This window comes from Charadrius vociferus, unplaced genomic scaffold (assembly GCF_000708025.1).
Source record: "Charadrius vociferus isolate BGI_N301 unplaced genomic scaffold, ASM70802v2 scaffold472, whole genome shotgun sequence".
In the NCBI taxonomy this organism is placed as follows: Eukaryota; Metazoa; Chordata; class Aves; order Charadriiformes; family Charadriidae; genus Charadrius; species Charadrius vociferus.
This window is the reverse complement of record NW_009647735.1, coordinates 7063644-7121454: the sequence shown is the minus strand read 5'-3', so window position 1 is coordinate 7121454 and position 57811 is coordinate 7063644. Positions and strand designations below refer to the sequence as shown.

General features: G+C 44.8%; 2 protein-coding genes across 4 annotated transcripts; one reads left to right on the top strand and one right to left on the bottom strand.

Annotated features, from left to right (window-relative positions):
• The first annotated feature begins 5695 nt into the window (after nucleotides 1-5695).
• FHL1 (four and a half LIM domains 1) lies at nucleotides 5696-17627 on the top strand. 3 transcript variants are annotated; one of them, XM_009881708.1, is made up of 6 exons: nucleotides 5696-5732; nucleotides 14190-14371; nucleotides 15091-15268; nucleotides 15778-15947; nucleotides 16523-16709; nucleotides 17450-17627. In XM_009881708.1, the coding sequence occupies exons 2-6, from the start codon at nucleotides 14216-14218 to the stop codon at nucleotides 17602-17604; spliced, it is 846 nt and encodes a 281-aa protein (XP_009880010.1). In that variant the 5' UTR covers nucleotides 5696-5732; nucleotides 14190-14215; the 3' UTR covers nucleotides 17605-17627. The 3 variants fall into 3 exon arrangements, with proteins under 3 accessions (XP_009880010.1, XP_009880008.1, XP_009880007.1); XM_009881706.1 differs by lacking the exon at nucleotides 5696-5732 and adding an exon at nucleotides 5992-6013; XM_009881705.1 differs by lacking the exon at nucleotides 5696-5732 and adding an exon at nucleotides 5992-6013 and having other exon boundaries at nucleotides 17447-17604.
• A 2801-nt stretch (nucleotides 17628-20428) lies between these two features.
• On the bottom strand, nucleotides 20429-46913 carry MAP7D3 (MAP7 domain containing 3). Its single transcript, XM_009881704.1, has 17 exons — nucleotides 46817-46913; nucleotides 45828-45860; nucleotides 40697-40798; nucleotides 38145-38243; nucleotides 37640-37738; nucleotides 36427-36552; nucleotides 34177-34322; nucleotides 33665-33807; nucleotides 32854-33098; nucleotides 27878-28013; nucleotides 26602-26782; nucleotides 25353-25457; nucleotides 25029-25082; nucleotides 24136-24229; nucleotides 23472-23670; nucleotides 22045-22340; nucleotides 20429-20747 (listed from the first exon to the last, which is right to left on the bottom strand). The coding sequence occupies exons 1-17, from the start codon at nucleotides 46911-46913 to the stop codon at nucleotides 20740-20742; spliced, it is 2163 nt and encodes a 720-aa protein (XP_009880006.1). The 3' UTR covers nucleotides 20429-20739.
• Nucleotides 46914-57811: the final 10898 nt, after the last annotated feature.

Sequence of the window (57811 nt, the reverse complement as noted above, 5' to 3'; positions counted from 1 at the left end):
CCAGGTCTCGCTGTATGGTGGCACAGCCTTCTGGCGTGTCAGCCACTCCTCCCAGTTTTGTGTCATCAGCAAACTTGCTGATGGTACACTCTATCCCTTCATCCAGATCATCAATGGATATGTTGAACAGGACTGGGCCCAGTCCTGACCCCTGAGGGACACCACTTGTTACTGACCTCCAACTAGTACCTGCGGATCTTTCTCTCAGGAGAAGCAAAGGAAGCCTTTGTGTCTCCTTAGGGTTGGCCACTGTCCAGGCACGTTCAAACCTGTGGTTTCCACCTTGTGGTTGGCGCCGGGGGGCTGTGGGCAGCCCGTCGAGCCCCCCAGCCTGCTGCCCGCGCACCCACAGCTCCCCTCTGCAGACTGAGGCGAGGCAGAAGGATGCGGGAGACAGGGCTGGAAAGAGGAACTTGGCCCGGGTTTAGCCTAGTGTGGTTGAGACTAATATATTTGTCTTTCTAAGAGATGTTTAAAAAAAAAAAAAGTCTTCAGTCTTTTGGGACTGTCCCTTTTTGAGCTTTTACTGAAGGGCTAAATGTAACCGTAGGGACCACAGCAGGCACTCGGCATCCTTGCTGCTGGAAGATACAGTCTTGGCATCTTGTCTGTAACATAGCAAAGAGCCGCGGGGAGGAGGGAGCAGGGATAGGAGGAAATGGATTTTCTTGGTGCAGTTGATTCGCAGCTAACCCTGCGCAGCACCTTATACCGCTTCAGCCTCCTCTCGCCCCAGTCCTCGCTGGAGCCTCTATGTCCTGGCGCTGCTGCCGTGCGTCCATACGGTGCCTGAGCCCTGCCACCGCTGCGGCTCCTGTCCTCCAACCCTGGCATAGCCGGGAGCGGGGACAGGAGCCGGGCAAAGCCGTGGGTCTACAAAGCAGCTCTCGATTCGCGCGCAGACACTGCCCCCGGGCCCCGGTGCGGCTTGGCTTTCCCAGCAGCCAGAGGTCTGCCATGTCAGCAACAGGTGACGGGACGAAGTGCCAGTCGGGAGCGTGTGCGGAGGGGAGCCGCGGAGCAGATGGCAGCGGGGGAATAAATTTGGAGCTGCCGTGGGAATAGTCCTGGAAACAGTCCAGCCTGTGGATGGAGGCAGATGGGAAGAACCTGGTTTAGATCTCTTCCCAGTTTTGCTATTTTTTTGCAGGCTTTTATTTCCAGCTCCATTATCTCTGGGCCATTCTTTCCTGTCTGTTATTACACCCTCATCCTTATTTTTTTTTTTTTTTTTCCTCTCTTCTCATCCTTCCTTCCTTTTCCCCCTCTTGTTTCTACTCGTATTATATCTGAGTTCATGGAGGGTTACCCAGTCTGTCTGTTTTCTTACAAATTTATTCCCAGTTCCTTTATCCCTACCTCCACAGCTGATCCTAAAAGCTTCCCCTGGCACTGAAAGGCTCAGCATGTGGATCCGACCCAGCTGCCGGCTGGATTTCAGCATGGGAGAAAGGAAAACACTTTGCCATGTGCTGCCTATTTCCTTCTCCACCATCCCCTCTGAGCTGGTTGTCCCAGGGCACGGGGCTTGCCCCAGGGCTGGTAACGGTGTCCTTGCTGGCTTTGCTCTGGATGTGGGTACATCTCGTGTGAACCGGGCTGGCTCTGTCTTGCGTCCGCTCGAGCGCCTGCAGGATGCTTCAGGGGTGCGGAGGCGCATCCTTGAGTGCAGAATGGGGAAAACGAGCCGGGTTTTGTGTCTTCTGAAGCGTTTTTGTGATATTTTTTTAAAGAGAAACTGTTTGCGTTTGAACTGACCTGGCTTCCCCCCCGCCCTCTTTGAAAAGACTCGGTGGGAGCTCCCCATTTTGGTTGATGGATTGTGGGTTGCAGGCAGTGTCCCTGGCTCGGGGGGAGGGGGGGGGTGGGAAGCGGGGGCCATCCCCTGGCAGCCCTCTCCGGACGGTCCACACACACCGTACTGCGGTGCCTTTTACCAGCCAGAGCCGGTGCTGGGAGCAAGAAACACGTGGGATAGCGAGTGCTTGGAGAGCTGGATCAGCCCCTGGTGTCAGCCCTGGATCCCAAACCTGCCCGGCGCCTCTGCGGCAGTGGGGCTGCTGCCTCCTCCATCCTACTGATGGACCAGCCGCAAGTGCAAAGGCGCAGGCTCTTTCTGTGTCCTCTCTCCTCTTAAGCCCAACTGCTTTCTTGGTTGGCTTCCCACAAACTCTTTTTTCTATATATATATATGTGTGTGTATAGATGTGTGTGTGTGTATATATATATATGTGTATATATATAAAGTTTTGTTTATTTTCTGCCTCAGAAGAGCCAAGGGAAGTTTAACCAGGGTCTGCGATAGGCTGGGCAGGAGGAGTGCTCTCTGCTGTGGGAGAACACACATTGTGTGCAACCTAAGATAAATTTATAATTTTAAAAAAAAAACAAAAACAAACCCTCCCAAACTGCTGTGCTGTTAGTTGAAAAGAAGGAAGCTTTTGTGCAAACGGTGGGTGGGAGCAGAGCTGGATGTGGAGGGCTGCCTGGCACATCCCTGGCCGATGGGACCGTGCCGGTCCTGCGCTCTCGCAGCAGCAGCTGGAGCCGGAGTGAGAGCGTGGAGCGAGTCCGGCGCCCGCCTGCGCGACTGGGAGGGTAGGGAGCAACATGGGGCTCTGGTTTTGTGGGGAGCCCGGCGAACGGCTGGTGTGCATTACCGTGCATTGCGAAGCAGTGTGTCTGGAAGCAGAGGGTACAGCGTTACCCGGCGAGGTGGACACGTGCTCCCCTCCTGCTCCTATTTACTGCTGCCTGCTTCTTTCTCCGACGATGGTGACTAACAGTTCATCAATGCCTGGGTTTTACCGGCTCTATTTAGGACTTTCTGCCCGTTGAGTGACAGCAGGATGTGTGAGCAAGCTGAGACGCCCAGACCTTTTCTGGCAGGATTGTTTAGGGCAAGAAAATACTCTGGAAAGCACAATGTGAATCATTTGTCTATCCGAGCGGATGACACTATGCCCTAGCCATGCCGCTTCGCGGGCAGACCTGTGCAGTGGGGTCAGCGTCTCCAGACCAGCTCCCTGGAGTCCTGAAAACCTGCGGGACAGGTTTAATGTTAAAAACGTGAAATCCCAAGCCCGCATACCCTGCTGTGTGCTCACCAATGTGTTTCTGGCACTCTCTCCTCTGGGACCCACGGGTGCGTGGTGCCCGGCTAGCGGAGAGGGGCTCTGCCGGGGCTGGCACACCTCCGCTCTGGGGGTTCTTTCCTGCAGGTTTCTGCTCCCTGCATATTCACAGGGCACTGGTGTCCCTCCTCGGCACTTGTGCTGCACCTTGCACCACTGGTGTGTTTGATCACCGGGGCTTTGAGATGGGAATCGTGCCGGGTCATAGGGCTAAAGCCAGCCAAGAAACCAAGAGCAGCCCTGTCCTCTCGGCAAGGGTCGTTCCTCAGCCCGTGCCTGCTGCGCTGGCCCAGGCGGCCACAAATTCAATCAAAACGCCCTTTTTATTACAGGCTGCTCTGGGGGGGGCACCAGAGGCTTTGGAGAGCGAGCCGTGCCATGGAATGCTGCTCCTGGGAGTTCCATGGCAAAGCTGCACAGGCACCAGCAGAGCTTGGGTCTTCCTCCTGGTTTGTTTGGTTTTTTTTGGCCAAGCTTTCCTTCTCCCACCTCCTGCAGCCCGTGCCTGTTGTCGTGCTGCAAACGCACACACGTTTGTACACGTGAGCTCTTTTGATGGCTGAGTGGCCGTCCCTACTCTCCGCACGCCTCTGCGATGCCGTCCAACCGCTGCTCCATCGCAGCCGCCTCCGGGGTGGGACGTGGCAGCTGCTGGCGCCGCACAGCGATGCTATTCCACATTTTAGGATGGGGGGGAGCGAAGGTTGCTGTTTCTAATTGGAATACGAAGGTATTCAGGGGGAAGCAGGAAATGACTGCCGGGTGGGAGGGTGCCAAGCGCTCTGTGGAGGGCACTGGAAAGGAATGAGAATGGTTAATGGTGCAAACTCTGCGTGCATTGCCAAAAATGAACTCATGTCTGTAAATATTGCACTGCGTGCAGCAAGATTAGCACAGGAAAATACCAGTTGTTAGGGTTCCTGTTACCATCTGAATTATGCAAACAATTTGCTCGAGTTTATAGATGAGCTGGGGTAGACTGACGTTGGGGTTTTTCCTCGCCAAAGCGTTTCGGCGTGCTCAGTATTTTAGCATGTTTCCCAGCCTCAGTCTGCTGCACAAGTGGGTCTATGCTGTGCTCTTTGGGGATGGTGTGCTGTCGAGTGTGGCCTTTTCCAGGCTGTGTTGGAAACTTGGAGACGTTGGGATGCTGTTGAGGTGCTGACCTTGCAGGTGTGCTGGCTGGGAGCCTGAGATGGGTGGGAAGGCCCAGGGAGACAGCGAGCCCTGTGCTGGGGCTGGAGGCTGTGCGTGCCGGGCCACATGTGTGCGGTCCAGGAGCTCTTGGGTCCTCTGCAAGTGAGAAGTGGAGGTGTTCCCAGTTCCTGGCTGTAGCAGGGCCAACTGGGCTGAAGATGCTCAGGACTTTGTATTGGGGAGTGTGGTGATAGGACAAGGGGGAATGGTTTTAAACTGAAAGAGGGGAGATTTAGATGAGATATTCGGAAGAAATTGTTGCCTGTGCGGGTGGTGAGCCCCTGGGGCAGGTTGCCCCGAGAAGCTGTGGCTGCCCCATCCCTGGAGGTGTTCAAGGCCAGGTTGGACGGGGCTTGGAGCAACCTGGGCTGGGGGGAGGTGGCCCTGCCCAGGGAGGGGGGTGGCACTGGGTGATCTCTAAGGTCCCTCCAAACACTAACCATTCTGTGACTCCATGCTGTTGCTGTTCAGAGGCCAGACGCCACTGCGATGGGCTCCATGGAAGGAATGATAAACATTGACGCTTCCCAGTGCCTGTCAGGGAGGTTAACTGACTTTCCCACGGCCATGCAGTGAGTCAGTGTCGAGGCAGGATTAGCAGCTGGGCGTCCCTGGCCGCCGGCCCTGAACACGCGCCGCCGCCACCGACCGTATAACCCAGAGCGAGCGTGGCCATGGAGCTGCCGCAGCCTGTGTGTCCCCGGGGGAGCAAGCCCTGAACCAGAGCTCCCTCCACTCCCTGGCGTGGTTTGGGTGGGAATAGGTTGGTTGGAGCCACGGAGCCGGGGTCTTCCAGGGAGCTTCGTGGACACCCGAGTGAAGAGGACAGAGACATGAGCCAGCATGTTCTTTATAAGCCACGTGCTGGGGAATGGGCCCAGCCATGCTGTTAGGTGCTAGACAAGTCCCGTAATGGTCACACCGGGCTTTCCAAATGCTGCTGCTCAGGGACTTGCTCGCTTCGAACTGCCTTGAGCTCTCTTAGGGTAAAAGCTGGAGAAGGACCAGGTATGACAGTTTTACTGGTAGTAAAACTGCAGCGTGATGCTCATGTTGAAGGCAAGTCCAACCTCCCCCATGAAGGTATCCTCTGTTACTCCTGTGGGCTCTCAGCTGCATCCCCAGGGGTATAACCCACGGCACTTATGGGCCCTACAGCCAGGGGACAGCCCCTTGCTGGTTCCCGGGACCGCAGCCCCTCCAGCCCCCGTGGGGCTGTGATCCACCTCTTCCCTTCAGCAGCGGCACTGCAGAATCAACGTCGGGTCTGTAATTTAGCTCGGGACTGTTATGAGACACAATCTAGCTCTAAAGCCAAGGCCAAATAGTACTAGCATGGGGTCAAGTTCCTGAGGCACACTCTGCCTTTGGGACTAATTTGGGTGCTGAGTAGCCGGGCAGGTATTTACATGTTGCCTACAGAGACCTAGAGGTCTCTGGATCCTATTCTTCTCCCTCAGATCACCTAAAATGGTAAGAATTTTCAAGGGGGATTAAGGTTGTGATCTCTGGGGAGGGGAGTGGACATCTGGTAGGAGTCCCGTCCGTATTAATAGCCTCCGTTTAAATGTATGTTATCAAACGGGGCAGCTCCTAATCGGCCAAGAGACCGTGAACTCTGGTACCTAAGGGGGCTGCTGGTGACTTTGGGCGGCTGATCATGGCTTTCCACAGGCACACAGGTAAAGCGGAGGTGCTGCTGGGTGTTGTGGGAAAGTCCCTGTGTGCACCATCCCCGGTAAATGGGGAGGAAGGTTTTGCTAACGGGCTCCTGCCCCAGCAAAGCAACTCTTTTGAATGCGGTCTTAAGCCTCAGCGCTCTGCAGCTGTAACTAACGATGGCAAATGGGTTTACAACCAGTGTGTGGGACTGGTGCGGGGAGCGCGGCGGTGGTGGCGGCCTCATCTGTTTAGTAAAACACATTGGATGGCAAGTGCTTTTGTACCCGCCGCTGTGGGAAGGCCGGGGCTTGGCATTATTTGGGGAAAAGTAGGTGAAAAGGGGGGAGGAGGAGGATGTCCTGGCAGCAATCTTGCTATGGCAGTGACTGCAGTGAGCCGGGGAAACCCGTAGCAGAGGGGACCCTGCGGAAGCCCAGCGCGGGAACCCAGATGGTTTGCTCTGCTCTGGTGGGAAGTTTTGTGTTTACTCCCTCTTCTCTGTGTTTGCCTTGTAGACCAAATGGGCTGACCCCCACCGGTGATAGGGAACCGTTGGCTTTTCTTTCCCATTAATGCTGACAGGAATCCTGAGAGCACGTTCTGCATGTCCCCCATGGCATGCAGATGTGGTGTGTCTTCCCATCCGTGACTAAACCACTCTAGCCCTCCAATTACCAACAATTGCAAGCTCTTTGGGATTTTTAAAAGCTTATCCGCTTCTTAGAAGCTAACAATATTCGTGTGTGTGTCCTGCACGTACTTACAGCTCTACATCGCAACCTACAATGGCAGTGCCGTTGCGTCTTTAATGAGATGTAGCCCAAGGGGTGGACATGTCTGGGGAGAGGGGGTCCAGTTTGGGGCACAGCTCCTGTGGGCATCAAACGGATCTGGGGCACACTGGGAGCCAGTGGGACTCTGTGGGGAGTGCACAGTGGTGCCTGTGGGACTCTGTCGGGAACATAGAGACTCTCCAAAACTGGGGAGGAGAGTCACAGCGTGCTGTTCAACTTCCCGCTCAGCCTGCCGGGACAGGGCAGGGCTACGAGGCTTCTTGCATGGCATGTAACTGTTCAGGATTTGCTTGTGTGATGCAGACATTAGATATGTAACCTGGCTTCTGTGGTATCATCTTTAAACATCTCAAAGGTCTTTAAAAAGAGCAATCCGTTCACTTAAAATGTAAGACGACATTTATTTTTTAACTTCAGCCCACAAGGCTGACCGACGCCATAGCATCCTCTCATTACGCTCCCCGCTCTATCTATCTTTTCTTTCTCATCTTCCCCAGGGAGGTGTTCTCCGGGGCAAGGACCCACGGATTTGATGCCGTGCTGTAACAGAAAATGCTGCAGCGTCTTCTGAGCGGGTGCTGCGGTTGGAGCGCTGCCACCAACAAGTGACAGCGCAGTATCCGCTCCCGCACCCTGGAGGGAGCCCCGCTCTCCGGGGAAGCTGCGGTGGGGTGCAGGGGGGTACCGTAGCGTCCGTCCCGGGGGGGTGTGTGAATTCCCTGCCACAGGGGAAAGCCTCCCGTTTGGCTCCTGGGGGCATCTGGGCGTGAGAAGAGCATCCAGCTGCAGAGGTGGGGAAGGATCTGGGAACATCAATGAGGAATCTCGAAGGTCAAAGCTTAAGGCAGGCAGGGGGCAAGTTAGCTACTGAGCAGGACTTTGTTTTGCTTTAGCTGATTTGGTTTGTTTTGAAAAGTTTGGCCTTCACTGCTTAAGCTCTGCCGAAGCGCTCAGCCTTACCGCAGGCAGCGGTGCTGCGCACACGGGGAGCCGCGATAGCCTTAGCTGGGCTCTGTATGAGGTGCAAAAGCAAACCCCGGGGGGGTGTTTGCAGGGCTGGAGCAATGTGGTTGGTTTTTTTTTTTTTTGTAATAGCACATCCCTACTTCCCTGGGGGACTGCGAAGATTCAGTAATGATTGGGATGTGCTCAGACGTGGTGGCAATAGGACCGTAGGGAATGTTTTTGGCAACCGCCTGAGGAACTTGGAGCCGTTCTTGTTCTAAATAAAGAAGCTTCCATTTTATCAACAGACTAATTTTTGAGTTATGGTGTGTGAGACTCGCACGTGCCTCAGCCTGGCAATGGGAGAGCACAGCTCTCCCCTCCTCACTGCCAGCTCTCCCAGCAAAAACGACCTGCAAGTGATTTCTTTCTTTCCTTGCTGTCCGGGGCAGCGTGCCAGTGACCTTGAGGCACAGTCCTGAGCGCCCCTTTGCATTTTGGATTAAGGGGACTCTTCTTTTAAGGGTATTCCCCAGTATTTATAGCAAACCATTGCATAGAGAAAAGCTGAGAAGAGTCGCACAGGTGACAGAGCAGGGGATGCCAGGTCCTGAGCTGAGAGGGGCAGGGCGATACGTGCCTGGCGATACGAGGGCTGCGCGTACGCGGTCTGCTGAGAAAAACAAAACCCATGGAGAGTCCAAAGGCAATCGCTGTTTTCCTTCCATATCGCCATAGAGCACGCCGCTGCACGTAGGGCAGAGGGTTAACACCTTCAGCTTCATCTTGCTTCTGAAGTGGCAGAATAGTGCGTGAGGTTTCAGTACGGTTTCCCTGGTTGTTTTTGGAGACCACACTTCAAGTTCTTCCTTGGTGGTTTATCACATTTAAACATATTCCCCCGAGACATTAACACATATCCTGTGCTAAGTGCTTTGCTTATCAGCTGTGCTTCAGCTCCCTTTGCAGAGGGATTCGGTTTAATTTGTTGTGCGAACCACTGTGATGCTGAGTTGTGGCTGTGTGAACGGGGAGGAACCGGCCCAGGGGCCATGGGAGAGAGGAGCCCACAGGAGAGGCATGGCGTTGTTGATAATGCAATAGCTTTTGTGGGGTGGCACTTCTTAGGTCTGTACTCTCCTTTCCATCCTAAAGCTTGCCACGCTGCAGGGCTCAGACACAGCCCTGACAGTCACCACTAGCTGGGACAGCCCTGACACTGCTCCGCAGCGTGAGTTGAGGTGCGTGGAAGCTGGTGGAGCCCAAATATCTGTGATCTTTCTCTGAAAGACAGAAGGCATGGCCGTCCAAGGGCTGAGGGGCTGTTTTTGCAAAGCAGGAGATGCTCTTTGGGGACAAGTGGCTAACTGGCACCTCTGTGGTCAGGTAAATGTTAGGGTTGAATTCCAGTAGGTCTTCATGCCAAATACCCCGATACTCGAGAAGGCCACTGGTCTGGCCAGCTGCCCTCGTGCTGTAGCCAAATCCATCAGGGAGCTACATTTAGACAGCACCCTGCCAGGGCTGGTGGGAGAGGGACACCCTGCTTAAAGGGGGGTCAGTTGCTGCAAGTATTGCTGGATTTTTTTTTATTGAGGGTCCTCTAGGCTATTTAAGGATGGGCACGTCCTGCACTTACCCCTCTCCCCAGCAGCCTGCGCGCTCTCTTCTCACCTGCTTCTGTCTGGGCACGGACATCAGCCTGGACCAGAGAACAGTTGCAGTCTGTCCACGCTTTTCCTCTGTTTCCTAAAACCTGTCCCGTGGCCTCAGAATCAAGCTGAAATGGGGTTTGGATCAGCGCGCGTCCTCAGGGCACGCGATTCTCCCGGGGTTAAACAGGAGCCCCTTGGCCGGGCTGTCCGCTCAGAGACACTGCGGGCTGGTGCGAAGGTACAGCCAAAGAAACTGCTCAGACAACTTCCAAGCTAAACCACCTGCGCGTACTGCTGTCGTTTCAAGCAGACCACAGTGGAATGAAGCACAAAGGTAGAGCACCTACGGTTTTAGTGGTTGGTCCGATGAGCGCTTACCCTGAGCACCCAGTTTGGCGTTGCTATAGCACAGTTGTACCACTGGTGTGAACCCCCACTGTGTGCTCCACAGCTGGCGTGGGGAAGCTGTGCAGCGTGCCTGAAAATAAAGGCTCCAAGGAAGAGCGAGGAGGAGTCATGGTTTTTCCCTATACCCAGTGTGTCCTTAGTTTCATGACTTTCCTATTTTCCAGACGGCAAAGACAGGCCAGGGTTAATATACCTGGAACTTCTGGAAAGTTAAGCAGTGGGGATGTGGTCCAGCTTGAGGGGTGAACAGGTTATTAAGGAGATAAACATCTCCAAACCCATGGTCTGGAGCTAACCAGGCTGTAGAAGATGTCTGTATTTTTTTATGGAGCACAACAAAATACCTGTTCTGCCCACCTTCGAGGAGAGGAGAGCGGGCTGCTTAGGGGGGAGCACAATGAGAGGCCGAATGCTTCTTCCCCAGAGCAGCAGAGCTCTGAAATCTCCACGGAGATTTGCTCCGCTCTGGGAAAATGACCCGGTGGTCCCCGCACACCCACTGCTGGTGCGGGGCCCTGGCACATTTTGGGGCTCTCGTGCACCAGCCCCGGGCTGGGCTACTCCTGCGGGAGGGTTGTAGGGCACGGTCTGGCTGAGGTGGGCTCCCAGCAGGGCACGGGCGAGCGGAGACCAGGAGCAGCCAGCACGTCTGCTGGGACAACGTGGTCGGTGCACCGTCATTGCAGGCGTAGAGGTGCCTCTCCCGGGGGGGAGATCCAGGGGGATACTGCTGAGGGCAGAAGGCTCCTGGAACATCTGGAGGCAAATTCATGCCCTCACCTGTGTATGAGAGGGGCTTTTTGGTCCGTGGGATGGCACGAGGTAGGCAGAAGCTGGCACGTCTGCAGGCGCAGCCCAGCTCCCGGCGCTGCCGGGTCCGGTGTTAATTGTCTGTGGAGCTGCAAAGCTGCTGCGGTAAATGTGTGTCTCCCGTTGGCGCGTGATGCGTTACATGGGAACACAGCATCATGTTACTCCCTGAGCCATATGTTCACGATTACGTGTTCTGCTTGAAAGCAGCCCTAAACCTGAGATCAGGAACGTTTCGAGACCATTTGCCCTGGGCTCTGGGCGACCGCATTTCTTCTAAATTAAACTCCCTTGCTTGATAAAGCTCTGCAGAGCTGGCGGCGGCTCACATAGTTTCCACGTTCCCCAGCTGTTTATTTGTTTCACTTACTTGAACCGGTACAAACACAACCCTTGGCGTAGTTGTCAGCAGGCAGGGCCGTCTCCTGACCTTGGCAAAGCGGTGTTTCCAGACTTCGGTCCCCGTGGAGTGCAATTCCTGCCAGCTCGGCTTCCAGCCTGCTTCTGTGTAGGTTTTAGGGGAAGGGTGTGAACCTGGTCCCCACCTCTGCTGCAGCCTCCCTGCGCGATGCTCCTCTCCAGGACCATCATGTCTTGCTTTCTGGAAGAGAAATGCTCCAACTTGTTCTGGCCTGAAGTTATCGAAAAGGTGACCAAGAGTGAGGCTGCATCTTGAGTGCTGTGTTCAGTTTTGGGCCCCTCACCACAAGAAGGAGATTGAGGTGCCGGAGTGTGTCCAGAGAAGGGCAACGGAGCTGTGAGGGGTCTGGAGCACACGTCTGGTGAGGAGCGGCTGAGGGCCCTGGGGGTGTTCAGCCTGGAGAAGAGGAGGCTGAGGGGAGACCTTCTCGCTCTCTACAGCTCCCTGAAAGGAGGGGGTAGCGAGGGGGGGGCGGTCTCTGCTCCCAAGGAACAGGCGATGGGACAAGAGGAAACGGCCTCAAGTTGCACCAGGGGAAGTTTAGATTGGATATTAGGAAGAATTTCTTTACTGAAAGGGCCATCAGGAACGCGTTACCCAGGGCAGTGGTGGAGTCCCCATCCCTGGAAGGATTTAAGGGTCGTGTAGATATAGCGCTCAGGGACATGGTGTAGTGGTGGGCTGTCAGTGCGAGGTTAATGATCGGACTTGATGATCTTACAGGTCTTTTCCAATCTAGGACATTCTGTGATTCTGTGACTCTTGGATTTTAAAACCTGCAAAGTAACAGTGTGAATCCCGTCTCCTGTGTCCTGTTTCAGTTCCTCCTTGGCTGGCAGGTGGTACTGGAGAAAATCAGCTCCTTCATGACCAGTGCCCACAGCATCTTCCGCTGCCACCCATCCGGCAGTCTCCTGACCCCAGGGATGAGGCAGGAGAAGAGCTCTGAAATAATGGGGAAATGTTCGTTTGCAGGCAGGCACCTCCTCGGGCTTTGCACCCGACTGCACTGGGGCTGCTGGCAGTGTGCTGCCAATGCACGTTACTCCCAGGGAAAAATTGGGCTGGAAAAGGAGATGGTGAAGGCAGGAGCCGCCCCTCAGTTCTTGCTGCGGTGCCTGGGCTTGCTGGGCAGGGCTGTGCCCTGCTCAGGACCCGTTGGGTTTGATGTGCGAGGTGAACTTGCGCTGCTGCTCCTCACGAAGGCAGCAGCAGCCGTCCCTCAGCCCCGGGGTCCCCCCTGCCAGCGTGGGGCCTTCTCGTGCTGACAGGTTGGGCCACGCAGTCGATGGTAAATCTAGAGTTACCGGGGTGGGCGGGTGCCCAAGAAAAAGCGGTGTCAGCAGGTCCTCATGCCTTAACAACACGGCCGTCCTACCTGCACAGCATCCCGCAGCCATGGGCGAGGCCCGTGGGGTCCCACTGACCCAGCCGGGAACGACGTGCCCTCTCTACACCCCCAAAACACAAAGCCCTTATCCATTTTATAAAGGTTCTGTGGTGGGGCTTGGAGCAGCACGGCTGGAACGGGCGGCAGTTATGCTCCTGAGCTCCATCGGGAGCAGGCAGCAAAGCAGCCCCTCAATTCCGGGGCTCGGTGGGGTGGTCGGAGGTGAGGCCATGCAATGGAGGCGCTAACGGCCTCCTCCACCTCACAGCAGGAAGCAGCAGCGATTTGCCAGATCGCGTCCCTCTCCCTTTCCTCCTCCGTGCTGGTGCTGCAGCTCTACCAGGAAAAGGATAATTAAACTTGGTGTCCTCTGTTGCCAGACATCTCTCCTGTCCAGCAGAAAAGTTCAAGGCTGCGTGCCGGGTTGTTGGCCGTGATGTCTGGGTCCGCGTGGACCCGTGTCACCCTGCCCGAGCACTTGCAGCCTTCTCGCAGGGGTGTTGATGGCCTCCTGTGAGGATGGGCGTTGTTGGGGAGATGGAGGGAGCCATTAGCAGGGGTGGTGTGGGACGCTGAGACCGGGCGTGCAGGCAGGGGACACATGTCTGGGGACAAAGCGTGAGTGCGCACCTCTGGCCAAAGCAGAAAATCCTCTGGTCAAGAGCCACCAGCCCTGCTGATGTGCTGGTTCCCTGGAATTCCGTGCCTTGGCAGAGCCCTGCTGGCGTGAACTGAAGAAACTTCTTTACATGTAGGGAGATCTTTTCTTGCCTTTTTTTTTTTTTTCCCCCTCATCACTTTCTATGTGAAAAGCCCGGTGAAAGAGGCAGCTGGCAGCTGCACAACTATCCCGTGCAAAAGGCCTGGGGGGGCTGGAGCTGGCTGCAGGCAGAGGCTGGAAACTTCTGCTCTGCTCATGGTGGGCGGCTGTTTCTGCGCACAAATGATGCGGAGCCTCCGCCAGGGCCCGGCCGTAAGGAGCGAAGTGGCTCTCAGTCAGCGATTTAGGTATCGGCATCCTCGCTTGACATGAAATATGTAAATAAAGCAGTCCAGTGGCCTTCCTGTTAAGAAGGTGATGGGGAAGGGCTGGTGTGGGACGCTGCTCTCCTGAGCTCGCGGCGGGTCGGGCCCCAGAGCGCTGCGGTTTTGTGCTTGGCCGGAGCCCACCCCGCCTCTCTGCAGGCAGAATTCTAGCGTCCACATCTTGGATGGCTGTTGAGGGGACTGCAAATATTTGTGTTACTAATGCATTGCTCGGGCGAAGCACAGCGGCGAGCAGAAGGCTTCCAGCAGGCAGGGCAGCCCCTGAGCTTGCCGAGCTCCGCGGCACGGCCAGGAGTCGGCCCGCGTGGCCTTACTCCGTAGCCCGCGTTTTTCTGAGAGTTTGGGGTATTTCTCTGCGTCCCCGTGGCAGTTTGTGACCCGGGAGGGGACATCCAAGCTGCCTCCTGTATGAGTTTTGTGACTGCTGGGAGCAAACCCCCGTTGTCTGCTGCACCCCACTTCCCCGAGATGAACCGACACCCTGAAGGCAATGCTGGAGGCAAATGCCGGTGTGATCGTGTTTTATAAACCCTTGAGCTGCCTGACAGAAAAATTGCGTTAACGGTTCTGGCATAGAAGCTGCTTTCTCTACCAACAAGCCCTGGAGGAGAGTGGCACCACCATGTGCTCGTTGCGGAGCCGTCTTCCTGATATTCCGTATTCGCACAGACCCAAGAAGCTGGAGCGGTCATCAAGGCTGTAACTCGGTCCTCCTTCCTCTCGCAGGGCCCGGCAGTTACACCGTGGGCACCATGTCGGAGCGCTTTGACTGCCACTACTGCCGCGACGCGCTCCAAGGAAAGAAGTACGTGCAGAAGGAGGGCCGCCACTGCTGCGTCAAGTGCTTCGAGAAGTTCTGTGCCAACACCTGCACCGAGTGCAAGAAACCCATCGGAGCCGACTCCAAGGTGAGCGCCGAGCGGTTAAATGGGTGACGAGAAGAAGAGGGGCAGACGCTGATAACCCTCCCGCCTGTTTTCCTGGCTCTGGTCTGTTTACGAGCTTCTGTGTGAAAATCAAGTTCTCTCGCGAGTCCTCTGGCTGATGGGCCACGTGCTCCTCGGGCAAGGAGCCAGGGGCTTGGGGGCCCTGCAGCAGGGACGCTCGCCATGGGCTGCTTATGCGTGGGAGCTGATTTCAGGATCTAGATTCAGCCACGTGAGCTCCTGCAAATGCCAAATTGTCCCAAAGAGAGTCCTGCAGGTAACCCAGCCTGCACAGGACTCGCAGAGAACTCATCTCCTGGGCAAAGCGCTCAGGGTCTGAGTTTTGTCATTGCGGCAAATGTTTATTGCTCCGTGTTTATGGCAATAATAACGCACACCTGAACCAGAGGGAACATCACAACCGAAGCAGCCCACGCTTGCAGAACTTCAAATCTCAAAGCTGTTGGTTTGAAGCACCCGCTGCTATCCTGAAAGCCCAAAGCGAACGTGATGGTGTCAGTGAGTTGGGTTAAATGTCCTTCCCTTAACCTCTTGCAGCTGAGCTGCACCTCCCAACGCAGAGACGCTCGGGAACGAAGGAGTCTGTCCTTCTCTGCCGAGGCTGCACAACCGGTACCTCAGCTTTAGAGCTGCTCAGCAAGAGAAGGGCTTATTGCTCACCCCATTTCTGTTCGTTCCAGGAGCTGCATTTCAAGAACCGCTACTGGCACGACAACTGCTTCCGCTGCTTCAAGTGCTACACGTCCCTGGTCAATGAGCCCTTCATGCTAAGGGAGAACAACAAGGTTTGGTGTAGCAACTGCACTGCCACCGAGGATGCTCCCAGGTGTAAGGGCTGCTTCAAGCCTATTATTGCAGGTACGGGTGGCAGCGAAAGGGGTGCAACGGCCACGTTCTGCTCTCGGGCAAAGCCGCGGCGGTTTGTGGAGCTGCGGAGGCTGTGGTCGGGGTATGGGCATCACAGTGGGAGGCTGGAGAACCACCAAATGGCACAGGTTTTGACTGTTGCTCTCGCCTGTCCATTTAATTCAAGGGTTGGAAGGCTGCTTCGCAGCTAACCCTCATGTGGATAGCTCACCCTAGGAGGCAGTCTTAAACCATTTCTACCAAAAAAAGCTTTGCTCTGTAAATCAAGGTCCTCTTCGCAGAAAGGCTCAGGCACCCAGCTGACAAATATTTTAAGAAATAGAATGCCCTGGCTGAAGTGAGACACAGAAGTTAACGGCTCGTCCCTTGCCCACGTTACAAGTGAAGTGCCGGGCAAAGGCAGGGACAGGTCTTGCCTACAGGCGTGTGACATTGCCCGGGGTGGGGAGTTTGTCACAAGCCTGAAATCCCACCTAACATGTTATTTCTCTCCGTTGTAGGAGACCAAAACGTTGAGTACAAGAAGATGGTGTGGCACAAGGACTGTTTCACTTGCAGCCAGTGCAAGCAAGTGATTGGATCCGGGAGCTTCTTCCCCAAGGGCGACGACTTCTACTGCGTCTCCTGCCACGAGCATAAGTTTGCCAAGACCTGTGCTAAATGCAAGAACGTAAGTCCTTCCAGCTGCCAGAACTAGCCCTCGCGTGGCTTTTGGAAACTGGGAGAGCTGACCAGTAGACAGGTCGTGCTGGAGCTGTGCTAATGCTCACATTCTTTCCTCGAGATACAGATTACACCTTGGGGGTGTAATAACGGGAGAGAGCTAATGGTTCTTGCACGTGATGGTGTCCAAGGAGGGGCTGTAGGGTTATCTGACAGCAACGCTGCTGAAACCAAGCGGGCACTGGCCTCGCACTTGCTTTGGGGAGGGTCTAAGCTCTCTAGGAGGCATTGTGTATTCAAGCAGTACAACAATGCTTTATGACATAGCTGCTTTAAAACCCTTGCAACTGCTTAATGTAGAATTGCAGTCACTGCAGGTAAAACCATTACAAAAGCTCCAGGCGTGCAGGATTTCAGGCTAGAGGAACTCAAGTGCACCGCACTACTTGATTTTAATTTTGATGAAGACTTCCAAGACATCTTCTCCGTGCCAAAGCCCTCCTGCCCCCCACCCCATGCCTGCGTCGCCTCTCTTCCTCCCTCCCGCTTCTGAAACACACCTCCGCTCTTTGCCTCCTACAGCCCATCACTTCTGGAGGCCTCACTTACCAGGAGCAGCCTTGGCATTCCGAGTGTTTCATTTGCTCCAACTGCAAGAAGCAACTGGGCGGGAAGCGCTTCACAGCTGTAGAGGATCAGTTTTACTGCGTTGAATGCTACAAGGAGTGTGTTGCCAAGAAGTGCGCCGGCTGCAAGAATCCTATTACAGGTATGTTGGATTAAATGCAGCTCGAAGGGCGGTGGGTGCAGCGATCCCCAAAGACAGGCAGCTCAGAGGGCGCTAACACAGAAGCAGTCTCCTATCCCGAGCCCAACCCCAGCAGTTTACGTGGGAGCTAATTATCTTACTGGATGGAGCTCTTCACCCTTTGCATGGCTCAAATCCTACCTCCTTCAAAACTTCCCCAACTAGAACCGCTCCCACCTATACCTTAGTCTGGGAATCTTAAGTCTAAAAAGAGCAGGGTTTTATTGCCCCGAAGTGACATTTGCTTCACTTCTGATGTACTTACGTGTCACGGTTACTGGATGAGACAGCTCAGCCCTGACGCGTGGGCACTATCCTGCCAGTCCCATGAGACTCAGACTCCATTCTGCATTTTAGAGCACGGATCTGAGCCCCCAACAGCCAGGCAGGGCGTTTAGCCCCAACCTGTCCTTGCTCTACAGCTTGACCTTTCCTTCAGCTCGACTGTTTCCTAGAGAAAGGATTGAAGGGAAACAGCTTCTTGCAGAGCCAAACCACACCAGCCTTACGCTCAGCTGCCCGTTTCTCTAAGAGCAGTAATCAACGTGGCTCAGTAGCAATTTTGGCCACTATTTTCGGCATGGTCTGCAAGACTCCAGCAGCACGGGAGGCAGTAAGAATGGGATCTGCTGTTTGGTGGGCTGCCCCAGCCGAGGGAAAAGCTACTATCGCCGTCCTATAATTGTTTTCTCTCCTAGCAGGATTTGGAAGAGGAACCAGTGTGGTTAACTACGAAGATGAATCCTGGCACGATTATTGTTTCAAATGCACAAAGTGCGCCCGCGGTCTGGCCAACAAGCGCTTTGTTTGCCATAATGGAAAAATTTACTGTGCTGAGTGTCCCAAACGACTGTAAGGAGCAGACAGCAACTGCTGTAAAATGGATTTTAGAGCCCTGCTTTCCAAAACAGTCCCGGTAAAGGAGCAGGTTTTTGCATGTTATGAATTCTAACTTTTTTCCATTTTAGTATAAAAACTAAAGTAGCCTCAACATACTGGGTTTGACTTTTGAAGCTCCTGCAGTACAAAAGCATGTAGCCTTGCAAAAATTTAACTTTGCTTCCAAGTAACTCTTAGTGCAAAGGCTTGAAAGGCCGTTAGACTTTGCATAAGAGATCCACATACTACATAATCTGGCGTGTGGCTTAAAGCTAAAACAAAGCTAGTTTTAAACTTGTCTGGTATACGTTTAAGCTTGGCACTTAAGTGAAATAGGTTTGACAAGGGATGCACCTCGGAAACAGAGATGCAAAGATTGCACCTGGGATCAGAGAGATCCATTACTATGCTTTTACAATTACAGGTACATTACATACATCACACATCATTAACAGCAGCACAATAATAAACACTTTCAGCTCACCCTATGACACCAAAGTGCAGCAAGTGTATGGAATGGCTTCATCTTACATATAACAATGTTTTGGCAGTACGATTTAGCTTTAGTTAAGTTTCCATAAACTTGCTTTAGCCTTGACTGCTGCATGGTTTGCCCCAAAGTTTCGCTCATCAGCTTTTTTTACATCATCATTTAAATGAGGCTGTCTATATACAGTTATTAATCCATTAACAAGAAGTAAATCTTTCAACTACAACAAAATGCACATGCATTTAGAAGTGCCTTAAAAATAGCTCAGACAACAATAGCTCTCCTATATCATGTCAGTGTATGTTTTATGATTTAATAAAACTGAGACTAGTGCCTGCCTGGAGTCCTGCAGTCTGGAAAACTGTTGTTTCCCTTTTGCCATCTTACCCGATTGACACCTCTGAGCTACTGAGATCACGTCTGATACACTGAGAGGGGCAAAGCAGAGTCACCTGTTCGTTATCACACCCTTCAATATCTGAGGATCAAAGCAACAATTTCCATAAACTAATTTTTTTAATATATAACTGATGCCGGACCATCCAAGAAGAGCCTGTGTGAAAAAGCCCTTTGGCGAACACGTGCAGCCCCTGTCCATACACAGAGCTACCACTACCCTTCAGCAACCCGAGTGTTGGTTTAAGTTGGTTTTTCTTTCCACAGCAATGGTTGATACCCTACAGAAATATTTACTGATTGGATGCTGCTCCAGTCATTCCCTTTCATTCAAACACACCTACCAGAAACAAAGAACCCTCCCAAGAAAAACAAAAGGCAGCATCTTGCTGTCGTCCTGATGGTGACTGCTCCCCTGTGGCCATGGGGCACCGCCAGACCCACCGTTAGAACATAAAGATGCTGGTGCTACAAGTAAAAGGCAAAGGCTCACGCTGAAAAGCAAGTTAAAGAATTCAACCGTTACGAACACATCATCAGCACGTACAAACGCAGCCAGATCTGAAGATGTTAGTACAAATACCTTCCCAACCACACCAACGCAACTGCCAGAGAGGCCGCTGGTTTGGGGAATCTGCAGTGTGGCGTAGTTAGAGCAGTGCCAGCGTGCAGGTCAGCATGGCAAGGGGTTGGCGACTCCTGGTAAGGTAACGTTTAGCATTACAGAAATAAAGCATTGTTCAACTGCGAAGTTTATTTAACAGTGTGCACATATTTACATAGAGCTGTAACAGATCATTCAACAAACAGTTATCAGCACAGAAAAAAATATCGGCATCTTTTTTGTTAGAATGATTGTCTCTGCCAGAATGAAACAACTATCATACAAAAATACATCTTTCCTTTTACCTAAGGCACTGCTCTAAAGTCTAAAACAGTTCTACCGTATTCTGAACAGCAAACGGTGCGAGTAAGAAGGCTGAGGGTTTCCTGTTGTAACTGTGATGTCGAGGAAAGAACAGGTTAGTTCCGGCAAAACCCATTTGCATTTAACCACTGAACGCACAGCTGCCATTTGGATGATTCAGGTGAACAGAAGTATCAGGCAGTGGTTAGAGCAGGATTCGAGACAGCTGTTCTTTACAGTGATCACTTAGCCAGTATATCTGTTATAGGAGACTTAAGAACAAGGCTGCATTACTACTTTGCTTTTAGTAGCAATTTTCAGAAGATGCTTAGTTAATCTCTCCATGCTGTAAAAAGCAGGCAAATTTAGGTTAAATAGATTACTTAATGCAGGCTTTAGGGGAAGGGAAATATATATGCAGCTTGCAGCCACTGTTATAAAGCGAGAATGGGAACACTTCGAATAATTAACATGAACAAAACATGACTTCAGTGGTCTAATACTGTTATGTACACAATAAAATAATACTTCCATGAGTGTAGATAAATTTAAATAAGTAACTCAAAAGGAAAACATTTTTAAAAGCATGACATGTTAAACTGCACTACGACAGACATAACTAAGTACTCAACATTTCTGTAATATATTAGTGCACACGCTGTAAAATGTTTTGATGTTTGCCAAGAGATTAAAACATATTAGCGAGGGTACAATACTGCATTTTGAAACCGCTAATATTTTCACATTAGAAAATAAGGAATTTCTCTTCTCAATTTGAAATTGAAGATATTATGTTTTGCAGTTTTTAAATAGCACATGAACCAACAAGTAACAGCGCTGTTCTAGAACATTACAAAGGGAGTTCAGCTTTAACGCACACTGAATGAGTCTTTTATTTCATCAAGTGCCATTTTTAGGAATACACAAAACCTGGCCAGTAGCTGACCGGGGAGTCTCCAGTGGCACTTTGCTGTACATGATACTGATATGAAAATAATGGAAAAAAAAAAAAAAAAAAAAAAAGACTCAAACAGGTTACTGTAAAGTCTGTAAAAGGGAAACAAGTGATACTTGAACAAGGAAATCTTATCTAACAATCAGCTAAACGAATGGAAAAGGAACATCAGCACAAAATTTCCCTGAAATGTTTCAAGGTGCAAATCTAGAAGTTTGTCATCCCTCCCCTGGTGTTTTTTGTTTTTTTTTGCAAACTTGAAGATGGATAAAGGTAAACAAGCAGCTTTTCAAAACAAGGCCTTCGGTACTTGATAAAACTGGATTACTGAAGTGCAATCAGCTTATTTCCAGGTCTCTAGTGTTCACAGTTCTGTCCAGAGAGCAAAGAGAAGAAAACATTTAACCATCATAACTGCGTGTATTCCACATACGTCTATCATCACTGTCAGTCTACATCCAGGGAGCGAGCACAGAACCACTTGGTTACTTACGGTCCAAAATTTTTATATATGAATGTTAGTTTTCAAAGATATGCAGATAATTCTTAAACCATATTACGTTCTAAACATTTTTGTGTTCAAAATTAAAAGGCAACACTTTCTTCACCAAAAAGCTAATGGTTTTGATCAGAACAAAATGCAATCAGCAGTATCACATTAAGTTTCCCACGGCCTCAAGGCTTCTCAATAAGGCTATGCCCACGGGACTAAAATTCGTAAGACGCAGAGTGACAGAGGAGACTCAGGAAACAGTTCAGTCTAGGAAAGTGCTACACTTTAATCAAAAAAAGTGCTACACATGACTTAAAGAAAATGTGGATAGCAAGTCTTGTTTTTTCCACTACCGTTCATTTCAACTGTTCACGCAGTCATTTCTCTCACGGAAGGAGATCTCCTGCTGTGAGTATGTCCATTTGGGCTTTAGCTCCAACACTAGAGAAGTCTAGTTTTACGTAAACCAGCTTACTGAAGCCTCTCTGACACGCTACGCTGTACTGCATCAGGGTTTAGCTTCTCAAGTACATGTGGCTTCAGATGCAGCACTGCTTCTTTCAGAATATTGTGTGTGCAGCTTTATTACTCCTCCCAAAATGTAACACAACCGTCTGTGGAATTTAAGGTTGGTGTTACCCCCCTAAGTGAAGCGAAAGACTATTCATCAGTAAGTAGAGAGAACAGCTAATATCTTGCGTGAAGAGCCCTTGCAAGACCATGCAGGCCAGCATCAAAAAGTTACAGAACATGCCTAGGAGCGGAAAGGTCTTGTCTGTAGAGTTACATCAGACACCTTTTAAACTGTTAGTATCTTCAAAAGTAACACGTGCCATTTAAGACATCTCAGAAGAAGCCTAAAAATACAACAGATGGGCTTGAGTGCTGGTAGGAGATACAGGAGCTTCACGGGGGCCCAGCTGTGTCTTTGGAAGAGCATTAATGTCAGGCCTTCGCTCCTGTCTAGAGCAAGTCCCTAAAGAGGCATCAGTTGGTGACTCCTTTTGACAGAATGCAAGTTACAAGCACTAAAGGAAGAGCTTTCCCTCCAGTCTACACATTGGAAAAAGTGCCTTGAAAATACGAAGTTGAACTTAAGGCAAAGGAGAGCAAAATGCAAGGAAGTTAATTACCTAGCCAGAGGAAGAGACAGATAGGGAAATCAGCTTGGATTACCTGATGAAGCATCTATAGGTTTGGTCAATGAATTCACTGCACCATCTTCCTCAAAAACCAATTTGGGACTAGAAGGTATTGTAGCAGCATCATTCAAGTTTTGATTACAGTTACCAGCGGAGATGCTGTCCGAGCTCAGTTTGGTTGACTTGGAATGTACTCCAACGTCAATAAACTCCTCAAAAGTCCACGAACCAGATTTTCCATTAAGATTCTGAGTAAGTCCAATTGTACGATCAGCTTCGTTAACACCCAGCTTCACTGAGTCACTGATAACCATTTCTTTTGCAGGATGGCTAGAAAAAATGAATGGACACTTGTATTAGAATTTCTGGATGTTTAACCTTTAGATTCATTACAGGAGAGCCAATTAGCAGTCCGCATACTTTGCAAAGCACTGAATATCCTGAAGGGCATTCCCAGACAAGCTGCTCCAGCTGCCAAGTGGGATCTCCCCTCCAAGAGCCAATGGGGAAGAACGACTCACCAACACACACTTACGTTTTACTATACTAATAGCTCTCAGGTAAGGTCTGGCTCCAGAAAGTTTGATGTAAAAAAGCAACAAGTTTAACGCCCTGCACCATTAAAACCCTATTTTAGTAGTGTGCATTTTTCCTTTTTTCTCCAGTTAAGGCTTCTAAAACACAACACAGCCTCACAAGGCTAGCAATACTTAAAACAGATTCAAATTCTAAACCCAAATCAGAGTGACTAATTTTCATTCATTCTTAAGAAAATCACGAAAAAGTCTTTATATTCATTCCATCACTGGAGGAGTAAAATAAATTTATCATCACTTTAAAAAAAAAAGTTCACAATGTCATTTCTACATCATTAGCATTTAGATGAGCAAATGGGAACAAGCATCAGAGGACAGATTTTCCAGTAGTAGATGGAAATGCTTTATGTTCAAAAAGATAAAATTTGAAATACTAAAAAAAAAATCCCATCAAGGGAGCTTTTTGCATTATATCTGCTATTTCAGCACAACTGAAACTGTTTTAGAGCTTCCTGTAGGTTATTCTTCCTTTTCAGTGTAGTCCCCCTCTCTCTTGTTTAACGTTTTGTTAACGAGAAGAACCGCCAGCCATTTCAAGGGAAAAGATTTCAAGCCAACGTTCTTTCTGAGTAACTCTGCCACATTGCTGGCTACGTGTCTCACTTCTTAGCAAAGCCAGTACTGCTAACGCGGTGCCATCTAAACAAACAATTATCCTGAACTAACTCCCTCTGCGTGAAGCAGTAAAGTGACAGCGTGCACGCGCCACATGCCTGCGGCAAGCCAGAGAAATACCACAAAGCTAGCGGGGTGCAAAATATGCTGCAACGCTACACACAGCACTAAATTTAGTTTAAACATAGAGGGATTTCTCGCGCAACAGATAACTGCTCTGACCGTAAAACAGCCACCTACACAGACTCACCTGGAATCTTTTAATTCAGTAACAAGTAGAGACCCCTCATCACTTTTCAAATCGCCTCCATTCATAAATACTTCGCCGGCCTTCAACTCTGACACACCGTGTTCCTCAGAGTCTGTAGGGATCAAGCTGTGCACAGTCTCTGAACAACCCTCTGCCTCCCCCTTGACTTCCTGGGGTAAGTCAACGCCATTTAGCTTTCCTGAAAGTGGGGGGGAAAAAAAAGCAAGAAAAATAAGGAGGGGGAAGGAAAAAAACCCTTCAGTAACAGAATTGCTATTGTAAATGAATAAAACACAAGTGCCAAAATGACCTTTCCTAGCCAAAACTGGAGGCACTTGGCTTCAATAGATTCATTTCTCTATAAACAAGCTGCCTATAACAACATGAAATTTGTTTTCCATCTTTAAAAGTACACTTGTAAAATGAAGGCGTGCTGCCTGGATTCCACTCTCAAATCATTTTTGCATTTAATCATTTTGATTGTCTCCTGTGGTATGGAAGAGGCAATGATAAACTCTCTGTTCGAGCAGAGAGCCCCCCTGGCATTTCTGGGACTTGTGTCTCAGACCACCACAATATTAAGTGACTGACATTTGAAACGTGATGCTTAAACATCACTGAGACACTGACTGCCCCTTAGACCTGACTCATCGAGCTTCCTTACCTGGTTGATCAGTCTTCTCAAGACCCAACTCTTCCTCCTCTTCAATATCTTCCCCCTCCATGGCCTCAGAGACAGACTTCCCTTCATTCTGCAACTGAATCGCCGGAGTGTTACTCACAATAGCTCGTTACCATACAGTGTTTCGCGAACTGTTCAATCACAGCTCGCACGCAGGACTATTCCGTGCCCAGCCCGGAGGCCACACTAGTCCAGAGGCTAACGCACAATCAGGTCACCCAGCAACACACGCTCTGCTGAGCCAGAGCCCGTGAAGGAACATGTGGGACCCACTTCCATCTCCTGCCGACGAACTATTCCCGAGTTCCCTTTCCCCTCATTTCTCCAAGGTGTGTACTAAATATTTATTGATTTTCAGCTACATGTAGACTTGGGTTTTTGAACATTCAGAGAAGAACTACTACTCCTCAAGATAATACACATAATTTACCACAACCCTTAGGTCACTGCATTAACAAAAATATACCCAGTTTACTGTAGCAATCCAAGGGGCATCCAAGATTTACTTTACGCAAGCAAAAGAAGCCAGGAATTTTCATTTTCTGGGGAAAAATAGCCCCAGCAGAATGCATACAATTATTAAAAGAAAAAAGCCATTGCTAACCAGTGCTTTTTTTAACCAATCTGCAAACAATAATGCCAGATCACATTGTTTCTCTATGCCTTGAACAAAAATGCAGCAAAGACTTTTGGCGAGAACAAGGTAAGCAGAAGAATGTGTGCAATGGGAAGCTACTGAAAATTATTCTGGTGCACCAGAACTTCCACTTCATGTGGAAGGCAGTTTGTGTGGGGACAGCAGAGGAAGAGAGGATACCAGGCACAGCCTTCTCTGGGAGGGCCTGTTCTGTCATTACACAGATCCAAACAAGTACCTTGGATTCGTTTTGATCCGATTTTCGTGTTCTTTTCATTATTTCTTCAATTCTCTGTTAAAACAGGGAAAATATTTACAATGACATTCAGAGATTTATATTTCAGCATTCTGGTTTAAATTTTCATCAGTTATACTATACTATATTTTCCTATTTAATAAATTTACTACTGTTTTCACCATTTTTAAAGCTCACAAGCCAGAGTTGGCTCTTTTAAAAGAATACACTACTATTTAAATGCATCTGAGACTGTTCATCTGTTCAGTTTAACACCTCAACCACTATTTTAGGCTGAGAAAATTCTCTGCTTTCAAAACAGCATACCTTTCTTCTTTCCAGCCTTTCCTGCATGTTTTGCTGCATAATTCTCTCTCTTTCCAGCCGCTGTCTTTCAGCCTCTTCTTGAGCTTTTGCTTCAGCTTCTTCTTTCTGAAAATAAAACAGAAAGCAGAGAGCAGCCAGTGCATAACTCATTCCCAAGAGCCAAAAGCAGAGCTGTTACAGAAATTCGGGTTCAACACCGACAGGAACATCGGACAATCACTGTTTAATATTACCAAACATTGTAGCTAAATGCCAAAACCCAGCTACTGACGTGAAATATATAGTACTATGACATTCAGGAACTGATCTGAAAAGCAAAATTATGTGTGTGGCTATATTGTGATTATGCAAGTGTTCTGGATGTTGTTGAGTTACGCAGGGTTCAAACTATATTTCAGGGTTAAGTTTTGTCTAAGAGGGATAAATTTTAAAGTTGCAAGGCAGCAATTAAACTCTAGGTGTGGCAAGATTAATATTAAAATCTTGGCAGTCAGATATTACTACAAAGATACTTGGTGCTGAGCATCTTCCATTCCTTCTACACTGGAAAATCTTTTCCAGTATGACTGGAAATAAGATAGAAGCCTAGTTAACACTTTGAATAATTGTTATAAACTTAAACAAGCTTTTAAATAAATGTTCAGACACATGTCAATACTATCCAGAAGACACAGCTCTTCAAGCACAAAGAAGTTCATTGTAAAACTGCTCTAATTTTCAAAATTAACGTCATTTAAAGAAAGTCCACTGGCTGCAAAACAGCTCCCTTCAGTTACAAGGATGCCTTTGTAGCGGTACACAGGTATTAGCTGTGGAAGACTATCTAGCAACCGGAAAAGCAGGCTTAGAAACACTACCCATCTTTCTTTTACAGGAGTCAGAACAAGCCAGGTGACTTTCCAGACAGACCACCTCCTTATAATCTGTAGCAGTAAGCTGGTAAAGTGGGCTCAGTACAAATATTTTACGTATGCAAAATAGCATCCCAGATGGCTAAGAAAGAAATCCTGCTTCTGCCCCACACTTGAATTTATCAACTGTTGAAAAAAAAAAAAAACCCAAACAAAAAAAATAAATCACATAGACTAGGGCGAGGGAAGGCCTTCAAGACATTCTCAAATCCATCTCAGACAGGATGAACTCTGCTTTACATCAAAACGCTCTCTGAAAGAAAATCAAAGTCAACCCCCTCGAAAACACGCCCGCAGCTTGTATGAGGAACACAGTTGGCGCCTACAGATAAGCGGACCTGGTGTTGAAGCTCTGCAAGTTTTTCCTGCTCTTCCTGCTCTCGGCGCATTCGCTCCTCTTCAGCTTGTCTTTGTTGTTCTTCATAAGCCAGTCGCTTTTCTTCCTCCTGTTTGCGGAGCTCCTCCTCCTGTTGTACTTTTTCCTCAATTGCTCTCTTGGCCATTTGTTCTTCTCTGATTCTAGTGTTTCCAAGATACAGATTACCAACTGGGTATTTATTTCTTTAAAAGTGTGCATGCACATGAGACAGAATAGGAAAGCAAGAAAGTTCTAAGTGATCCAGCCACAGAATAACTGTGTAAAGATAATGTCTGGTGTGGATTGACAGATGCCGCCACCCAGACCCATCAAAGGAAAAAGCAGGGGAACTAACTAGAAGAAACTATCTATGAGTACATGAATGTTCTTTGTTGATTAAGTCAAGGCCAGGGCAGGTTGCTCCAATAATGGAATGTTTGACTGAGAACTGGGTTAAGTCACAACTATTTAATACATACCACCTGCATCCACAGTGTGAATGAAGCCTTCCATCACTGTCAAACATAAATTTAGTTGAATTTGCTAAAAGACTTTCTTCTGTAATCTAAATTCCAGATATACTGGAGGTGTACAGTCAAATCATGCAGACGTACACAACCGATCTGATGACATCATATTTCTGACAAAACATCTGTAGCAGACTACATGCAAGTTTATGACACTTTATACCCATGAGCGGAAAACAGACAAAATCTAATGTTCTGTAATGTTCCCAGAAGCACAGACAGGTGACCCCTTATCAAGAATAAAGTTAGTTATTTTTAACAACTTCTATGCAGTGAACCAAATGCATACCGATTTATCGCTTCAAATTACTTGGCTGCAACATTTCTGATGCAGATTTAGAATCCCTAACGTGAGATTTCATGTAGCATCAAACCACTCCCTGAGTTCATCAAAGGAAAGTTCAACAGAGAGAAGTTGACTATTTCAAGACAACAAAACAAATACAAGTGGTGTAAAAAGCACATTCTAGTTTTGAAATAAACATACCAGTAGTGACTGGAAGGAAGAAGCAGCAGTGATTTGCACAGGGACCACACATCATATACTGAGATGCAGGTTAACGATACGTACAGCAGCCTGTCCCATCTAGTGCCTGTCTCTCTGCTTCAGGAACCGCATTAAGATTTACAGGATCTTAAATTAACGCTTAGGTAACACATACAGCTGAAGTGTTCACTCCAACCACACCCCACCACTGAAAACATCCCTTCCTTCTCCCGAATTGTTACCTTTCCTCTTCTTGTCTCTGAATTCTTTCTTGGTCTTCACGCTCTCTTTGCTCCCGAGCTAGCCGTCGTTTCTCTGCCAAGATTTTAGCAGCTTCTTCAGCTGTGGTGGTCCCTGCTACTGTTTTGCTACCCGATTCTGCAAAGGTTAAAAGAAACTGCTGTTAAAGAGTGTCAGTAACTTATAATTAAGACAAACATTATCACTGTGAGATAAGATTTTTCTTTTGGCCAACTGATCTACTATCTTTTCCATCAGTGCTCGTCACTCAGCAGGTATACCCTGTATTTAAAGGCCCACAAGAGCCAAAGGGCAGTCCTGAAGAGATGCAGAGCTACAGTATCACACTGAACTAATAGCAACTCATTTCAGCTACACTGATCCAGTCATATTCAGGATGATCCAGTTAAAGGTATTCTCCAATTACCATATTACTTAGAAAGATATTTCTAAAAAGACACCTTTATTCTATAACACTTGAAGACACTGAAAGAAAACTGAAAATATACCACTTTAGGAAACACACTTAACTTCCTTCTAATAACACTGAACACACATAACCCTAAAGAGGAAATACTAATTTTTTTGATTTCTCTTGTTTCATAATATTAACATTTACGCTTTTATATTTATAGAGTATCTTAGGGTGCAAATAATCACCACGTTATCTGGCCCTGAAGGCACATATTAATGACTTCAGTAATACCATATTTCTACACATTTTAGCAATAAATCATTTTCCAGTCTTCATGGAGATCAGAACAGCTCCATCCACCAGGTTAGTAGAAGTTTGTACAGCCCTGCAGTTTATGTTTCTTCACATCCTGCCTGGTGTTATGGTCAGAGGTATTACAAATCACATATTGTAAATTTTTTATATATTTACTATGATTTATGTAAATTATAAATTAACATTAGAAAAAAAACCACCCTTGCCATCCAGTTCTCTCAATATATATTGAAAGAACTCTGACTTTTATCACTTACTCCCACTCTCTAGAAATATTACTGTTTGAATGTGGTTAAAGAACTGATCATCCGAATCTTCAGAGAATTAGCTCTCTGTGTCAGCAGAGCAACAGCATCATAATGTAGGTGAGCACCTGCCTTTCTTCTTTTTAGTATTTCAAAAAGCAGCACATATATGTTTGCTTAACACTCCTAAAGCCTTCAAGGCAAGGCAATTTTCATGAACAATGACATCAGGGTTTCATCAGTTATTTTGCTTCTGACCTAAAGACAAATCATTCAAAATGCAATGCCATCATTAGGAACTTTAATACCTGAAAAGCTGCTTAAGCCCCGTGGACACATAACCACTACCTGCAGCTGTAGGGCATAATTACACAGAGTAACACCCATAGCAGCTGTACTGCGGCAGTGTTTTGTGCATAAAAATTGTTCTTGCAGTCCAAGGAAAAGCATTCCAACACATGTAGTGCAGTCACAGAGAAGTTTCCTAAAATTTAGATTTATCCAACGCTGAAAAAGCAGCACCTCCTCAGGACACACATTGCTTCTGATTTGGGCAAAAACGCAGTCATGTTGGTACAAACAAACAGAACACTTCCAAATCTGAACTCAGTCCAAAAGGGTTTTCCTGCTCATCTCTGAGCAGGAAAGATCAGTCCTCTGCAGTTATAAGAGCCATCAGAAGGATCTGCCTACTTGAGACTAGCGTGTACTAACTACTTTTCTTCCTATATTCTGCAACTTTTTTTTTTTAATTTAATGATAAGGTGGGAGGTTTCATTTACTGTTGCTTGTATACAATCATGAAGTAATCAAATTGCCTCTCTTCTCCTCTACCACTCGAGTGTCTTGCCACTTCTTACAGCAGAGGTCATCTTCTATTGTGCACTTGCACAGCACCCAACGCAGCAGTGCTATTTTAACACTACCGGAACTTCAGTCATATCAAAATTGGTTGACATTTAATGTCAGGGTTAACCTATTTTCCCCCCTCGAAATTGAGCCTAAATAAGACAACTTAATCCTCAGCATGAAGGCTGAAGGGTTTAGGCTTTTAGGTTATAGGTTTTAGGGTTATAGCGTCGTAACAATACCTTGAAATATGATGAATATCCGGTATCAAAAACAAAAATTAGAAAATTAGTCATAACGACTCAGAACACAGCAGATATAGAAAGAACAGGGGGCGTAAAAAACAAAAGAGAGGGTAGGAGACCTCAAGTCTATGGGGGACCTTCTCACTGCATTTTCACTTTTGAAGCGTTACTGATATTTTTCATATGGTTACTTCAATAGTGCTTTTATCTCCACGCAGCCCTTGTACAGTCTACTTCCATAGGGCAGGACATGAGACTTGCCAACATGATTGCTAACACGCCTTAAGAAGATTCTTCCAGCATTTTATACTCTGCTCCATTTTCTGTGCATTCCCACTGTCATTCCTGATAAGAACAGTCTTTTTCGCAAAGGACCTTTTTGTGATGAAGGGTAAAGAAGGAAACAGGCGAGAGAAATGTCTCAGAACAACTGTAAAATGCATCTACAGGACTGAGAGCTGATCTGTTGACCTTACTTAATTCTAGCCTGTGGTTTAAGAGCAAAGAGGCACAATTAAGATACTTGCAGCCACCAGGAAAACAGACTGCCTTTAGGCAGTTCTTCTTCAGCAATATTTGGTTGCCAACTGAGTAGGAAGGGTGCAGAAGATCTGCAACTTGTGAAGAGGTGGAAGTTGAACCTCCTCCTTTTCTCCCATTAATCTATCTGTTTTTTTCAGAAGATAGAGACGAATATTACACAGATCTGCTATGTGAGGAGAGCTGGTGTCAGTTCCTTACTGGACTGTTACTTTCTAGTCTGACAGCAAGAACACAAACATGCTTGTGTTGCAGTATTAGTTGGGTGGAGGGAAGATTTCAACACATTTCAAAGCAAGTTATTTATTCACAATTAATCTAGCAATCACATTCCAAAGCCTTCACTACCCAGATACAAAAAAGCGAGGCTCCGTGATAGTTTTATTACCTATCATCATGCATAAGGTGAGAGCTCATGAAGGAGCACTTCTTATGCTTTAAGTTGAAACAAGCCTTTTAACTCTCAGAGAAGCTGCGAAAGGCTGCTGCCAGAAATGACAACTGCTCCAAGTCACTGAAAAATAGAAAGTGTTTTACTGCAGAACAGTATATTTTAGCAGGAAGACACAAAAAAGACAAAGACTTGATTGCTGTCTGTCAGCAAGAGGCAATCAAGTTTAGCTTGAAGGAGAAGAGATGGTATGACGATACAAGCACACAAAGCTGAAATTAGGTTGAACCTACAAGACCTAGAGATGGATTTGCCACATGCCATTCACTGGTGTGCTCTGACTTCAGAAGCTGTCTGGAATATGGTATTGCACCAACCCACAGGGTGAACTGCCTACACAGACATACAAAATGAAAACGGCAAGCAACTTTTTCTTTTTAAGAACAAAGATTTTTGCCTCACTTAGCAATATCGCAGTGACCCAAAACATTCAAAGAGATAAATTAAGTCATCTCTAAGTTGAAGAACTAGCCCACTATTTCCTTATCTTGTATGTGTCAAAGAAAAAGAGCTTCACACAGCCCCTGTATGAATCACTACAAAGATGACTAGCTTGGAGATCAGCCATAAAATAAAATAGAAACAGATAAACTGGGTTAATACAGTTCCAGAAGTCAGTGTGGAGAGGAGACAGGTGGGGCATCCAAGGAACAAGGACAGGCGTCCTTGTTCCAGAACAACTGGAAGATACAGAAATAGGGCACATTGTTATGGAGGTTTCAACCAACCAACTACATTGATCACAATTGATTATGCCCCCTCTGAGGCACGCAAAACATTTATCACAGTAATGTAGCACATCAAGGGATGGACACTCTGGCTGCTAAGATGAATGATGTGACACTGAAGACGGATGTGCAGCTTCATACAAACATCCACATTTGACTACGACATCCAAGCTTCCTTCTAGAGGAACATATGCTCAAAGAACTGTACCATAAACGAGTTCTTCAGGCAACACTATTTCACATCCAACGCTGAGCAGTGTCTGTAAGAGTCTCAGAAATCACAGGCAACTGCAGGAGCTGAGGAATGCACAACAGGAACTGTACATGCAGTAACGTGCAGCAAGCATATGTTCCCACTTACCTTGTGTCTGAAGGATTTTCACCCCCAGTACTGCCCACTGGCTGCGGTTTAAACTCCAGAGAGCCCTCCTTTTCCTGTTAAGTCTCTCCTAAGTCCTTCTCCACAGAGAAGTGCCTGCCAGACCTCATCAGAAGGCTCTCCCAGATTCTGTTCTGGAGATGGCCGATAGCATTCTTCCAGTAAGAGGGACAGAGGCTGTGCTTACTTGGCAGAGAAGAGGACTAGGAGACCTATTGCTTATCCAGTATATGGCTCTCCTTAATCTACCACGATCATTTGTCAGCGTGATCCATCCACTGACCACTTCTTCCAGAGGCAGCAATGATTATGCATTCACTGGAATCGAGACTAAGGCAGTCTTCCAGCTTCGTGAAAACTGGCTCTCAGTCTGTCATGAACCAGTAGCTGTTTTCTTCCTCCTAGCAGGTCTCTACACAAGCAATTTTAAGAACTACCAACTGGACTGAACGACCTCTGCATAGTTTAACTATTGACTTTGTAAACCTAAGCTAGCAGATCCCTCAGCTAGTATGGCTGAAGTCCAAAAGGCAAATAGGATTTCTGCTTTTCTTAAAATTATAGTACAAGAAATAATATTGAAAGCTCCTGACATAAATCTCCAAGTCAAATAAACTGACTACTGCACTAAAATCCACATCCAAAAGTCAACCACATAACATTACCGTATAACTAATCAGCAATGAACAGCTTCTGCCTTAAAGCATCCTATCCTCCAGTGGTTCACCTCATGAACAAATTATTTCACCAGCCCTAGCGCACACTGGAGATGTCTTGAATAAGAGTGCATCAGTCACTGAGAAACACTCACCTTCTTTGGTCTTTGTGCTAGCTGCTACCGCGTCCCTGTCCAAGGCCGGTGAAGCACCTTGCTCTTGTCCTGTTCCCTCTGTGCTCTTATCCTTTGGTTTGCTCTCTGCTTCAGTTTTCTTTTTGGTAATATTTATAACACCTGGCGTCAGAGGTGGACGTTGGATGGGTGCCGGTTTAGAGACTGGAGTAGGAGATGGTGGCCTTTGTTTTGACATGCTAGGCGAAGGTGGGCGAGTCTTTTGTCTGTTGAAATAAAGAATATTTTTCAGGGCTAACACTGAAAACCTCAAACACGCAAGTGAGGACAGCAGTCTACTTTGGTTAGTTTACATTACGCACCTCACTTTTAAAAATAAATCCACCCACAAACTACTGGTGCCTTCCTCATAAAAATCAAACACAGGATTCAAAAATACCCTGGGCACCAGGGACTCGCTACTTGTGGGCTAACATCAAACCAGGTTTGCTAGCCCAGACCTCCAATTTACTCCACGTCAAGGATGAACCCTGTGATTCCAATCCAAGAAAATTCCTACACTAACACAGGTTGATCAGCTTATTCAGAAGTTCGCGTGCTCCCTGTTGGTTTTAGTGCCCAGACCACACAGAAACCCAGGGTGTATTTTGTGTACACAAAAGAGACAAAGGTTCAAGTAAGAGCTGAATCCCTACTACGGAAAATGAAATTGGACCAAAAGCAAAGTCCTCATGTGTATAAGCACGACATAGTGTAGGTCATGCAAATGCTAACAGCACAGCTGTCTGAGGCAGGAAGCATCCTTCGTTTTCTTCCCAAGAAGATATTTAACCTGGACACATACCTAACTGTAGAAGGTGACGGAGGACGCTTCACCAAATTAGCAGGAGAAGGGGATCTTCTACGGGCAGACACAGATGGCGAGGGAGGACGTCTTAGCCCAGAACCTGGGGATGGTTTTTCCGTCTCTGATTTCTAAGACGATACATAAAAACAAAATAATGCTCACTCTCTACAATACATTACAGACAGAGGAGCTGCTACCACAGAAAACATACAACTTCCCAACAATATGTACATTTCCTTTATGTTCCGAAACATAGACCCAGTCAATGTGTTACCTAAATTAAACTTTGGGAATCATAAGCAGCAAACAGCAGGCCTCTGAGATACCAGAGAGATCAAGGACCATAAAATTACAATTTGATTTCAACACCGTGGTTTTTAAGCAAATGCTATTGAACATTTCAATAAGCAAGCAAACTGCCGAAATAGGATCCCCTCCTGAGCTGTTTGAAACCCCCAGATTAATACAAACCTAGTTCCTGTGGATTTTCAACAAACCTGGGTTGAATCTGGTGAACTTGCATCAGATGAAGATACAGAGGACTTCAATCTGTCGATGCTACGACTGCGCACGGGCACTTTAGGAGCTGGGACTGGGGAACTGATGGAACTGGCTGAAGCTGAACGAGGACAGAGGTGAGATTCTATAAAAGTTAGGAATTTGACAAGACAAAACGAGAACCAAGTGCACAGCATAAGAAAAGGAGAAAAGGAAGAGGGAGAAAGAGAGAAAGAAAGATTGTGTGTGTTAGAAACCGTACAGAGAAACACCACAGGCGCTGCACGCTGCAGTGGGTCACAGACACAGACACCACCACCACACGATTAGTACTTTGGAAGCAACAGCACCAAGAACAAAACCGCTTTGAAAGCAGCAGTCAGTAGTAGATAAAAATAAAATGCTTTTCCAAACAAAATCTAAACTTGCAGTACACCAGTATTACTTTAATTTCAGTCAAGCTGCATCTACTCACAAATACTTCAGTTTTAATGGCTTAGCATCTTTCAAGTTCTTCATGACAGGTTCAAAGGCAAAAGCATGTTTCCCCCATACTCAAGGAGGAAATCTTCCTTCTTTTCATAGAGTAGTTATAAAGCAGCATTACGTTAGGAATCTGAGCATTACTTTACAAATTTTTCTTGTGAAATAAGCATTTGTGCAACATTGTTTTATTCTACTTTCCTTCTCTGACCTCTTTATTACTATATACGTGTGCCCTTTATCCACCTTAAAAAATGAAAACAGGTGGTGTACAAGTAACCTTTCAAGAGAAAAAGGTCAACTGTTAAACTAAAATAGCTTTCCTACCTTAAATGTCAATCTTTTCACACATAAGATATTGAAAGGAACTGTATCTTCTAATTACTTCTTTCACTAACATAATCATAGATGGACAAGCATACAGAGATGCAGAAATCTACTTCTGAGACTACATACTGGATTTTTCGATAGTCTGAATAATTGTGACAGATGCCAGCACTTAATTTTGTAACTTTATGGAAAATACATTTTATTTTTATATTTACAGCATTTGTGCAAGAACTGCATTCTGTTTGTGCTTAGTTTGTACTAAAGCACAGGTACGTTTCTACTGAAATGAAGAAAGTACCTTTAAGTAAACTGATAAAAATGTAAAAGCTATCTTTAATTCAGCAATAGTGAATAAATCCCATGCTGTCAGTAACAGTGAAAAAGATGGTATTTCCCCACGTAACATGAGCAGAAATATTGGTGGTAAAATAAAAGTGGCACACAGATAGGTGTGCAAAAATGTGACCGATGACTACAAACCAAAAAAAGTAAAACTGATTATTATGCAAGGGGAGCAGTGTAGAAATGTCATCATTACCAACAAGGACCAAGTGAAGTGGCATAAGATAAAAAAATAAAGATGGAAGAACATACTTAAGAGGAAACAAGCAAAACTGGGAACACAAGTTGTAAGGTAAGAGAGGAGAAAGGACTCCACATTGGTTCCAGATATGCATTTACTGGGGCATTCCTACAACCAGTAACAAGACACGTGGGACGCAGCCAGGGCTTGCCCACAGTGCAGAGATTCCTGCGCTAGTACCAAGTTCAGCCACAGTGTGGGCTTATCAGCTCAGTCTGGACCAATACAAAATTGCTTGCGCCAGCCAGGGTTCCTCTGCAACCCCTTCTCCTTCTAGTATGCCTCTAGTTCTACAACCAGCCTGAGCGAAGCCCGCTCAGGGCTCCCTGAACTTACATTAAGAGAACCCCTTTTGTCACGTTCCTACAAGAGTTTCTACCGCTAAAGAAATTTAGGCTTTGCACTTATACCTTTCAGCCTCCTTTGAAATTATATGTTTGTTTTTTCCCTTTCGTTTCCTAGCACTGTTCTCTGACCATTAAGTCTCAGATTCATTCGAGGGTACACCCAAAGGCAGGTCTCTGTCAGTTAAAAAAAAACCCCACAAACAAACCCCCAAACGAATTCCAGCATCTGGTTCTCTGCAGAGCACGTAAACTGGCACTGGAGTTTAAAAGCCAGTATTATTCCATGGTTTTGTACAGTAAACATGCAATGCTGCATAGGAATTGGTTATTACTGACCAAAGAAAATACTGGATAAGTAATATTATACTGGATAAGTAATATTACACATAACCATATATTAAGTGTCTGATTCATACTGAAGTGTAGCACAGTTAGCAACTATCGTGTAAGTTCTTGCTTGAAGAGCAACTGCATAAAACTTTCAGGCTTTGCTGCCCTCCTGTTACCTGAGGGATCTTGTCCATCAGCCGATAACGTAGCAGCACTTTTACTCCTAGCTAAAGAGGCCTGTGTGGGGGCGAGCAGGCGACTGATTACGCTACTGTCCAGAGGACTGAGCTGGGAGCGACGAGCTGAATGGTGGGAACAAATCAAAAAGGATCCAACATGAAATCATATCATGAAAGAGACAAGCAGCATAAAGCAAAGGAAGATCGTGAGCATTGTTGCAAATCATAACAGTTTCGGAGGAAAAATACTTAAGTCACGGAGAGGGAAATCCAAACTAATAGCACAGAAGGATTAAACACTGCAATCTCTTATGTTGCACTTCTTGTCCTTGGCTTGCTAATCATTTTAATGCGCAAAGACTGGCATGCATACAGCAGAGATGAATGCTGAAGGCAGTCAAAATAGGAAAAGTTTTTGACCCAGCTCTTCAGAGGTATATTCTCTAGATTGCAGGAAAGGCTGTTCTGACACAATAAACAGAAGACTTGCAAGTCAAAGGGAACGGTTATCATCAGGCATCATCTGCACATACAGCTTCGCACAGACAGCACCCATCATCCTCCCGTACAGGAAAGATTCTGAAGCAGACTTTCATTTCCACTCTTGGCAAGAGCTGCTAAAAAGGAAAGTTTCAGAGTTGTTAACTCAAAGGGGAAAACATGTTAGAAAAGTTGCCAGTCTTCAGCTTTAGGAAGACTTCCTAGAAAAGAGGTTATTTGTAACCTAGTGGGGAATACACAGACCAAAAGAGACTGAAGTGAGAACAGGTTTCCTCCTTTGTTTGCATGCAGAAAGTTTAGGCCAGCAGCAGGAACAGAGAAGTTGCTTTTAAACTGAATAATGAAAGAGAGCTTAAAAAGCAAAGGTAAGATTGAACTAAGGAGTGAACATACCAGTGACATTTTTACTGTATTTTACATTTAAACCTACCAGCTTTCAAATACATCTCTCTCAAGCAGAGACACATTTTGCCATCTACTTACAGTGCCATTTAACAAAGTCAAAGTTCTTCTTAGAGGATTTCTTTTTTGTCCAAAGGGCGAAATTTTATCTTTACCTTTTACAATTTTATCTTTACCACCAGATAACTAAAAAGCCACAAAAAAGTCCTAAAAATTTAAGAAGCAAGGAAACCAGCGAAAGTAAGCCTATCCAACCTTTACTATGAATGACTTTAAAAAGAAATATTCAGCTTTATGAAACAACCACCTGGTTTTTCTTCCTTTTTCACTTTTTCTAGTTCTGGAGAGGGTTGGGGTTTACTACTCATTCTATTCAAAGATGTGCTCCTCTTCTTTTCTGTTCCTCCTAGAGACCAAGCGTAAGGAAGATTATTTTTAACAAGATATCTCTATATACCATTTTCTAAACTGCCATTCCCATGCTTTGCTCTTGCCAAGAAATCAGCTGAAACCAGCGATCTATCATTACGAACACTATTTTCTCATGAGCTAAACGGTTTGGCTACCATTTGTCTACTCTCCCCCCACCCTTCCACTTTTCAGAGGAGTAGGACTGGTTTATAGACACAGTTACCCAATATCTGGCCCTGCACTGTGCGGAATAATATTTATGCCACAGCGCACAGACTACACGCACAGCAGGGAGAGCCCAAGTAAAACCATTTATAATAAAACTGGGACGTGGTTTAAAGTCAACTTCAAATAACCCATTTACTGCCTCCCAATTCTCAAAACAAACTGGTTTCTAGCACCTTTCTGTTCCACCTGCGAACTTTTGAGTGCTGACTGCTGAGAATGTAGAGGAACTTTGTTATTCAGTCTGTTTAATGAGGCACTTCTCTTTGTGGTACCTGGAAGCGAAAGCGCATAGATTAACAAAGCTGAAAAGCCTCAAAGTCCCCTCCAACACAGCCCTACTTCCCTAAGATGCAAACAATAATTAAGTCACTTTATAGTATGAATCCTTCAGAAGCAAGAAAACTGGATCAGGGAAGAATTACTCTATATAAAGCATTATTTCTTATATTTCTCTGTGTTACTGATCATCGCAGCAGGATGCCAGTTTCAACAGATTTCTTGTTTGACCTACTGAGGCCATCCTTGTGCATCTTTTTAAATAAAGAATTAAAAAAGGCCATTGCTCGCATTCCGTATGAGTAAGAGCGAGAAACAAAGTGCTCAGCTTAGAATTAACAAAAACCAGCTGATTAAATACTCCACTGATCCAGAGACAAGCATCTTTCTCTTAATTCTGCGTTCTGGTCCTCCACCTTCCCAGGCACACACACACGGCAGCAGCAAACTGGTTAATTCTGTGACTGCATTTTCTGTGGTTTGAATTTAGCCATCATTTACAAACAGTCATTTCTTCTTGAGCGCCAGATCAAGGGCACAGAATGGCTCCAGTTTACTGTGGTGACCTAAACTAGTCAGTTAGTCGATCTCTGTATTGTTGGAGTCCTGTTCAAATTTCTTGTATTTCAGGCCACCTGAGAATTTTTCCTCCAAAGTGAATAAGGATTCACAAAGGATTTCCATGTATGACACTGACTTTGAAAGCAATACCAATTAGTTGATAATTAGTGACTTCCTTTGTTAGTGGCTTACTTTATACTTTACAGCCCTGTTTCTGACTCATACCCAGAGCTGAACCCTGCAGACACAATATATATAAATATAATTTTAAATCACAAGCAGCCTCTAGTGACTCAGAGCCCCTGCAGCTACGCCAGTATAGATATATTCGCTGATTCCCCTCCCAGGCATACAGCGTACAAGTTTTTCTGCTGCATCACCTTCCACCATGAACCAGCAAAATCACTGTTAGCTGTGACCATGTTAGGGATTCTTCTAGCACAGCTCATGCGATCAAAGGTTGTAGATTGACAGAACGCTGCGGCATAGACCTGGTGGAACTTGTTTTTGCATTAAACAGCTCTTAGCTTATTAATGCTTTTCATCATTTTGGGAAAAAATACAAGGTTTGGCGCACAAGCAAGCTCCTACGAAGCACTGGGAAGATTCCCCACAAGGAAATCTCAGACTAAAACAAGCTGAAACGTGCTCGTGCAAATAATTTTCACTTTTCTAAACAAGTAGATTAGGACAATTCCTTGTGTTTTGCTTTTTTTTTGTTTGTTTGTTTTGGAGAATGGAGATTGCCATGATTTACAGAATTACCTTGATGTAACATTCTATAATTTTCGTTTCCCATTTGCCCTCTATAAGTAGTTTACATGTATCGGGACAGGGCAGAAGAGAGGAGGCCGAGAGGAGACTCGCACATACAACAGGTTTAGCAGAGAGTGGGAAAACCAGAGATCTACCCCATCCTCTACAACCCTGTTAAGACTAGTTGGGTGTTACACATTTTAAACATGACACGCTGCACTCAGGAGCCTCATCCACCCCAAAGCTGCCCTTCAAAGTAAGACTGGAAGCCACAGAAATTGGTAGAGGATTTCTAGAGTGCAAACACTCTCAGAAAGCCTTTATAAAAAAATAATCAAAGGAATAGCTGGCTTCCAGGCCATTTCTATTCCTTGACAGTCGTTGGCACAGTTGGTAACCCAGAATGCTTGCAAGCAGTGGTGTGCACTAACAGTTTGAGAAATGCAGGATTTGAGTGTGAGTATCAAGCTTACACTACTTTATTGGGCTAGGAAGTGATGTCAGAGCTGCACGCTGTGGCTATAATAATTCTAGAACTCCAGGTCAAAACAAAACCACCTCCTCCCACCCAAAATACTCCCGCAGGTGTCAAGAGATTTTCATGCACCCTTCTCTATTCGGTTAAGGCAGAATTCTAATATTAAAAAGAAAGCGTGTCTATAGAATACAGGACTGTCACAACAGAAAGATGTCAAAACTACATTGATTTTTTCCTTCCCACAGGCAATCAAATGACTAAAGCTGTCTAACAGAACAGAAACTTTATTTTTGTACTATTTTGCTGAAATTTTAGGGTGTGATTTGAGGCATGCAAACCCATAAAGACGATGTGAAATGATTTGTGAATCATCATTCACCAAGATTCAACTTTAGTAAAACAATTACGAAAATAAAAATTAAAAAAACAGCGATCTTTACCGTTACTCTTCTCCTCTAACAGAGATCACATCAACTGGGTCAAAGCCCTGAACAGTCAAGCTGGATTAACAAATTGCATGAAATGCATTTGAGATCAAAACACGAAGTGAGTTACAGAGCAAGGGAGGAAGAGGAGTATCATTCCACCTCCTGTCTCCTCCCCAAGTAGCAGTTGAGCAGCACACCTGCTACCAGTAGACACACAAACACTTACTTCGATCAGACGCGTTTAAAAGCGCTGCAGATGATGACAACCGTTTATTCATGACAGCTTCTGTCTGTTTGAGGTTTGCTGTGGAGGTGGACCGCTTGCTGGCTGTGTAAAGAAGTGCTGACTTTAGCATTCACCTTCATACCTGAGGAAGAACCTTTCACACATTGCTGTGAGCTAACTTTGGAAGTATTACATCCTGAAAGCTGTTTCCAGTTTTGCTTAATAGCAAACAGAGATGATTCCCCCCCAACTTTAAACAGACTTGATACAACTAGCACCAGTTGCAACGTGCACAGAAAAAGCATTTAGTTTTAGTGGAATGATGCCAAGATTTCAGGCATATGGACACGAACAGGTGACTTTTAAACCCTGTGCTCCTAACATGTAAAGACAAAAGCTACTGAGGCTCTGTGCTGTTACCAGACTGGCAAGACAGAGAAAGTAACAACAAAACCTGTATAACAATAATTTCTTTCTTTGTTCCTTCCACAGAGGTATGTCAAAACAGTTTTTCAATCACCAGTTAACAAAACCAAAACAAATGCTTTTGGAAGGACAAAAGCAAGTCCTGAGGAAGGGCAAGAAAGCATTCCTATTTCCAATTACTTCCCAAGGGTTGCTCTAATTTAGAAATTTCCATATTTTTTTTCCAAAAACCTATTCCTTAAGTTCTTGTTTCCTACCTGTTTTCTAACTCTTCTCAAAAGAATTGCCACAACAAGTGGGTTTTTTTGTGTGTGTAATACACACACACATACATAAAAATCACACCTCACATGGCAAAATTTCAAGTTTACCACGCGACAGATAAATACCTGCTTTTTAATTTCAAGGAATGTACTTTCAGGATGAACACTACTCCAGAGTGTGAAAGCCCTGGAAAAGCATGTACGCGCTGCTATGGAAACTCAATAAGCAAAAAGAAACGGTAACGCACACAAAGTAGTCGGGACTAGCATAATAAACACAAGGAATTCTATACATCAAACACAAGCAATTGATTTTGCTGGCATATTGGACAGCAAAGATGATTAATGTGAACCCGTTAGTGCATAAGTACCAAAGGAAAAAGCAGCGCTACTCACCACAGAGGCAGCATCTTTTCCCCTTTGGCCAGCATGCTATAGCAGCTCCTTATAGCAAGGGCCAGGACATAAGGATTCCTACGGACAGCCCTGCCCCTGCGTCGTACCTTTGCGACACGTACCCAAGCCGGGCTTTCCAAGTCAGGGGCCTCCCGCAAAACCGCGTCAAGCAAAAACCAGATTTTTGCAGCTGAAGCTACGAAAGTGGCAAGCTCTTGTCACCGTGAACAAGAGCAAAGTCCCCACGGGGTAAGAGGGAGAAAGGGGGATCTATTGAATCTAGTTCAGAAATGAAGATCTGAGCTTAGTGGATGCTGTCCCAATGTAACAACAACAGAAAAAAAAAAGAAAGAAAAAAAAAGGCATTTTATGAATGAAGCCTGAATACTGGGGTAACTAAAACAGCCTTGAGAGGCTTTATATACGAAAATCAGGAAACTCATAATTCACGTATTTGGGTGTTTTCGAAGGGAAAGACTACCCTCTAGCGTCTGCTCTTAAAAAGAAAGCCTGGCTCAAGTATGTGAGTCAAAGGCCTTCAAACGTCATGGAGATGCTTCATACAAACTTCTCTTGGTTCAAATTAGCACTTGCATGAAATCTCAGATTTGGCCTATCACCCACTAAGACCTGGAGGGCAGAAAATTAAACCTTGCCTCAAGGGAAAAATACACTGCGCAGAGCAATTTTCTGGCAAGTTTCCAAGTTCTGGAGGTGGGCTGTGCTGTTCAGTAAAGACACAAAGGATCAAACTCCCACTAGAAGATTCACAAGAAAAAAATGACAGTCTATATATGACTGTTCAGGCGAAAAAAAACAGCATCTTTTTCTGTTTTACAGGTTTTTTTGAAAGAGATCAGTGGTGAGGGCATGAGCTAACATCCCAATCGATACCTTGACTGAAAAATCCTAATCGCTAAAGGGTATTCATACAGATATTTGAGTTTTCTTTTTCCAGAAAATTTTAAGATCTTCAGAAGTCAATGTTTTTTTGATCAATAGTTTTGCAAATATATGACTGGATGGCCTCAACTTTTTCCCTACTTTGACCAAAAGATAGCTTCTGCAAACCTGAAAACTTTGGACAATTCACAAGGAAAAAAAGCTTTAAAAGACAGACAGGATATTCTTGAGTAAGGTAGTCTGGTTACATAGGTAAATTACTCTTTTGCATTTTGGGGGGAAAGTTAGATTACTCACATCAAAGGATTTTAAATGGAAGAGGCATATAGCATAGTCCCACGCAATACCAAATGTCTGCATTGTTTTTTATGGAAGGGGGAAAACAAACTGAAGCAGCGAAGCCAAATAAAGCATCATGCAGCAAGGCTTGCAATGGGGTAAGGCGCTAGGAAACACGGTATCTCAAGAAAATTCTCACTAGAGCGATGATCCTCTCAACATAGCTTCTGAGTTTCACTGAGAGAGGGTGCTGGAGCACCGCCTATCTGAGGCTGGATAAAATTAGGCTAAATAAAATAAGATTATCTGTCTCTTAGTACCTTCCAAATTTCTACTAGGACAAGGAAGCTCTTTATTTAGAAAGGAGAGACTCTGGCAGCCCAATTTCTATTCAAATAGCACATGTCTCCACTACAAATGCACCTGAATGTCTAGTTTTGCTCAACAGTCATCACCAAACCTCCCTCATTTACAAGGACTCTGTCATCAAGGATGCTTTATTACACAGCCTTGCCATTTCTCTTGGCAGACCCACACCCTGCACGTTTCATCTTAGCACTGACAGCAATGTCATTAATGCAACAGTTGACTCTGGGGCTTTCATCAATTTTTAAATTTCAGACCATCGGCGGGGTACTTGGTGCAGCCTTCATGAATCACTTTCTGTACACAATGCAGAATGGTTAATGGTTGGTGAAACGTTCAATTACGTGGGGTTACCTTCCAGAGCACTCCACCTCTACCACCCACAAATGCTGCTTTACCAGTCAACGCTCCTAAACATTACTGTTGACATGGCCAGCTCGTGGAAGAATGTGTCTGATACTATGCACAGCAATACAATAGACAAGAAAGCCTTTAGTCCTAAAAGTAATATAAAGAATACTCGGTATCCGTTCCCCCAGTGGTTTTCCTTTGAAGAAATTGAGCCTTCAATCCTAAATCTGCCACAGAAGCCGATGGTGGAAAAATAATATTGCATTGAAACTTGCTCTAGAGGTGCTGTTAGAGAAGGTGCACTACTCAGCCACAATGATGTAATGTAGCAGAGCTCATATGGTGTCATTTTCCAGAAATCCAAAAGTAATTGTTATACTTGCAAAATTGCTGGCAAGACAAGGTGAAAGGGACCAAATAAGGATTTTTTAGAAAGCTGGCTAGATCTAGGCATTCTACATGGTTTGGGTAGATTTCAAATAACAAAAAAGTTAAAAAAAAGCTAAGGACAATCCTGAAATGGGAATAAATATGAGAAGCATGAATCCAATCACGATTCCATGTTAGCCAGCCCAGGTAAGACAGCTGTACGTCTGAAACCTCAACGAAAAGATGAACACAAATTTAAAACAGTGTAGATGCACAAGTGTCTTGGTCAAACACAGCATTATCTGTTTATCTCCCCAGTAATTTTTTTCAAAATTGGTGCCAAGTTATTCAAATTGATCGAGAGTGGCTGAATTTATCTGCTCCTCCTGTTGTTACTTTATGATGCGTAAGGTACAGCTTAAATGCATGTTTTTACGTCATTGGAAGACACTTTATTTTTAGCATGCTTCAGCAGCACTGTGGTTCAAGTCTTCCTCCGTGATCAAAAGGACAGACAAGACTATTTCCTTGCATAAATGAGGAGAACATTATTTTATGTTTGTTATAAAAGTTTAGCTTGAAAATTAGATAAGGTGCAAAAGAATAGAGGAGGAAAAAAAATAGTACTTCCCTAAATGTTTAAGGCAAATGTGATTTCCTAGTTTCAAGGTTAAATGACATTTAGAAATGTGGGATACAGTAATTGGATTTGTATATGTATCCAAGGAACACATGTTAAACAGGTAAACCAATCCCGTCAAACTGGCTAATTTTGGAGAAAATTAGGGATTCATGCTGTGCAGCAAAAGGGAAGAGAGAAGTTAAATCAAATACACATGCTTCTGCTGTGTTGCCAGAATAAGCCACAGTAGTTAAATCATACCCAGTCAGATTTTCATTGCATTTTCAAGTCTCATATTGTGAGCGTTACAGGACAGCTGTATTGAATTAGTAATGCTGTGAGCATGCACAGATTTTCAGAATGCAGATTTAGTGGGGTCTCAGCTGAGAGCTATCATCTTAAACCAGCTACAAGAAATAATTTTGCTTATTAAACATATAGCCTTGACAAATCTATCAGTGATCCAAAGCATTTCTATGACTGGCTCAGTCTGTGCACTGGGAAGTGCCAGAAAGCCAATGAAAACACATTTGATATATAGAATTATGTTTAGATAATTGGACAGATCTGATTTTGCAAAACCCTTCATGGAAAAAGTATCGAACTGCACAAAGGACCCATTCCCTTTCACAAAGCTTCAGCAAAATATCATTTGATTTTGCAAATGTTAACTTCAATTTCTGGTAAAACAAAGCAAGAAGAAAACAAACGAAGCCCTACCATGTACTTTTTGCAAATTAGGAAACAACGAAGGGGTTCAAAATTGCCCTTCAGATAAAAGCTTAAACTACTGAACTAATTTATATTCAAATACATACCACTAAATTTCTCCTCTTCTCCCTCATGCTGTCTCTAGTCATCTTTAAAAACCCAAAGGCACATATCCCTTCCCTGAAAATTCCCTCAGGATGCCATGACTTAAGCTGTAGTTTAATTAGCTAGAAGGGATAGTTAAAAACGTGGGGGGGGGGGGTGTGGGGTGTGCGCGCGCGCGCTTTCTACTTAGGGATCACATTTGTTGCACAGCTGGCCAAGATCCAGGAAAAGATCTATAAGAAGATGGCTTTCCTTAGTTTCAGAGAAACAAGAACTCAAGTTTAAAAGGTTAGTAGTGAGCGTGAAACAACAGAAAAAAGAACATTTTAGAAATCAATACCACCAGTTCCACTTTCATCTGCGGTCTGTTGTTCTGTAGAAGAAGAAGGTTTGTAAGCTAAGTCATAAGGTCAAATAGCAAACAATGCAAGTTAGCCAAAAAAATGGGGAAGCTGATATACTGATAATTTGTATCAAAGCACTTTCAAACATGTTATAAATAAGCACTTAAAAGTCAACACTCAAGCTGACAGAAGAAGAAACTACTAAAACACACTCAGTACAATTCCACCAATTCAGAAGAGAGGCTGAATTGAAGCATTTTTTGTTTTATTTTATTCCTGGACAATAATTTATGTTGTTATTTACTGGCAAGGTCTTCCAGTTAGGTAGTGCATGAGAAGATCCCTTCCACTGCAATTTTGTTTGCTGGTCTGATTTCAGAACGTTTACAGGCAGAAACAGTTAATTGTGTGAAATAGGAAACAATCTGAGTTCAAATTAAAGAGTGTTAAAAGGCATCACCTGATCTAGAATAGAACCTATCCTCCGAGAAGCTCGGACACTGCCCACTGCCTCTCCTTACCCGTTACCGGTTGTTCCAACAATCAGTTAGCATTCTGTAACTCTAAGGGCGTGTTCAAAACATTTTAGATGTAATATTACAGTACAACTGATTTTTTTGGTTCTGTTTATAATCAGTCTTAGCGCACCATTACATCCACTGCATTTGAAGGATTCGGAATTATTTTAACATTATACACTACAATTCCCCTTATCTGACGGTTGGGAGCTGGCAATGCTGCCAGGTGTTGTGTTTCCCATGTGGCTTCTCTCTAGCTCCTCCCAAAAGTCAAAACTAGCTCTAAGTCTGAGCAGCATTTCAGGGCAAGTACAGATATGAATCCTCCCCCAAGAGCTGTGTGTAGCTCCTGTTGCAAGATCCAAGACAGGAAAGGATGCCCAGGTCCCTGTGAACAGTGCTGCACCTGCCAGTGTCCACACATAATACGCTGTGATTTTAGCCATGCTAGAAAAGGTGCTACTTACCCGTTTTGCTCTCTGAATCTGGAGTTACAGACCCTCCCCACGACCATCTCTTCTGTCGTGTTTCCAGTCGCTGATTCCGTTCCAAGGTACGATGCATCACTGCTTCATATCGCTCCTATCATCAAACAACACCTCTATGAAGCTATATAACTGTAAAGCACAGCTATGCCAGAAGACAACACATAGATATTTTTCCCCAGTATGATTTAAAATCTGGTTTACCTCTACTGCCCGACAACGAGCTTTTGTTACAAAAACTATCATGCAAAGAACGTTAAAGGCAATTAATGGTTTCGAAATGCCACAAACATGATTAGGTTGAGCTAAAGCACAGATAATCTATTCTACTCTTTACTTAAAATAGCCACCAAACAGATTTCCTATTAAGTAAACAGCACTACTTATTTTCTAAATAGGGATGAACCCCAAACTGAGGAAAAATAATTGCTTAACCCTTTACACTATTTATATTCTGAATTTATTTCTAAAAAGTGCTAAAAATTCTCCATTATAAAAGACCGAGTAGAAGGTTATTTGTATTTTCAGAGAACTACGCAAACCCTAACCCAAGCATTGACAGATACTGGCATTAATAGAGATACAATGAAACCAGAAATAGCAAGACATGAAGGCAAAACTGCAGAAAAAGACCAATGAACTACAGACCTCAACAACCACTGCTGACAGGATGAAGAGGACTGAAAGAACCTTTCTCTTCCGTCTAGTACTTCTTACTAGTAACTGCTAACGTGGGAACTTTACGTCTCGTGCATAAAGATGAACTGTAACCATGCCTCTCCATAATCGGCCAGGCTTCCATATACGTGTCAACAACAGATTTCTCTTCTGGAATAGTCATATCCCAAGTGACCTTTTGAAGCAGTATTTACTGCTGATACATTGCAGTAAGATGCCAAGGGGACTCATTATCCAAACTTTTCTCCCTCTTGAGGACACAAGACTTTCACCTTCTTTCAGCACCAATTCACAACACAAACTAAAAAAAGCCGTAGTGTTTAACAGACAAAGTAAACTTGGGAGGAAGGATTCCGTTCAGTGACAAAAGATAAAATGAAAAGGTTTTGTTTGCAATATAAAGCTTAGCTTCCCCTCTGTTAAAGAAACTTGAACTAGAGTTTACCTAAGGAGCCAAAGTACCCAGACATGATGTAATCTGCAGATGGTATTTCCATGGAGGTATCTGCACTGTGGTAATTCTTCAAAGTTCTAGTTAAAGCCATAGGCTTCACTTTACAAACAACTCAAAATCAGTTATCTGCTCAAGACATCAACGTAACAAGTTGCACAGCTGTACAGAACAACTGAGTAACTGTGAGAAGACGGGTATCCCAACCCCAGCCATAGCCAGTTGTCTTCAAGACTCTCCTAGGCTTCTTTTCGCACAGTATTTACTATTGTGGTGCTGCTTCTACTTTATCTAAGGAAGGTGATCAATTAAATGAGACCTGGCTGAAGTACCAAACAAGAACGCTGGAGACTGTATTTCTTCACGCACTTCTATCCTATCTACTAAATTTACAACTGTAGGTGATAACTTGCTGGCAAATATTGCCCTGAGACAGGTTCGCTTCTTTAGAAGTTACTATTTTCTAATGTCAGAGTACAAAAGTCAAAGTCTGTTTTCACTTTGTGGTGGAAAGCAAGGTTTACACGTCAAGCGCATACTATTTTCGCATCTGGCAGATTCTTCATGTATAACTCTCTATGTACAAGGTCATCTTCCTCCAGGGACCAAGTAAAAGACACAGTTAACACCAATCAAACACTCATCGGCTCGTCCTCGTCTTCCTTGATTATTCACCCCAGTGACCGCTTAAAATGTTTCCACTCTCCCCGAAATTACATGAATGTACTATAGGCTTAGCGGCAACACCTCTTGAAGCATCAGGGATGCTTTTTGCTTAAAGTAGTTGCTCAAAGAGATAATACTGCACTGGACTGCAGTCAAGGCCCACCCAAACATTTCTGCTTGTTCTTCAGCAATGTAAACTATTCTATGAAGTTCAAATGGAATATCAATCTGAACACACCCAGAAGCTGATTACAGATAACCAAACACCAATGTAGAATCCTGCCAGTCAAAAAGGGTCAAAGACGAGGTATTGCTAGAACAATGTAACAATGGCTGGACTCCAAGGCAGCAGCCAGCCAGGCTTACAGGCTCTTCCCCACTGACCCACAGCAAGTTCTTACAGCTAGCTTATGACAGCACATGTGCGTGTCATGCTTTTACTGCTAACACCCTGGAAATGAACCCTTCAGAACTTGTACCACATTTAAATATGCACTAGCGGATCTGCTCTTCAAAGGGGATGGCATATATTTATTTCTACTTCCAGCTTCTATCAATCTTGCCATGAACTCTGCAACTCAAATACTGCTCTGCTGGTTCAGGTGCAGTCAAAGCAAAGGCAAAGAGTCAAGTAAGAACGGTCAATACACAGCTCAAAGCAGCAAATGGTAACTACACAGAAAACATTATCAACTGTACAACATATAGTAACAAACCGTAGTTTAGAAGAACCGAAAGAATGTGAGCCTCTTAGGCCACAACGGGGCCCCCAAGAAGCAAGACACAGAATTAAGGGAACTCTAAGACCCGTCACCCCCGCTGATTTACAAGCAGAATCTACAAAGTGCACTGAAAGGATTCTAGAAATCTAGGAATATGGGGTGGGGTTTTTGCTCATGTGAAAAGTAACTAGTGGCCAAACAGTAACCACAGCTCCTAAAGTCCTGAATGCCTCGGGGATAGTTAAAGCTAGGCTGGGACGGGGAAGGGGGACGTGTCTATATAGCCCACTGTACAGATGTGGAAAATATTTTTGTGTTCTAATACACACACCATTTCCGTAACTTTCCATTTCACACCACTGCAGAGCACAATAATGTAGGAAAACAATGTGGGGGTTTCTTTAAAACTATAGAACTTTGATGCGTAGTACCTTTTCCTCCTCTATTTTTTGTTTTCTCTTTTCTTCTACTGCTGCTCTCCGTTGTTCCTCTTTCTGCTTCTGTTCCTTTAGCTTTCTCTGCCTTTCTTCTAACTGTTTTTCATACTGGAGTTTTGCTTTTCTCTCCTTTTCAAGGATTTGTGTCTCTTTGGCAGCTGTAAATTTTTAAGAAAAACTTAAAATCAAACAATTATTCATTGATATTACAACACAACTTACAGGCTAGAGACTACCTAGCAAAATTATCACCACTTAAAGCTAAAACATACAGCAAGATTAGCTTGCAGTGCTGGATGACACCGCACATGATGACAGAGGTGTCTAATTCTGTCCCCAGGTTGGGCAGGAATTAGAACCTTTCCTGCCATTAGACTTCGCTGTCTAGACAGGAATGTCAGGATACGCATATACCCTATGTTAGGTATATACCTCTCTTGCCATCATATATAGTGACGTCTTTATAAGTAAGTAGGAAGTTGAGTATCAAAGGGCAGAATTTCCTATGTTGCGATTTTCATTTTTTGAGAACAAGATATAATGAAAGGATTTAAAGCACCAAGTGACAAGATGGGAAAACCCCACAGTTATTGCACCCGAGTTCAAAATAGTAATGTCACTGTTCTCCGCAGCCTCCACCTAGGAACAGCTGTGCGCAGTTTAACAGGAAGCGTCAAGTCCTGTGACAAAAAGCTAGTGCTTGAACACACAGTGGAAGTATTTTCGGTGGCTAGACACATGAAATGCACCAAGAGACCAGATAATTACGCCAACAATGCATAAGCAGTATCTACGTATAAGGCTGCCAAAATACTTCTGATTTTATATGCATCCTAGTCCTATCCTCTCTCTGTGTTAGGACAACACAATCATTCCTGTTGCTGTGTGTCTTTACTTTTATGTTAAGAAACAAACATACAGGCCAGAGAGACACCACTCCTCACAAGCTGGGAGACGGAGAACCAGGACTGTAGGCATATTGTGACCCTTTCATCTCTAGTTCACACGCATGCACTGATTCGCGTCACTAACAGCATAAAGCTGGGCAAGAGTTTTACGCCTTTCTCGAGGTCTCAGATTCTTTGGTAAGATAAAGTGTATACTGCTGACTCTTCAATCCAGGAGTCGTTTCAGTGTGCTAGGAAACAAGGGAAGCAGTGTTCAAGGCAATCACGCCATTCAACCAGCTGAATCTTTTTTGGTTTTCTCTGAATCAGTGTTCCCCAAACCTCAGTCTTCAGGGCTATGGGAAGCAGTCCTAAGCTAAAAGCTGCCATTTCAGAAGTGTTTTTGTTAAGGCTTTCAATAAGAAATTGGCTAAATTTGCTCGGTCGTCACAAAGAAACAGAAGGCCAGAAGTGACACACGGCTTCAAGAAACTAAAAATCTCTAGAATGTTTTCCTCTCAAACGTAGTAATTATCCATTCAGGTTCACAGATGGTCACTGGTGCAAGACCAAGAGCAGACCTTGTCTCTTGTCCCCAGTAAGCTGAAAAAAGTGACTGAACAAGAAGCAAGAGAGTAAGTTATTCCTTTATCACAAACATTTTAGGAAATTATATTTAAAATGAAACACGAAAATACCATGTTGCTTTTCCCGCTCTTCTCTACGCTCCCTGGCCAATCTTTGTCTTTCTTCTGTTCTTAGAGTGGAACCATCTATCACTGTCAAAAGAAAAAATGAAGACACATAATTGTCAGTTATTCTGAATATTCTAATTTAAATAAAAAAGTCAAAAGTCTTTACTATCAAAAGGATAATGGAGCTTCCTGAGATACACATACTACCAAAGCACTGCACAGGGTATATAGAGATTAAAGATGTCATCTGAAAAATTCATAGGAAGCTGAATATCTTCCTTTTTCCCCTTTCCAATCTCTCACAATCACCAATCCATTATTTTTAAACAGGTGCAGCAGAAAGCAGACACAATATGAAAAGGCTCAATGCATACAGTCAAAAGAAAGCCTAAGCAGATGTCAGACGTGTGGGAACATACCCTTATTCCAAATTCAACTCTGATCCTCATTCTCGTACATATTAATTCCTATGATCAAGAATTACAGGAATCTAAGAAAACTCAGTCTGAGAACAGATAGATCACCCATCATGAAAAATCAATAGCGCTCAGGATAGCTAGTTTGCAGGCTAAGCAGAACCAATACTGCTTAAGTCTTTGGACGTATAAAAACTTGAATTTCAGCAAGAAGTGAACAGGTAACCTGACCAGAGCACAAAAGAATCATTTATCTTTGTTATGTTGTTGATATAGACAGGCAGCTTCACCAACCATGAACCACCTACCAGGTCCTTTTTGCTGTGATGCCTCCTGAAGAAAGAACATCGAATTTCTTTTAAAAAGATGTTTTATTCATTCCCTACCAACTCTCCCTTGTGAACCCAGTACTTATTTAAGAACAATGACCAATAATTATACCTGGTTTAGTTGCTGTCTTTATATTTATTGAGGTCTGGACCGCAATAGGGCTAATGCCACTTTGGCTTCTTCTTTCTTCTGCTATGGCTTGGGCTGCAGCAACTGTGAGAAAGAAACACTCCATATTAAGAAAAGCTTAACAACCCAAATTCCTGAAATAAATATCTAAAATAAATACATAAAATTCTATTTGAGGTTGCAGATCCTTTTATTTAATAACTAACTTGGGACCGCTCAGCTTGTAAGAAAAAAAAACTTGTTGATTAAGACTTCAGACCTGGCACAGCTTTTCTTTGTAAAAACAAGTTACAAAACCTTATGTTTTAAAATGCGTAGCAAAGCACTATAGAGTTTAAAAAAAAAAAATCAAATTTCTTAAATAACTTTTCTAAGAAGAAAAACAATATTTAGTAAAGTTATGAATCTGACTTACACTTTATAACAAAAACTCTTTGACTGCTGCACGTGTATTTGTGGGCTGAACACATGTATGTGATAGTAGATTAGCACTGGTAGAATCATACTCTGACAAGACCCAAGCAGGGAAAGGTTTACGAAGACCTTTCATTATTTCATGACATGAAACAGAAAGTGGATTAGCTGCATAAAGTAAAGTATTAAGGGATGCTTACAATATACTTCTAAAACTGGGTCTTCCAAAATAAATTTTAATTATAAATTAGACTCCAAAACAGTAATTTGAGCATTTGTGCAGAGACCCGTTCACCTTATTCAAGTTTCACCAAGGTGAGTCCAGAGACCTGCAGGGCTATGACTCCCAGTTAATCACACAGAAATGAAATGCTAGCAATATTAATTTCGCTAAATAACGAAACTCATTAAGAAGTCAGGGAGACTAATTTACTGTATCACTTTCCACACATTTTCTTTCTTTTGCTATCACCTTTCACTTTAACTGGTCGCCCTGCAGGGTGCGAAGGGGAAGCGTTACAGGGAAAGCAGGCCGGGCACCCTGTAAGACAGCATTACCCCATTTTCCTGCGCAGCTTTGAACAGGAGCGTCCTTACAGCAGTGACACCTTGTTCTCACCTTGGCTGACAGAGACAGAGAGATCAACCCGGTTCTTAGAGAAAAGCCCAACTTTGGGGGAAGCAAGAGAACACACTACACAATCAAATGCGAGAAAGCAGAAGTTGACAACCGTTTTAAACGGAAAAGGCAATCCACAAAAGTAACACATAAAATGCCACAATCTCAACCATAACATGAAGGACAAATAGTAGAATTTGGTGTTACATTTTAAAAAAGAAGACAACAGCGTTGCCAATGATCTCAGGCTTCCCTTTAATAGAGTAGTGCAGAATGCACCGGAGGAAGGAAGAGTCTCCCTCTTCTCCATGCATTGCCATGACAACCGGTTGTGTCATGGTAATAACCCTCCCCAAGGCTGTGCCCAAGGACAAACACCTCAAAGTGTTTAATCCCATGTCATGTCAGTGATAAACGTCGATCGCAGTACTTATTCAGCAGCTCTAAATTGTCACCCGCAGCTGTTGCCATGTCTTGAATTAATTTTTCATTGCAGCACCAAACAAAAGTCTTCCCCAGTTCCATCCCATACAACTCTGAGGCTCTTTTCAAACAAGTCGGAGACCAGATACGCTGCGACACAGTCAGATTACCAACTGGCAAAGAGAACAGTTAAAAAAGGGCTCACTGCAATTTCACTACATAGACTAAAAGTCAGTCAAAAAAGCTGATTTTGTACATTGTTGCACATTACGTGGATGGGAACCTAACCCAAAAATTCACCACGTGAAGAACAACAAAATTATATATTCTCAACACAACTAGACGTGAAAACAGCCTGAGGAAAACCAGCCTACTGCAGGTTTTTCTGAGAGCAGAAATAGGCAGCCAGGGCATTTATATCCAACGACACCTCTGCAGGTCACAAAGGCTGAAAGAACATGAGCTTCTTCAAATACCATTTAAAATTAAGACAGATACAGAAACCCAGCTGCATCTTTCTTCAGTCTCCATCAGGAAGGGAGGGGAGACAGGAGGCGGACAGGCAGACTGAGCGAATTCAGCCCAGCCCCGCCGGGAAACGAGCCCGACAGAATAAATTCACCCTACACCAAGTGTAGGTAAGGCCAACACTGGAATTTTGCCTCAACTCTCAAAGTTTAAACATCCAAGTTTCTGAAACAAAGTTAGAGTAAGAAGCAAGCTGCAATCTAAACAGGTACAACATCCATCTTATTTTACTTGCAGAAGTATTTCATTATTAGAAACCTTTCTGAACAAACCAGTCATAATGGATGTAGAGGATTATGTATTTAATTATGCATTTAAAAAAATAAACAAACACAATAATGTTCATGATTAGAAGGCACTCATTTAAAAAAATGTGTCATATCTGCAAAGCAATTAGTCAGTTCATCTTAATTAATTAAGGTTGCAAAAAATTACTTGAGGTTGTATAGAAAAGGAAAGTGGGTTACAGAAACAGTACAGCTTGCAAGGACACAGGGGTGAAAAACAGTCTAGAAATACTTAGCCAAAGGATTTGTATGTCAGGATGGGGTTTTTTTTGTTATCAGTTAAAATACTTACGTTCACTGCTTCAATGCTTCATTATTTGCATAGAAACAAGGCGCTTACAAATTAAAACCCAGCAGATTTAAAGGCAGTAGCAGTGCACCTTCCTCTTACATGGAAGCAATCCATTCAACAGAAAGTTAGAATTAAAAGTGAACCGGGGATTTGAACAAAAGATTATTAAGAGGGGAACAGCCATCACATTAGATGCATCCCGAAGATGCAGGAGCTCAATTTCACTAAGTCTCAGGTCAACAGACAGGTTTTACAGCCCTCAACAATTTTATGGTAAATTTACAATATGAAACTGATTTTCAAAATCCCCATTCTACTACAGTGAGAGAAAGTGAACTGCATACTGTTGCACTCTGCAACCTTTACAAAAAATACAGATTTTATTTTGCTTTAATCTTAATTTTTTAATATATTTAAATACTCTTTGGCACAGATGCCTACAATTTTTTGCCTAGTTTTCCATAATGAATATAGCAGCATGCTATGGAGCAAATCCTCACTGAAAATAATCTTCACAAAACCTAACTATAAGCCTAATACTTCTGTAATTAATCAGGATACCCCAAGAAGAGGAAATCCATTAACAACCATTCTACTACAGCCCGTGTCACATGCTGTATTACTGGGGGATGCCTTCATGGACATATTCAGCAAACTTCCTGGAGAAGAAAAATTCTCTTAGAGGAAAATTAAATCTCATTTCTGTTCTGAGCTTCCCTCCCACAGTAGTCACTAAAGGCTTTCACAACTACAATTTGTGACCAGCATAATGTGTGTGCTTATTTTACAGTAGTCTACCTTTAAACACTTCAGCTAAAATTAATAAAAGTACAAGCCACACAAGTGGTCAATATCTGCATCATGCATAATAAAACGGGGCTATTAGGAACGTAAAACAGTTCGATAATTTGGGACGCAGTGTTCCCTCTGTACCTTCATCACCGTTTAGCACTGTGTGTCTGGCCAAGCACATCACAGATAAACCAAACCAAGGGAAGCGCCAAGAACCGGCTGCCACAGGAGGCGCCATGCCAGATAAAGCCGACTCTCCCTTTTCACCTTCCAGCTCCGGATCCCGCTAACCGCGCAGGTCCGGTGCTGCCTGCCTTGCGCCGAGCATGACGGTACTTCCCTTCGCCGATCCGGTTTCCAATATGCCCTGAAGAGATTGGTGCCAAAAATAAAACTTTATTTCTATTTCAGTCCCTGCACTGAGTTAATACCCTTGGCCCTTGCCAAGGCTGGCAAAGGACCCACACAGTTGCTGTTCTCAGTAAACCTCATTAGGGACTGAACCATCTCGTGTCCCTTTATACCTACCGAGGTTCAGGGCTTCCACCCCATCGCCTCTCCCGGACACCCGGCCAGACGCTGCCCCACTCGCTCTTCCCTTCCCGAACCAGAAAGGGGAGCAGAATGTGCCGACTTCCACAGCAATCCTTCTGGTTCTTATGATTTAGTGAGTCATTATGCAAAGCGCACAAACAAAAAAAAGATCCCAGACTAAGCCTTTGAAACAAAAGTTAGGAGGTCTCCTAGATGTTAAGCATTGCTATGAATCGAAGCGTTTTCATAAAAGTTTAAAGCAGGTAACAAGAAGCCAATCAGCAATCCATAAAACAAAAGTGAACTTCCCAGGAAAGTATCCGATTTTATAGCAAACTGTGTCAAATCTGCAAGATGCCATTTTTGTCTTGCTCCACTACAGGCAGCTACTGTCGGTCTGTCTAGCGGAGAGTAATCCTTTTCAGTAACACTGTTCAGATCCTCGTGCTTTTAATAATTTTTGTACATGCTTTCAGGAAGGACAAGGGAAGTCAGCATTCAAGTTTGAGATTTCTGCACACTTTTAAGCTGATTTCCAGTCATTAATTAACACAGGTTAAGACAAACAGATGCAAGATCATATGTTAGATGTTTTAAAAATCAGGTGTGTTTTACACCATTACTCCTTGTTTAAAGGACACCAGAAGAAGGATGCACCCTCACACAAACAGGTGGGCAACACAAAAAGTTTCTAATGATGAACAGAAAAGCCCTCTCTCTATGCATTCCTGTTTTCCCTGCCTTCCCCCTTCCTTCTGTCTTTCCAGGCTGATCCTCACGTCCCATCTTTGGGCTGCAAGGACTGACAGGCTCCACAACCAACACGTGAGCCTCCCAGTAGGCACCTTCTGACGGACCAGCTGGAAAGCAGATGGTTCTCCTGTTTTGTCTGGGCAGTCACCAGATGGGAAGCACACAGATCTCCAGAAAGCAGTGCACGCCGTCTCTCAGCTTCAGCAGGCCAGAAGAGCTTCCTGTTGGCTTATCCTTACTCCAGACTCTAGTCACAACGCTTTCATTCCATATTTCTTCCCTGCATGGGATAGCTATTTTGTTACCTTTATGTGCTTTCCTCCCCTTAGGCTCATTTCTGCAGCCAATTCCGTACAACAATCTGGTGTTCTTCCCAATGCTAAAGGCAGTTTAGGATGATTTCTTCAGTTCATCACAAGTATCGGTCCCACTGGAAAACTCTTGACACAAGCATTCCTTTGTAGTATATGAATTAACAGCTCCAGAAGTACGCATTTGAGACATATTTGCAATAATGTACGTTTTTACTTATCCTTAAACACCCACACTCAGATTAAGAGCTGGAAACATTAAAAAAAAAAAAATCACATAATTAACAAAATACGACTTATTTCTTATAAGGAAACCTACAAAGATAGGAAGGAATCTCAAAGACATGTTACCGTATTCATCCAGCCTAGGGCATGATCAGAGAGACACCAGGAAGATTGCTAGTTAATTTGTGGGTTGATCTCTGTACTTTTTCCCTAGGGGAAGCACATAATCTAAACCAAACTTGAATGTAATACAAGCACAGACCAAGGAATCAAAATTCATCCTTAAGAGAACTGGCAGCCATCTCCAAAACCTTTGTACAGTCAGAGATGCTACACCATTGTCCGACAGCCACATCAGGTGAGTACCATCCTTAGTCCAAACTCTAGT

Excerpts from the sequence above, each read along its gene's own strand:
- FHL1 (XM_009881705.1), top strand. The coding sequence starts at position 5,992 with ATGGCTTTCCACAGGCACACAG. Across the intron at positions 6,014-14,189 it reads GGCTTTCCACAGGCACACAG|GGCCCGGCAGTTACACCGTG; the intron begins GTAAAGCGGAGG and ends TTCCTCTCGCAG. Across the intron at positions 14,372-15,090 it reads CCATCGGAGCCGACTCCAAG|GAGCTGCATTTCAAGAACCG; the intron begins GTGAGCGCCGAG and ends TGTTCGTTCCAG.
- MAP7D3 (XM_009881704.1), bottom strand. The coding sequence starts at position 46,913 with ATGCATCGTACCTTGGAACGGAATCAGCGACTGGAAACACGACAGAAG. Across the intron at positions 38,244-40,696 it reads TTTAAACGCGTCTGATCGAA|GTACCACAAAGAGAAGTGCC; the intron begins GTAAGTGTTTGT and ends TTTCGCTTCCAG. Across the intron at positions 33,808-34,176 it reads GTTCACCAGATTCAACCCAG|AAATCAGAGACGGAAAAACC; the intron begins GTTTGTTGAAAA and ends GTATCGTCTTAG.